Below are 72,089 nucleotides of genomic sequence, written 5' to 3' on the forward strand. Positions count from 1 at the left end.
CCCCTCCACACACAGAGGAGGGGTCTCCATCTGTCACGGTGCTGGCATGCACCGGGCTCCTTTTTCTATCCCACCCACTTCCAAGATGCCCTTTCCAAGACTTACCTGGTTTACGAACACCGTTCTGTTTTGTCTGAAAACTTCCAAGTTCTCCTGAAGGCCTAGGCTTTGGGAAGACCAATTCTTGATATGCAGCTACTTCTGTGTGAAGAGGGAGAAGAGAAGGAGGAGGCAGCAGGGAGAGGAAAACCCTGTGTGTGTGCACATTCCAAAACACCCACAGCCACACACGGCAGATCTGATGTTTTATGGTACCTTTTTACTAAATGGTTGTGTTTCTTTCCTTCGCCCTACTGGCCCAAGTCCTAGGTGCTTACCACCAGCTGATGAGGAGGGCTCATACGATGCCGCCGAGATTTGAAACAAGAGTCTTCCAAACCAAGGTTTCGACTGTGAAGTCATTTCTTGCTTAAAGGCACAGTGGAATCTCCTTAAAAAGGAATGGAACATCTTAGCACTCTGTATCTTTTGGCTGAGACGTATGCTTCAAAATAAATGTTTTCCTGTAAACGGGTCCTTACTAAGTGTTGGGGTGAGTGAATATGTGCTCTTGAAATGTGTTATGGTGGAACGAAAGCTTCAGTCACCTGCAGACATTTCCCCAGCAGAGATAAGCTTCTTCCAGTCCAGGCCTGGGGTTCCCCTTACTCCATCGGAAAGGAAACCAGACTGGTGATAATGACAAGTTGGCAGTGTGGCTTTCATGCACCAGGGCCAGTGATGCAAATACTCTATTACCCAAGGCTCGCAGAATGCTATAAACTTGGGGATGGAGGGGCCACAATGCTGGAGGGAAAAGCATAAAGCTGCCCGGAGACAAGAAACAGACTCGCCAGTCAAACGCTGTGCCTCTTCCCCTGTCCCAAGATGGCTGTCCTCATGATTCTGGTGGAGTCCCTGTCATCCAGCGCCACTGTGCTGGGCTGGCAACGCTGGTGCTCTCCATTCGCTAGAAGGACAAAGAAAGATTTTAATTTAGTATCAGAATGATGAAAACGCCTTCTTCCATGGAAACTGTAACACTGGCAGGGTTTTAAGTTAATGGAATCAGATATGTAAAAAGGATTTGCCGAAAGGAATTAGGACAGAATGCTTCAAAAACATTTTAAATGCCGCTTAGTAGAGGCTCCGTGTTTACCTAAATCAAAGATATGCTTTCCCTATATATTTATTTTAATAATTTAAAATATGTCTACATGTACTAATTATCTATCTGAATTTTTTCCTCAATGACCAATATACAATGAGTGGTATATACTGCATGTGTACTGTTTTAAAGACATACTGTATATTTAGGAAAAGAGGTTTCACATTTCTGCCACTTTGTGGATCCCTCTGCTTGGCTATCTTTTTAAATTTATAGGCCTTATTTCCCATTAAGACTAGAACAGCTTCCAAAATATATATTTTTTAGACATCTATAATAAGACAAAATAACAGTAGTGGCAAATTCACCGCACTCTTGAAGCATGCATCGGAACTCTCTCTTTGCAGGGATAAACCAGCCACCAACCAGATCACCTGCATGGAAAGTCCTTTGCTCATTTTGTGGATCTGAGTTGCTGCCAACTTTTCCGTATGTTCATGTTCAGAAGGAGAAGCAAGATGGCCCTGTTAAAAAGTCCTACATGGCATTTGTCAAGGACATTCTGCTCAGGAGAGAGACTGAGGCTTCAGGTGTGAAAACCCTGCAGGCTGGGGAAGTGCAGCTCGAGCTGACCCCTTGTTTGGGGAGCTGATGAAGGCACATGCCGCGGGAATGAGAAAGCTACTCCTTAAGCATCAGTAACAGAAGGTGTCATGTGGATAATATAGGGGCTGAAAAATCATAGGATTATTTGGGTGTCCCCACCCAAATCTCTTCTTGAATTCCCACATGTTGTGGGAGGGACCTGGTGGGAGGTGATTGCATCATGGGGGCAGGTCTCTCCTGGGCTGTTCTCACGATCATGAGTGGGTCTCACGAGATCTGATGGTTTTAAAAACAGGAGTTTCCCTGCACAAACTCTCTTCTCTTGTCTGCCACCATGTGAGACGTGCCTTTCACATTCTGCCATGATTGTGAGGCCTCCCCAGCCACGCAGAACTGGGTCCATTAAACCTCTCTTTTGTAAATTGCCCAGTCTCAGGTATGTCTTTATCAGCAGCATGCAAACACACTAATACAGGTAGGTTCAGGCAAAGAGTCATTGGCTCCACATGGCGGCAGCTCCTGTGCCACCTGCCTGAGCTGAGGGTCTGTGGCTGCAGGCCCAGCTCAGGGAAGGAGCTGCTGGACACTGGAATGATATGAAATAGTCCCATCTACAGTTTTTCTGGTCATCTGTTAAAAAAGACTTTAATGCTTACAAGATAACTATTATTGGTAGTATAGTCTAGGCCCATGACATTCTTTAATATTTGGGAATATCAGAAATTTAAAGATTAGACTTAGTTATAAATAGAATATTTATTTAGGAACTTAGAGACATCTGGGCATTTCATGGCATGAAAGTAACAAAACCCTCCCTCTGTGCACTGCTCCAATACGAATCATGACTGCTGTTGGAGAGGCTCTGATACGCTGTGCGTGCAGATGGTGCCTGAGAGCCGGGGAACGGCAGCATCTCACCCAGGCTTTCTCCTTTCCATCTGGCAGGTGCCAGCTTCTAAGCACCATCGGCTGCCATGTCCACTGTCATCTGTTTAGCTAATGGACAGGGAACACCTACTATGGACCAAGCCCCCGACAGGCACCAGAGACTGGGTGGAGACAGACAAAACCAAGCACAGACAAATTCAATTAGTTGTTTTATGGAGGAAAGAAACAAGGACCATGCATGAGAACAGCTTGTTCTTGACGTCTTCAACCAGACACTGAGGTCAGCTCTCGTCAGCAGCTGGGTCTCCTCGAGGTTGGCTGGATGGGGAGGTTGTCTGCATTTCATGTTTTAATTAATTTTTAAAAGTTACTTAGATGAATTATTTCATTGGCTATTTCTCATCCTGTGCAAATAGACAAATTGTGAAGTCCAGCAGCGTATATATTTTAAAATGCAGTTATAAAAAAGCATAAATTTGAAAACAAAAACAATACAACGAACCATTATTGATTGTGTCATACTAAAACACTTTTAATCTTGTGGTATGTTTTGGGGAATTTTTCCAATTTATTCTCTGAAATAATGTATTCAGAGCATACACCAAAAATAGGAGCCTGTTTCTTTATCCATTTAAGATTCTCTCTCCCGTTTCTATCTATTGCTCATTTGCTGAACCTCTTGTCTCTTTGACTAACAGTATTTATTTTAAAGGTCTAATGAAATATTTTAAAGCAGTTATGAATAATGAGATAATAGATGAGTACAAGCCACTAGCAGAAGACATGAAATGTGGCAAATGCTGCCAAAGCAAAGGCTTGACTTCCATCGCTGCCTTCTCCCATTCCTCAAGTTATCACTGACTGCATTGGTGTTTATTCTTCCCAAACATCTATTAGTATTTTACTACAAATGTATGGAGCCTTGGGCAATATTTGATATTGATCTATTTTTTTTAATGTGTATAAGGGGAATCTTACATTATTTTTCGTGACTGGCTTCGTATGTTAAACGTGTTCCTCATGAGATTAATTCAGGTTGAGGTGTGTAGATACCGTTTATTTATTACCACATCAATGAATGCATTACTATTCCCACAGTCTCCTGTTTCCATAGACTTTTACTTGTTTCCAATATTTCATCTCATTAGGCCCTTGTGGAAGGACTTTTTCTAGACTGAAAATCTAGGAGTGGAATAGCCGGGCCCCGGAGCCACAGGAATGCACTGGAAATCTAGGAGTGGAATAGCTGGGCCACGGAGCCACCAGAACCACTGGAAATCTAGGAGTGGAATAGCCGGGCCACGGAGCCACAGGACCCACTGGAAATCTAGGAGTGGAATAGCCGGGCCGCGGAGCCACAGGACCCACTGGAAATCTAGGAGTGGAATAGCCGGGCCGCGGAGCCACGGGAACACACTGGAAGTCTAGGAGTGGAATAGCCGGGCCGCGGAGCCACAGGAACGTACTGGAAATCTAGGAGTGGAATAGCCGGGCCATGGAGCCACAGGACCCACTGGAAATCTAGGAGTGGAATAGCCGGGCCACGGAGCCACAGGACCCACTGGAAATCTAGGAGTGGAATAGCCGGGCCGCGGAGCCACAGGAACACACTGGAAGTCTAGGAGTGGAATAGCCGGGCCGCGGAGCCACAGGAACGTACTGGAAATCTAGGAGTGGAATAGCCGGGCCATGGAGCCATGGAACGCACTAGAAATCTAGGAGTGGAATAGCCGGGCCGCGGAGCCACAGGAACACACTGGAAATCTAGGAGTGGAATAGCCGGGCCCTGGAGCCACAGGAACCACTGGAAATCTAGGAGTGGAATAGCCGGGCCATGGAGCCACAGGACCCACTGGAAATCTAGGAGTGGAATAGCCGGGCCACGGAGCCACAGGACCACTGGAAATCTAGGAGTGGAATAGCCGGGCCGCGGAGCCACAGGAACACACTGGAAATCTAGGAGTGGAATAGCCGGGCCGCGGAGCCACAGGAACGTACTGGAAATCTAGGAGTGGAATAGCCGGGCCATGGAGCCATGGAACGCACTAGAAATCTAGGAGTGGAATAGCCGGGCCGCGGAGCCACAGGAACACACTGGAAATCTAGGAGTGGAATAGCGGGCCGCGGAGCACAGGAACGACTGGAAATCTAGGAGTGGAATAGCCGGGCCGGAGCACAGGAACGTACTGGAAATCTAGGAGTGGAATAGCCGGGCCTGGAGCCACAGGAACCACTGGAAATCTAGGAGTGGAATAGCCGGGCCATGGAGCCACGGAACACACTGGAAATCTAGGAGTGGAATAGCCGGGCCACGGAGCCACAGGAACGTACTGGAAATCTAGGAGTGGAATAGCCGGGCCCTGGAGCCACAGGAACCACTGGAAATCTAGGAGTGGAATAGCCGGGCCATGGAGCCATGGAACACACTGGAAATCTAGGAGTGGAATAGCCGGGCCACGGAGCCACAGGAACCACTGGAAATCTAGGAGTGGAATAGCTGGGCCATGGAGCCACAGGAACCACTGGAAATCTAGGAGTGGAATAGCCGGGCCCTGGAGCCACAGGAACCACTGGAAATCTAGGAGTGGAATAGCCGGGCCATGGAGCCACGGAACACACTGGAAATCTAGGAGTGGAATAGCCAGGCCACGGAGCCACAGGAACCACTGGAAATCTAGGAGTGGAATAGCCGGGCCACAGAGCCACAGGAACACACTGGAAATCTAGGAGTGGAATAGCCGGGCCACGGAGCCACAGGACCCACTGGAAATCTAGGAGTGGAATAGCCGGGCCATGGAGCCACGGAACACACTGGAAATCTAGGAGTGGAATAGCCGGGCCACGGAGCCACAGGAACCACTGGAAATCTAGGAGTGGAATAGCCGGGCCACAGAGCCACAGGAACACACTGGAAATCTAGGAGTGGAATAGCCGGGCCACAGAGCCACAGGAACCACTGGAAGTCTAGGAGTGGAATAGCCGGGCCCGGAGCCACAGGAATGCACTGGAAATCTAGGAGTGGAATAGCCGGGCCATGGAGCCACGGAACACACTGGAAATCTAGGAGTGGAATAGCCGGGCCCGGAGCCACAGGAACCACTGGAAATCTAGGAGTGGAATAGCCAGGCCATGGAGCCACGGAACGCACTAGAAATCTAGGAGTGGAATAGCCGGGGCACAGAGCCACAGGAACTACTGGAAATCTAGGAGTGGAATAGCCGGGCCACGGAGCCACAGGAACACACTGGAAATCTAGGAGTGGAATAGCCGGGCCCCGGAGCCACAGGAACACACTGGAAATCTAGGAGTGGAATAGCCGGGCCCCAGAGCCACAGGAACCACTGGAAATCTAGGAGTGGAATAGCCGGGCCCCAGAGCCACAGGAACGCATGTCTCCAACTTCAGACGCAGCCATGTTGTCTCCCAGTCCTTGCAGGAATCGCACTCCCATGAGTGTGGAACAGTTCCCTTAACCCTCTCCAGGTTTCTATTTTGTTCATAAACTTACTTATTAGTCCAAATTCTCCAGAAAAACAGAACCAATAGGATGTAGAAAGATATAAGAGGAGATGGATTATGAACATTGGCTCCTGTAACTATAGAAGCTGAGGAGTCCCATGATCTGCCGTCTGTAAGCCAGAAAGATTCTGGTGTAGCTGAGTCTGAATCTGAGGCCTGAAGGCTGGTGAGCTGCTGGTGTTGACTGAGGAGTCCAAGCCCGGAGAACCTAGAGCTCCAGTGTCTGAGGGCAGGGAAGGATGGAGAAGCCCACGGAGATAGAGAGACGGAGGGAGGGAAGGAGAGAGAGAATGTGCATTTCTTTTCCCTGGTAAAGTCGAATATCCTGTACTCAGTTTACTGATTCAAATGCTAATTTCATCCAAAAGCATCCTCACAGAGACATCCACCATAACATCTTACCAACTTCCTGAGCATCCCTCAGCCTAGTCACGTTAACACGTAAGATTAGCCATCACAATTATGTTGCTTTAAAAGTACTGACATAACGAATTGTGATATCTTGTAGCATAGTTTTCATCATCTTTTTTTCTTCTTTTGTGCCTGTATGTTTGTGACTACTTTATGACCTTTGTTCTTTATTATAAGGCCTAGACAATCTTGCCACATTTTGTAAAAAAAAACCTGCTGAGATTATAATGAGAAGGGCATGAAATCTATAAATTATTTGCAGAGTTTTGAGTTCTTCACAATATTGAATCTTTTTATCCATGAACATGGTAAATCTTTCCATTCACTTATCTGTTTTTAATATGCCTCAAAAATTTGTAATTTTCTCCATTTGTATCTCATGAACATTTTGTTAGTTTCTATTTTTATGGGTTTTTTTCTGTTACATGTAATGTTTCTAAGTCTTGAGTTATTCTTTTGGATGGTGCAAGGGAGTATAATGGAATTTTAACAGTGATTGATAACTATTTTAATTTTTCCTGTTAACCTATTTAGAATAGTGCCTGCTCTATATTGAATACTACATAAATGTTAAAAAAATAAGGAAAGCTGCTCGTTCTCTAAGTTAACCCTCGGGTAGCTCGGGGGTGATTTCAACATCCTCTCTTCCGATCCTGCACCTTGTGTTCCCTGTTCAGTGCTAACATGCACCTCCAGCATAACACTGAGTCGAAGCTGGGGTCATGAGCTTCCTTGGTTTCATCTGAAGTCTTCTGGGGAATGTTGCTTCCATGTCACTGGAAGTTCTGATATTGACATGGTTACTTTAGTTAGCCATATCTTATTGGAATAAGAGTGTTCCTTTATATTTTTAGTTTGCTAATTTTTTTTTAATCTCACCATGTAGGATTTTTTCTCCTTGATTTTGTTGCCATAGTAAATTTTGAAAAGCGTTAATAGGTTTTCTAACGTTTTTGTCTTGTTGACTTGGAATGTACTCAACTACGTCATGATGTAAATATTTTAGTATATTTTTTCTGGATTTTCTTAACATTTTGTTTATTACTTTTGCATCTATATTCATCAATAAGATCAACATGTAATGTTTTATTTTTATGCTATATTTTGCTGGGCGAAGATTTTGATATCATATTCAGTGATTTGGGGAGTGTTCCTCATTTCCTGGTCTCTGGAAGAATATGTGTGGTTATACAGTTATTTGCTCATTTAATGATTACTAGAACACATCTCTAAAAAGACTCTGAGCCAGGGAGATATTTCTTTTCTGTGTATACACTTTTAACATTTATTTCCATTAATAGTCATAAAGAATATTTGGTGAGGATTAAAAGGTGCCAAGGATCTGTCTGAAAACAGAATGCAAAGGACAAAGTGACAGCAGACGGGGCAGGGGAGATGTGAGGCAAGGCAGGGGAGACGTGAGGCGAGCCGGCTGGTAAACGCTCCTAACGGGGAAAACAGACGAATGAAGGAGCTGGTGATAATATCAGCCACTAACACCTGTTAAGGCTTCGTGGCTCCCAGGTGCTTGAGAAGTATACTTCTCCAAACACCTTAGGTTGGTTCTGTTATCTTCCTTCTACAGACAGGGAAACTGAGGCATGGTGCGTTTAACTAAGAGGTCTTGGATCCCACAGTCCTTAGTGGTGGAGCCGGGATTTAAAACCAGGCAACCTGACACCCCAGCGGGTGCTCTCAACTCTGTCTCACGTTTTTTACCGAGGGTGCCTGTGCCCAGCACACTTCAGGAGGTCACTCCCTGGTGCTGAAGGAAGGCACAGGCCTTCGGGGATCAGTAAGTGACCGGCAGTAGGTACATGTCGTAGCACACGCCTGTGTACAGTCTTGTGAATTTCAAAGCATCCAGGATGAAGTTAGGGAGCCAGAGGGAAGGAACAAAATTCCAACTGCTTTCAGAAAGAAAGACACTAACTCAAAAAGCAGCGGTGATCAGGTTGGCATGAAATTGTTTTGGTTGTTGCATCCTGGAGGCAGTGGGGTTAGATGTGTAAAGATCGGAGGAACGGTGACAGACACCCCTGGCTTGCCAAACACTTTCACTGTCTGAACTCAAGAACCAAACAGATTTGGATTTCATGGTATTGCCCAATAGCAAACTGGCTATCAGATTCCAATTACACTCACATTCTTCATCCACAGACACCAGAAACACTTGTGTCCAAAAAATTAAATTTATTTAACTTTCTGAGACAAGTAAGAGTGGAATTAAAATGAACCACGAAACCCTTTCAAAAAGGGGGAGTTAAGAGGGGCTTCTGATAGGATAGGGGCTTGTGCTAGGTGATCCCAAGGAGAGATTAAGGAGAGAGGAGCCAATGCTTGATGGGTAAAGATACCTTCATACATTTCGTCCTGAGAGGGGAGATTCGAGTGGGGCGTGCGTGGCCACGGATGAAGTAGCAGGCGTCCCTGTTAGTCCGAGGGGGCTGCAGGGTGGTGTCTGACGTGTGGTGGGTTTTCCTCGCTCCTGCTTCAGGCCCTGCTGCGGTGTGGTCTCAGCTCAGCATCGCTGCTGCCCTCTGAGCCTGGCTGGTCCTCAGGAACAGCAAGTTCTGGCTGTCGGCAGAGCATTTCCTCTTTCTGAAAATCCAGGGGTTACACAGACTCAGACACCACAGTTTCTGCCTTGAATTCAGGCAAATTGATTTGGCAGTAAAAACATATAAAATGTAAATTTGCATTCTTTATAGTATTTTCTCTTCGTTTCAGATAGGAATAGAAGCCCTTTGTCATTTATTGATTTAGAGGGTTTTTTTGTTTGTTTCCTGTTTGTTTTCAAGACAGAAAATAACTTGTGGTTCCAGCCTAAGACTAGGCCTAGTAAAGAGTTTATGCTCATGACTTAGAGGCAGAGGGAAGGGAAGAAGATTGTGTCAAGGAAGGAGAAAGGAAGAGGAAATCTTCCCATAGATGAAAATGAAGAGAGGTCGATGATCCTGTGAGTGGGCGACTGGAAATTTCTTGAGGGCAGGGATTATGTCTAATTCATTTTCCCCCAAAATAGCTAAAGAAATAACCAAACAGAGTAAGTGTCCAATGAATATGTATTAATGCAAACATTTATGAAATGAAGAAGGAAAGAAACAGGATATAGATGAACCCAGATTCATTAAAAAGTGTGTGATCCTGTAATGAGGCAGGTCCTGATAAAAACTGAATAACAAAGGAAAAAGTATTCCAACACCAAAGTAAAATCTGCAATAAGAAGCTAGGAAGAGAAACAGGGCCAACGCTTAGCTGCCTTCTTGGGCTTATCTTCTTTAGATGATTTGGAGGTCTTGGACAGGTTCCTGGGAACTACAGTAATCCGGCGCCAGCTCTCGCACGTGCGATTTGCGAGGGGGTCTGTGCCGGCACTGCTTTTTAATTTCAAGCTCATATTTTTCAAAAGTATCTACTATTATTTATCTGGCTCTGTGTCTCTCCACTTTTTTCAGAGCCTTTGCAGTGTTTACGTCTTAACGTGTTTGACGAGTTTTTGTCTATGTATTTGACACAGTGGCTGATGCACCCTTCATTTGATGCAGCCAACGTTAACCACATCACAGTGTTCCAGACGTTTAAAAAGACATAGGGAATTTCAATCAGGCATTGCTTTAATAGGAATCATACACGTAGTGATGCTGAGGGATCAGAAGTTTGGGAAGAACGTGATTTCTCTCCGGAAAAGTCATCTCCGGAGTCCTGAGACCTGCCGCACAGTGTGGAGATAGGATCCAGGCTATCAGTGTCATTTTCGTTTCTTACCTCCTCAGCCCTTAGAGAGCTGAGCCTGAGCTGAGCCTGAGCAAGTGGGGAGGGGCTCTTTGGAAGGATTGGGAAACTTCAGTTTAAATAATCCTGTAATTAAATCGTGACTCACTGCATGCCTGCTGCACGCCTGGCAGTACAGATGCATTCCCCATCCAGTACCCGAGACACCCTCTCTGTGGGCACCTCACTCATTCCCCAGCAGTGGGGCTGGCCACCTGAGCAGCTGGCCTCTGGCAGGGCCAGGACTGAAGAGATGTCTGAAGTTAAATGCTGGAAAGTCCAATTTGCTAAAATCATCAAAAGAACTTAACACGGATGTCTACCAGATTGCAACAGTGTTGGTTACTATAATACAGTGACTTTTTTAAGATAAAGTAGAACTGGGCACGGTGGCTCACGCCTGTAATCTCAGCACTTTGGGAGGCCGAGGCAGGTGGATCACATGAGGTCAGGAGTTCTAGACCAGCCTGCCCAACATGGTGAAACCCCGTCTCTACTAAAAATACAAAAATTACCAAGGCGTGGAGGTGTGCGCCTGTAGTCTGAGCTATTGGGGAGGCTGAGGCAGAATAATTGCTTCAAAATGGGAGGCAGAGGTTGCAGTGAGCCAAGATTGCACCACTGTGCTCCAGCCTGGGCAACAGAGCAAGACTATCTCAAAAACAAAAACAAAAAGATAAAATGGTACCTCAACATCTTGATAATAAGGCTGAACACTTCTTTACAAGTTTATTTATTCTTTTTACTTTAAGATGACAGAGTCTGGCTTTGTCGCCCAGGCTAGAATGCAGTGATGCAATCACAGCTCACTGTAGCCTCAACCTCCTGGACTCAAGCTATCCACCCGCCTCAGCCTCCCAGAGTGCTGGGATTACAGGCGTGAGCCACTGCTCCCGGCCCACTTACTCTGAAAATATTTTTTGCTTACATTCATTTCCTCTTTAAAAACTCAGGTTTGTAAGGAAATTAAAGATTCTGCATTTTTACAAGTGCTCCAGGTAATTCTGATTCTCAGTTCCGAATTAAGATCTTCTGGATTATAGTAAAATGAAACATCTGTTCAGAACATAAGAAATGCTTCTCTAAGGTAGACTTTGTTATTTCCTTTTTGCACATAGGAAAATTGAAGCTCAGTATTCAACTAAGTTGTCTGATGCGCAGTTAGTCAGTGGCAGGGCTGTGCTTTACACCAGGTCCGTCTGACTCAGGAGCTGCTTTTGTTCCCAACATACGCTAAATATTTTCTAAAAGAAAGCCAGTAACTAAGATCCTTTGCATCCACTAAACAGGATATAAAACCAAGCTTTATATTTTAAAAAGTCTGGATTTTAAAATAGATTATTTTATAAGCCAACTGGTTAAAAAGTTCTGATGTAACTGCATGAAAATTCTAACATATCTTGTCATCTTATGATTCGATAATATCTGGTTTGTTGGAGGAAAAGAGAAAATCCATAATTGGCTGTTGAGAAACTCGCGATGGGACTTGTACTCATTAAAGCTGAGGATCAGGAGGGCTTATGCCCACAGCTGCTGGGCCCCAGGATGCCAGACACGTTCACACGTGACGCGGGATGGATTCACTTCTTTGTTAATAAACCCATCACACGAAAGCAGCTGTCTCACCTCTGCTGTAAGAGAGGGTTGGCAAAGGTGCAGCTGTGGGAGAGTGTCACAAGCTGATGCAAGACACCAGGGGCCCAAGACACAGAGCCACATTTCACTCGGGTGTGATCTGCCCAGTGAAGAGTTAAACGTGTGTTCCCTACTGAGAAACAGGAGGCTACTTCTCACTTGGTAAATGTCGACATGACCTGAGTGGACGGTATTATTCTCTCTCCTGTCCAGATCTCGCAGAGAGTTTGACCGTCCTCCAGAAGAGTTAAGTGACCTGGCATTAAAATGACCTTTTATAGGTTCAAGGCAAAATCAATCAATCCTGAGAAGCCATTCTAACCTCTCATCCTGCTGGTAGTTTTCCTTTCATTCTAAATTCCCATGTGACTGACAGAGTTATAGCAAAGGAGGTGGAGACCCAGCCGTCAGTGGAAGCCGTTCACTGCTGAGTGCCAGGGTCTTTGGCCAGCAGCTCTTCCTTGCCTGGTGCCCGGCTGCAGCTGGCAACCTCTGTGACTGACCCTAGGGATCCTTTCCTGGTGCCTCGTACAGCCGGCAGCCTCTGTGAGTGACCCTGAGGATGAAGCACCCAGCAGTGGTGAAGGAAGGTCTGTTAATGAGCAGAATGTGGAGACACCAGCAGGAAGAGAAGCAGAGGTGGCAACAACGCTTTCCACACGTTCTTGCCTCGTGGTCTCATTTTTCTCTCTGCCCTTTATCCCAGGAGAGTGTTCTCCACTATTTACAACTAAACTCGGGGCTCCTGTCCTTGTTTAGCTTTGACCAACGGTCTTGGTGGATTCAGGCTTTCACCCATTTCATTCAGGAGAAACCCAAGATTTCATTAAAACTGGGGTTTTACAAACTTCCAATGACAGAGCCTAAATCATCATCAGTGCTGATGGGTTGGATCCTCTCATGGGGCATCTGATCCACATTTACTGGGTGCCTGCTATGTCCTCTCCACCAGGTGTGCAGCTCGCAAAGAAGAAACACCTAGCTCGTGCTCTCAGGGAGTGTGGGAAAGCCATGGAAAAGTTCTCCTGAAAAGTAAACACACGCAGCATTAGGAGACGACTATTAATAAATAAAATGCGTGAACTGCTTTTCGTGTGTGAGTTGACTGCTCTCACTCATGTTGGTCCTCTGCAGTGCAGTCGTAGCCTGTTTTGACCCCATTCCTATAAACACCGCAGGAAGGCACTACTTAGCTTGGTATTTGTGCCACTTAAACATGTTCCTGTGAAGCACATATTTGTGGTAATTGGGCATAATCCACTTAGTCTAGGTTTCTCATGAAAAATGTGTGGAAGAATTCTGTGCCTCAAGCCTTGATGGGTCATGTGCAGTGGAATCAGAACTGTATCCAATGCACCCACATGCACAGTGGAATCAGAACTGTATCCAATGCACCCACATGCACAGTGGAATCAGAACTGTATCCAATGCACCCACATGCACAGTGGAATCAGAACTGTATCCAATGCACAAACAAACACCAATGCACCACATGCACAGTGGAATCAGAACTGTATCCAATGCACCACATGCACAGTGGAAAAAAATCAAAAAAATCAGAACTGTATCCAATGCACCACATGCACATGAATCAAACAAACCACATGCACAGTGGAATCAGAACTGTATCCAATGCACCCACATGCACAGTGGAATCAGACTGTATCCAATGCACCACATGCACAGTGGAATCAGCACTGTATCCAATGCACCCACATGCACAGTGGAATCAGCACTGTATCCAATGCAATGCACCCACATGCACAGTGGAATCAGAACTGTATCCAATGCACCACATGCACATGTCAACATGCACATGCAGGGAATCAGAACTGTGTCCAATGCACTCACATGCACAGTGGAATCAGAACTGTGTCCAATGCACCCACATGCACAGTGGAATCAGAACTGTATCCAATGCACTCACATGCACAGTGGAATCAGAACTGTATCCAATGCACTCACATGCACAGTGGAATCAGAACTGTATCCAATGCACCCACATGCACAGTGGAATCAGAACTGTACCCAATGCACCCACCCTACTTAATACCCACCTATGACATATCCATCTCAATGGTGTCCAATGCACCCACCCTGTTTAATACCCACCTATGCTGTGCCCATCTCAATGACGCATACATGTGTCAGAAAGTAGCTGTAATAGCAGTATCTGGTATTGACGGTTTGGGCTGTTTTGCCTGCTATTTCTCTTACCAGAAATTACAGAACGTCCTTGGCGATGGCTCCTGCACACTTTCCAAGTGTGGTGTTGAAGGAGCAGCTTTGTAATCAGTTTCATGATGGGGAACCTTTTCTTTTCTGCAGTTTTCCCTGAAGAAGGTGGCTCTGTGCTGTTCTGGTTTTCTCTTTGTCTCAGTCTCTATCCCTTTTTGAGTTGTCTTTGCAGGTTTGTTGTAAATTTGTGGTTACAGAAATGCAATTTAAACCCCACTGGATGAGAAGACACACTTAATATTTGGCGTTGAAGCTGTGGGCAGATCCCACTGGGCGTAACAGGGATGCCCTGACACTTCCTGTGGCTGCCATTGGTGATGTCCTGCCCTCCACTGGATAATATCATGCTGGGGTCATGGTTCCCATCCATGGTCAAGAGACCCTGTGCCTTACACACTGCTCCTCTGAGAGCCACTGAAGAGGGTGGAGGGAGGAACAGCAAGGAGAGAGGGAAGCAGGGTACTGGATCTGTTTTTATACATTGGGCTTCCATTTGTGTTTGAAGTAAGGGTTCTAACACACACACACACACACACACACACACACACACACACAATTATAAAATCACAGCATCAGGATAACCCAGGATGCCTCATTAACCTGTAAATAAAGAGACAAGGTCATGCTAACAATAAAAGCCCAGATTGTACGGGAGTTTAAGACATCTTGGCCCTCTGCAAGATGACTGTCTCACACAGCCTTGGAAACGGTTTGAGCCAACTAGCTATGGAGCCATAACTCCTATCTGCATGGCACAATTCCCCAGATTCCAGAGCAGAAGGCTGCCTGGCTGGACATCAGAGTGGAGACCTCCCTTGCCTCCCTCGTCTCTCTGGGTCAGGCACTATCAGAGGAAACCAAGGCTGTACACTTGTGCCCGGATGGCCTCTCAAGTGTTGGTGCCATTGGAGAAGCAGAAGCACACATTTTACAGAGTTTGGAGGTGCAGGGACTACAGAGCCCCCGTATTGAGCTTAGAACTAAATTGATATTTATCAAAAGGCTTCCGTTAGGGGTTGGAGTACATTTTAAAATCCCTTTTTTCTATGCAGTTTAAAATATAACCCATTTTTCCTGTGATGGAGCATGGTGGGAGCACCAGGTACACGGGGTCAGGTGTGCAGTCAGCCCTCCTGTGATGGAAGGTGGTGGGAACACCAGGTACACGGGGTCAGCTGTGCAGTCAGCCCTCCTGTGATGGAAGGTGGTGGGAACACCAGGTACACGGGGTCAGCTGTGCAGTCAGCCCTCCTGTGATGGAGGGCGGTGGGGAACACCTGGTTCATGGAGTCTGGGGTGAGCAGTGCCCCTTCCTGGAGGATGGTGGAAACACCCAAGGTGCAGACTCTGCCTCGTGTGGTTCCTGAAGTGATGTCTTTTCCTCCCAGTCCCCGATTCTTAGCTGTGTGTGCTGTCGAGGAGGCAGTGCCTTCTGCTGGCCAAGGGGTCTGGAGTGCACGTTCTCCTGCTCACTCAGTCCTCCCTCAGCTCTTGCAGCTCTGCACCCCACAGTCTCCATCCGACACCTCGTCCCTTAGAGAAACCCTGCATCACGCTGTGTGCCGGCTGGCCTTTCTGTGGGTCAGATCCAGGGCCCTGGGGACCAGAGGAGTGTGCCTCCCACCAGTAGCACTAAGGCCACATGGACGCACAGAGGCTCCTAAGCGATGCCTAAGCCTCCTCCCGCTGGCTGAGACATGCCGCCCTGTGACCTAGGCCGGGAAGGCCAAGACACCCCAGCAGCCCATACAACCGCCCCACCAGTTCCTCGCTTTCCCTCAGCTCACAGGCATGTCCGTCCTCTCCGGGAACACACCTGAGCTCTGTGCCCGGCGGTCTCACTCCTCCTCCTCCCATTCTTTGTGACGAGAGTGTAAAGATCTGTATTCCAGGCACAGTAGTAGGTGCTGTGGCTATGGTTTCCCCACAATTTTGAGAAAGTTACTGTTGTTTGCCTCATTATGCAGAAGAAGCTGAGATTCAGAGAAGTGAAGTGAGCTGCTTAAGACCTCAGGCGTAGGGACTGATGGGACTGGACACAGCACGCTGTTCACCACAACTGTCCTGCACCCTTCAGACCTCAGGAGAACCCAAGGAAGCAGGTGCAGCTCTTAAGCACGTTCTGCCAACAGGGACACCGAGCCACAGAGGAACAAAGGAACTCGCCAAAGTCACCCACGGGACAGCGACAGACTGGGAGGCATCGGGTGAACCCAGCAGGGCAGCTCCCGAATCTGCCCCTAAACTAGGGGCTGGTGCCTGTGGTCATTGCAGCCCACCCCACAAACGTTTCTGTCAATAGTTTTACTGGCTCACAGCCACAGGCATTCACTTCACATAGACATTGTCTGTAGCTGCTTTCAAAGCTGTAGCAACTGAGTTGAATAATTGCAACCAAGACCGCAAAGCCTAAAATACATATTTTGGCCCTTTAAAGGAAAAATACGCTGACCCCTGGTCTAAAGCACCAGATTGTGCTGCGCCCACTATGAGGCAAGCCTTGACCACGGACAGAGTATTTTTATCTACACTGTGGAAGGATATCTGAGGTCCTCTTGAAAAGCTCAGTGTCCTACTGAGCATGTGTAGCAACATCTTCGCTGAGGGGTGAGAGCTGGAGTCGTGACTGAACCTCTGGGGTGACAGCAGAGGCCGTCTAAGCTGTATATCCAGATGCACAGTTTTAACACCTGCAAGAATGCAATCTGCATCACAGCTGCCCAGGCCTGGATGCTGCTGCACTTCCACTTCCACGAGAGGCATGCAGGGGCCAGCTGGGGCTGGACAAGGGGAGACAGACACATGACAGACACCAGAGGCATGCAGGGGCCAGCTGGGGCTGGAGAAGGGGAGATGGGCAGATGACAGCGTTCTCCACTGACAATCCTCCACCCCTGACCACCTAGACCCACTGACTGGCAGTTATCACTCCTGCTTTTATTTCCTTTGGGATAAGTTCTTTCCCAGGAGGCTCCTAGATTCTTTTTCAAGCAAGATTTTAGCAGGCGCCTCCCATCGATCTTCAGATACATTTGGATGTGTATGAGCCCAGCTGGAGCTGGAGTTAAGATGGCCACTACCCTGCATGTCCTAGCACCAGAGACTTATGTCAGAGCTCCTTGAAGATTCATAGCGCCCAGAGTGCTCCTAAACTAATAGCATTCCCTGGTTTCTAACAGAAGCAAATGCAAATCCTCTCTGAAGAAGAGCATTTCTTCGGCCCATTTTGTATGTCTGTGCAGCAAGGTGAACCACAAAGAAGCTCACAATTAAAAATTACCAGAAAAACCTGAAAAAGTGGCACGAGTCACAGAAACCAGACCAAAAACGAGCCCAAGGAAAGAGACTATTAAAAATAACCAGACATAATTAGAATAGATAACTTTTAGAAATTAAAAAAAATCAGTGAATTAAAAACTCAATAGTTGTTAAAATGAATGATGAGAGAAGTAAAATAGAAGATTTCTCTGAAGAAGTTACACAGAGATACCCAGAAATATAATGAGATGGTAAATATAAAAGAGGTTAAGATATATAAAAAGCCGATTGAAAAACTCTAGCTTAAGTTCAAGCTGTGCCACAGATGAAAGAGTAAAGGGAATGGCGTGAAAGCCATATTATGGAAGAACTAATACTAAGAAAATAAAATCCACACTTATGCATATTCTAATAAAACTTCAGAACAGCAAAAACAAAGAGAAGATCTTAAATGCAGCTACAGAGACGTGAGAAACATCTCTAATGAAATAATTCAACTGCCTGAAGATTTGTGAACAGAAACAATGCGAATTAGGAGACAGAAGAATGACCTTTTCCAAGCACTGTAAGAAAAGAAGTACCAACTGAAGATGGTGTACCTAGCAAAATTAGCTTCAAGAATTATAGCAATATAAAGACATTTTAGATAACAAAAAACTGAGTCACCTATAGGGAGAACATTATTATTAAATATAGTGCTAAATGATTATTTTGAAGGATTTCAGTAAGGAGAAAAATAATCCTAAAAACAATTAAGAGAAAAGAGAGTGATAATTATGTGACTAAATGTAAACAACCATAATGATATAAATAATAATAAAATAATAATATATCTTGGGATTTTAAAAGATATGCAACTAAAATACAAGGAAACAATTGCAAATAAATTGGAAGAATGGTTAGTGAAATTAAAATTTCCTAATGCCAAAGTCTACTCTTCCTCTTGAAAAGGTTTAAGTTATAGATTTCTTTTCTTGTATTTTCTTTGGTGGTCTTGGTATCAGGATAATTCTGAGCTTATAAAATAAGTTGAAAAGTTTTCCCCTCTTTTATTTTCTGGAAGAGGTTGTATAAAATTGCTGGTAGCTCTTCTTTAAATGTCTGTTAGAATCCTCCAGTGAAGTCATGTGGGCCTGAAAATCTCTTTTTGGGAGATGTTTAGTTAGGCTTCAATGTCTTTAATGTTTATAAAACTCTTCCAATTATCTATTTCATCTTGGTTGAGATTTTTCAGTTTGTGATTTTCAAGGAATTGGTTTATTTCTTCCAAGTGTCAAATTTATGAACATAAATTGGTTGTTGCACTCCTTTATTTAGATCATGGTAGGATCTGTAGTGATATCATTTATTTCACTCCTGATATTTCTGGTTTGTATCTTCTCTTTTTTCTTTTGCCAGTATTGCTAGTCTATTAACTTTGTTGATTTTTTTTGAAGAAACAGCTTTAGGTTTTGTTAATTTTCTCTATTAAATTTCTATTTCAGTTTCACAGATTTTGCTCCCTACTATTTCCTTCTATCTACTTGATTTTAGTTTATTTTGTTCTACTTTTCTACTTTTTTAAGGCACTCACTTAGATAATTGATTTGAGACTTTTACTGTTTTGTAGTATAAGCAATTCATGGTATAGATTTCCCTCTTAGCACTGCTTTAGCTCTGTTGCACATATTTTGAAATACTGTATTTTCATTTTCATTCTATTCTATGTATTTTTTAAACTTTTGGAGACTTTTTCTTGACACATGGATTATTTAAAAGTCTATTGCTTAATTTCCTTATGTTTAAAGATTTTCCTGTTGATTTTTAGTTATTGATTTCTAGTTCGCTTTCATTATGTCAGATAATAGACTATATGACTACAATTTTTAAATGTATTGAGGTTTGTTTTATGACTCAGGATGTGGTCTATCTTAGTGAATGTTCCGTGGACACCTGTAAACATGCATATACTGCTGTTGTCATATGGAATGTATTGCTTATGTCAATTAGATACTGTTAATTGATTGTGTTATTCAGATCCTATATATCCTGGCTGTTTTTCTGCTTATTTTTCAGTTGCTGAGAGAGAGGTATTAAAATCTACAACCATAATGTTTGATTTATCTATTTCTCCTTTCAGTTGTTGATTCATGTATTTTAAGGCGCTGTTGTTTGGTGCATATACATTTAGAATTATTATAACTTCCTGGTAGATTTATCTTTTCATCATTTTTGTACTGTCCCTCTTTGTCTCTAGTAATTTTCTTTGCTCTGAAGTTGACTTTATTAGATATTAATAGAGTCACTTCTGATTTTTAGATTAATGCTGCATGGTCAATCTTTGTTCATCCTCCTACTTTCAAACTAGCCATATAATTGAATTTGAAGTGAGTTTCTAATAAAGTGCATATAGGTGAGTGGTATTTTCTTTATCCATTCTGCCAATCTGTGTATTTTGATTGATGTATTTAGGCCATTTACATTTTATATAATTATTGATATGTTAGGGTTTATCTCTGTTTCTGCGGGCAACAATTTTCTTTCTACTTTTCTTTCATCTGAGTATGTCTTTTTTTTGTTTGTTTGTTTGTTTGTTTGTTTTCCTTTTTTTTTTTATACTTTAGGGTTTTAGGGTACATGTGCACAATGTGCAGGTTTGTTACATATGTATCCATGTGCCATGTTGATTTCCTGCACCCATTAACTCGTCATTTAGCATTAGGTGTATCTCCTAATGCTGTCCCTCCCCCCTCCCCACACCCCACAACAGTCCCCGGAGTGTGATGTTCCCCTTCCTGTGTCCATGAGTTCGCATTGTTCAATTCCCACCTATGAGTGAGAACATGCGGTGTTTGGTTTTTTGTCCTTGCGATAGTTTACTGAGAATGATGTTTTCCAGCTTCATCCATGTCCCTACAAAGGACACGAACTCATCATTTTTTATGGCTGCATAGTATTCCATGGTGTATATGTGCCACATTTTCTTAATCCAGTGTATCGTTGTTGGACATTTGGGTTGGTTCCAACTCTTTGCTATTGTGAATAGTGCTTTTGATTGGAGCATTTAGCCCATTTACATTTAACGTTAATATTGTTATGTGTGAATCTGATCCTGTCATTATGATGTTAGTTGGTTATTTTGCTCGTTAGTTGCTATAGTTTCTTCCTAGCCTCGATGGTCTTTACAATTTGGCATGTTTTTGCAGTGGCTGGTACTGGTTTTCTTTCCATGTTTAGTGCTTCTTCAGGATTTTGTCACCACCAGGCCTGCCTTAAAAGAGCTCATCTGAGTATGTCTTTATTTGGGGTTGAAAGTTCTTTTCATTCAGCAGTTAAATGGTATGGGAAAAACAAGAAAAAAATATTGGGCTGCTTCTTTCTGGCTTTCATTATTTCAGATGATAAATCCTTTATATTTTAACTGCTGTTCACCTATAGGTAATGGGTTTCTTTCTGGCCAATTTCAAGATGTTTTTTCTTTGTTTTCATTACCTACAGGTGTGTGTTGCACTGTGGGATTTGGCTCAAATCGTCCTTCCCTCGTTAGTTGTGCACACATTAACTCAGTTAATCTGTGCAATGAGAAAAGCATGTCTAAATATGACCAAAGTTTTTAAAACCACCAAGGCATGGAAAATCAGTGATCCACAGATTGGAACAACATTCCATTGTAAAGCATCTCTAAGGAAAAGCATCCAAGATAAAAAGATAACAGCCTGAGAAAATGTCTGTAATAATGATGTTTATCACTTGCACATCTACCTGGACTTGGTTCTGCCATTGGTTGGGGGTCTGGAAATGATGCCTCTGGGTCTCCTTCTCATATGGGTAGGGGTACATCAGATGCCCTGCCACTTGGCTCATGTTTTCTTCTTTTTTAGTCCTTAGGTACCAAACCATTTCATCTTTATCCAGCCACCATTCAGAGTTCCCCTTTGGTTGTTTCTTGCATTATTTTCAGGGTTTCTAGTTGTAGTTATTGGTATGAGCAGGAAGAAACAGGTCTATATCAACTTGAACAGGTCAGAAATTCTGCTAAAGCTACAGTCTCACAGAATGTCAAGGTTTATTTTAGCAAAACAAAAAATAGTGTATAAATCCTAATCGAGTATACTGAAGGGAAAGAAGAAGAATTAAAAATAAGAATAATACCAAAGATTTATGTAGAGCTGACGTTGTCCTGGGCGTACACACTTACGGACATGCATATGTGCTCCTGATTGTAGGACTCTAGGTTCCGTCTTGCTGATTATTCCTAAATTAATATATTGACACTTAACCTCTTTCTTGAACTTCAGGCTTGCATCAGCTTGCCTCATTGAAGTCTCTATTTTGCTACGTAAGCAGCTCAAACTCAACATATCCGAACCACTTTCCATCTTCCCTGCACACCAGTTCCTCCTGCAGATCCCTCACATTTGTTAGTGATGACTTCTCCCTTCCAGCTACTCCGATCAGAGATCCTGGAGTCGTCTTCTGATGCCTCTCTTTACTCAGATCCAATCATCAGCAAGTCCAGTTGGTGCTACCGTCAGAACATATCAAGAATCTAACCTCTCCTTTGCATTATTCCAGCTAGCCATCTTCTTAGGCCGTTGTCCCTCTCATTTGATGAAGGTAGCAGCCTCCTAATGTGATCCTGCTTCACCCGTTTCTCTCTTCTGCCCTTTTCAACACATCAGCCAGAAGGCCCTTGTTAAGTCTGAGTCAGATGCAGTCCCTCTCCTGACTGTGTCTCCTATGGCTTCCCACTCCATCAGGGTGAAATCTCTTGCAGGGTTTTCAAGATCTCGTGTAATACACCCCACAACCTCTCCTTCTCTATCTAATGCTGGGCGTGTCCTGCCTGCCAGTCTCAGAGAGCTCTCCATTTTTCCCCACTGCTACATACCAGGAGGCTGAACCTCATGACCTTTAGGTGCAGGTTCCTTGCTTTCTGTTTTCGGCTGAGTTTAGAACTGGAAATACCAGGAGGAAGTGGGGATGTGGGAGAAGGGTGAAGCTGGGGAAGTCTCTCTTTCTCCCTTCTCCTCGGCCAGGTGTTGGCAAGGGCTGCTCTTCTGTGTGTCCACAGATCCTGTCCAGTGGGCTCCCTACAGCCCAGGCTCTTGTGGGGCTCCATGGTTATACCTCGCCTTGCTTCAGGCCAAGGGTTTGGAATGGTTTGCTTAACTGATCACACCTCCATACTTCTCTTTTGAAAGTGCCATCTGCTTCCTGCCAGGGCACTTATTTTCTTGCTGTGCACCTCCCTCTTGTTTTCGTGACCTGGCCAGGTGGTCCTCTTTCCTATCACTTTAACAACAAGCATGAATTTGAAGTTGCCATCATTTTTACCTGGAATGTGCTTCCAGACATCCATGTGCATCACTCTCCAGGCTTCCTAAACAGAAGGATCGAGTGTTGTGCACAGTGACTAACTGGGGGCAGTGGTGCATACAGTAAAGGGATTTACAAAGGCAGTTTACCTTTACCTACAAGGTAAAGAAAGTTTACCTACAAGGTAAAGAAAGGTGGACTTGTTAAAGAAAGTATGAAAATACGTTGCAAGGATGCAATGGGCAGATCAGCAAGAAAGGAGCTGAGTTCCAGGAGACAAAACCTTGCTGGGTGTTTTATAGGATGGTGCTTGTGCTGGAGAGGGATATGTGCAGTACTGGTAACACTAAGATTGCAGTGAGCGAACTTGCATTTTTCTACAGCTGAGGTGTCTGCTGGTAAGTCAGGCATAGGGAGATTGTGTGTTAGATGGGCTATTTGCACAGGAGGGCTGTGTGTCCTGGACCATGAAGAAAGGCAGATTTGTAGTTTATCTGCTTTGTCTTTTTGCTTTCCCTGCTCCCCCTAGCCTGGCTCCTTTTCCTAATCAGGACCGCACATCAGATCACACCCTCACTCCCAAGTCTGGTCATTTTCTTTAAAGTTAGAATATATCCACTTCCCACTGCAATGCTCTGGATTCCCTTTATCCTGGCTTACTTCATATAGAAAAGCATAATTTATAACTTAACAAAACTGAGTAGCTAAAGAAGAAAGCAGATCATACATGACACCATAAACTGTAAACAATAAAAGCTGAATTGGTAAAGATCTTCTAACTGGAAAGCCCCATACCAAGATGGTGTCAAATGCATCGTTTCTATAAATGTTCATGGTATTTTTATAAGGTGGACAGTATTATTTCATCTTAGAAATCAGTAAGGAGAGGCTTTGAGAAAGGAACTAAATTGCCCAAGATCAAACTGCCAGTAATGTCAGGGCAGGGATTAGAAAAATTTAACAATTATAAAATTTCATGAAACATGAAAATAAGGAATACATCCCTTCAAAGCAGCTATGAGCTGTATGTATTAGAGCCAAGGAGCAGTGAAAGTTACTGCATATTTCTTGGCGCTTAGTCCACGGATTGCTTTCACAGTGTTAAGATTCCTCTAAGTCACAGAACCTGACAATTGTGAGCATTGTTACTGCCCTAATTCCTGCAGCCTCAGCTGTGAAACACTTTCAGTATTTTTCTTTTGTTTGTTGAGCCAGTTATAAAAAAAATGAACTACAGCTAATTCTTTCTGCTTATCTAAATGCTTGTCAAAATGCCTAAGCAGTGATTTGCCAGGTTTGGGAGTTATGGGTGCTTATACATTTTAAATAAACCGTGGCAGCGGCCTTAGCTTTTGTGGCTCCAGCAGGCGTAAGTGAGTGTGTGTGCTTTCTCTCTCTGCATCTGCTGCTTGACATCTTTAATTTATTATTCCTGTTATATAACTTTGTTTTGGCGCTTGAACTTCCATTCCCATGACTTTATGTTGAAAAACAGTTTTAAATCTAGGATTTGCATTTCACCACAGTGATAGACACTGGTTATTTATTGTTATTTGCAATATGGCATATAATATGGCAAGAATCCATGTCTAGTCACCAGTCAGGAATAACAAAAGATTTATGGCATATTAAAACAAAATTGATGTCTCTCTGCTGGGGGAGGTTATTGCTGGCCTAAGCAAAAATGGCCAGAGTGAGTTTCACAGGCTGTGCAGCCCTGGAGGCCGTGGCTCCGGTCTCTTGGCCTTGCTCACACCCACACCCCTGCACCCTTCTGTGAAGAACCCCTGTGATTTCAATCCTGCAGCATGAAGTTGCCACGACTGAGCCAGCATCTGTATCCAAGTCTCCCGGGTGATAGAACACATATGTGGGCCAAACTCTGCAACACCGATGCAGCTGGTGATGACTAAACGTGACAGATTTACCTAGTTAGTGACTTTAAAAAGGAAGACACAGAATGCCTGTGTGCATCTTGAGATGCGTGGGCCTTCTGTCCCGCGTGCAGCTGCGTGTGCTCCCCTGCTGGCCCGGCCTGCGCCTTCTGTCCCGCGTGCAGCTGCGTGTGCTCCCCTGCTGGCCTGGCCTGCGCCTTCTGTCCTGTGTGCAGCTGCGTGTGCTCCCCCACTGCCCAGTCTAGCTCAAGCCGGGATTTTCCACGGCTGCCTCTGAATGGTCTCCAGGCTGCAGCTTCCTCACCTCTTTCTGAGCTCCAAGTGCCATTGCTGTAAGGGGACAGGAGCTGGGTTGGAGATTGTCCTGAGTCTTGACTCTGACTGTGCTGTGTGCAGGGTTATCACCTTTCCACAACCTACTTTCTTCGTCTTTACAGTGGGGAGAGCAACTTTTACCTTCCCCATCCTGAAGCAGGGGTGTGGCGATAGGAAGATCAAAGAAATTGCTTTAGCTTTTAAAAATAGAGAAGAAGCCAAGAGTTTGTGGGTGGACGTATCAGACCTGTTCCCAACAGGACAGATGGCAGCACAGCCAGACCCTCTCAGTGTCCCAAGAGCAGCCCCGGCAAAGCAAGGCGGGAGCCGCCCCTCACCAGCCCGGCTGTGCTCACACACCCCGTCTGCAATGTCGGATGGTTCACAACGGGATTTACGGTTTTCTTTAAAGTCACCTTGTGGAAACTCTCATATCCCTTACTCTCTTGTGCTGTTATTGAAGCTTTAATGGGTTCGTTTTGACTCCTCAGATAGACTGTGCTTGATATTTCTTGCAAGCTCGACACGATGCCTGGAACATGTAAGTGTGTGAGTTAAAAAGAGTTTGGGCTGCTTTTTACTTCGAACTATTAAAAAAGAATTTTGGTTGCTTTTTAATTGGAGCAATGAAAAATCAAACGATTACCTGCTCAAACCAGAAAATTCTTAGTTTTCCAACTTAGTTTATCATTTCCTTCCTTATATCTTTCGGTTTAATTTGCAATTCTTTTCCTAGTTTCTGGGGGCAGAAGCTCTGAGCCTTTATTCCAAAACTTTCTTCCTGTTAAATATATGCAACTAAAGCCATACAGTTTCCTCTAAGCACTGCTCTAGCTGCGTCCCTCATGTTTTGATACGACACTTATTATTTTTCAATTCAAAACATTTTCAATATCCATCGTGCTTCTTCTATGTGTAACGACGTGGAAGTGTTTTGTGCGATTATTTCGGTCATCTTTCTGTTGTGTTACAGTGTGATCGTGTTGCACAGGAAAACATAGTTTGTGTGATTTGACTTATCTTTTTATTTTTAATTTGTTGAGATGTGTTTTATGGTCCAGTCTGTTTTGATAAATGTTCCTTGTTCCCTTGATAAAGAGTTTACACTGCAATTGTTGGGTGCAGTGTTCTGTATACACCAATTAGGAACATTTGGTTGTGTCCCTCAAAGGCTATTTTTATACTTTTTTTTTTTTTGGTTTGTTTATTCTCTCAGCTTCTGAAACAGGTGTTAAAATCCTCAACTATGCTTTTGGATATTTCTCTTCTTCTGCCTAGTTAGGTCTTTTTAATTTTCTATACATGTGTAGCAATGTTATTAGCCACATACACACAATTATGAGTTTTGTATCTTCCTGTTTTTATGAAATGTAGCTTTTATCTTTAGGAATATTTTTGCCTTAATTAAAATCAACCATCTCATAGTGCTGTAGCTACCTCAGCTGCCTCTTAAACACAAAGTGTCCATGACTCCCACTCTATGGACATTTATCTTCAGCCTGTCTGTATGATTTTATCTAAAATGTGCCTCCTGCAAATTTCATATTGTTGGGTTCTTGGTTTTTCATACAGACCATCTTTGTCTTCTAATTAGATTGTTCAGTTTTATACATTTAATTACTAAAATAAGTGTGTTTAAGTAAGTCTACCATCCTACTATTCTATTTGTCTTGTCTGTATTTGTTTCTTTGTTCCATTTTTCTTAATTTCTTTCAGATAAGTCAAGTATTTTCACACGCTGATTTTTCTTTTTCATTATATTTTAATACATTATTTTATTATTCTCTTAGCAACTACCCTAAGCATCTTTGAGTAGCTAATGTTTAAAGTAGTAATTTTAATATTTCTCTGAAAACACAAGAAGCTTCCAATAGTTAACTCCATTTTGCACTAATATAATATAAAATTTTACTTATTCACACCTTATAAAACTTGCACTACATTTTTATAGTTGTTGTTTTAAACAGTTTTTGTTATTTTTACAGTTTCTGGAGTGCTTCATTCCTTCCTGATGATCTCTGCTTTACCTGTAGGATCTTCTGGACTTTTCTTTCAGCTCAAGAAACTTCTTTTACTGTTTATTTCTAATGTCATTCTGTGGCAGGAAATTGATCAATTCTTCTCTGACTTGAAATGTCTTTATTTCATCTTATGTTTAATGAGGTACGATTGCTGTAAAATAAGTTGCATGTATTGATGAATACTGATACAGTGACATATTGATTTCCCAAGAAAACATGTGTTTCTGTAACCAAAAGGCTTCCTCATGTTCCTTGGTGTCCATTCCTCCCTCCGTTCCTGTCCTGAGGCAACTGTCAGTTTGATTTCTGCCACTGTAAAATAGTTTTCATTTTCCAGAATTTCATGTAAATGGAGTCTTACAGTGCATGCTCTTTCTTACTTTTAACCTGGCTGCTTTAATTTCACCTAATAATTTTGGGCGCATCATCCACTCACTGCGTCCCCCAGTAGCTTGTTCCTTTTTATGGCTGAGTCGTTGCCCATTGCATGAGCACAGCACAATTTACCTACCCATTTACCTGCTAATAGACATTTATATTATTTTCAGGTTTTGGTTATTAAAAATAAAAAGTGATATGAGTATTTGTATCCAAAAATTTGGGTCTCAAATGTATTAATTCTAGGAGTAGAATATCTGAGTCATATGGTAGGTGAATGTTTAATGTTTTATAAATTGACCACACTGTTTTCCAAAACAGTTTACATTCTCAGCTGAAGTGTATAAGAGTTGAAATTGCTCTCCATCCTCACCAGCGTTTGCTATGGTCATACTTTTAAATATTAGATATTCTCACAGGTGTGCAATGGTATTGCTCTTGTGGTTTTAACCTCCTTTTCCCTAAAGACTAGTACTGTTGAGCATCTTTTCCGTTGCTTATTTGCCATTTGTGCATCTTTTCTTGTTCTTGTTGTTGTTGTTAAAATATCCATTAGAATTTTTGTCCAACTCAGTCCACAAATGTACTGAGTTCTTTGTTTTCTTATCATTGCATTGTAAATTATTTATATATTCAGAACAAAAGCTCTTTGTCAGATATTTATTTTGCAAATACTTCCTTTCAGTCTATTAAATGATTTTAATTATGTATTTTGAAGAATAAAAGATTATAATTTTCATTTTTTTAAATTTATAATGTAAAATTTCTTGTGTCCTCTTTAGGAAAACTTTGCCAAATGGAAGATCACTAATCTTATGTCCTATTTTTATTCCATAGATGCTATTAACTAATTATTATTGGCATTTATAGAAAATTCCTCCAAACAGCAGCAAGGTATATCTTTAAATTGAAATATTTACCAAGATAGCTGATAGTCTGTGCCATAGACTAAATCTTAAACATGATAAAAGAGTAGAAAACAAGCAAAGTATGTTCTGAGACCATAATGAAATTAACTGAAAATAAACAAAAATATATCTGGAAAATCCCTGAATATATGGCAAATAAACAACACACTTCTAAATGAATGATGGGTCAAAACTGAAGTCTTACACTAAACTAAAAATATTTTGAATCAAATAAAAATTAAAATACAATATATCAAAATTATCAGGATGCAGCTAAGCAGTGCTTTGAGGGAAATGTAGAGTACTAAGTGCTTAATAGAAATCAGGAAACACCTAAAATCATTAATATTACAAACATCTCTATGCCCAAAAAGAAGCAACTTACATGAAAATTAAAAATGTTTCTACCTGTAATAATGAACATTTGGAATTTGAATTAAAAAAAAATGTCATTTGCACAACATGGCTGGGCCTGGAGGACATGATTCTATGTCAAATAACCCAGACACAGAAAGAAAACAATTGAATGATCTCACTTACATGTGAGATATTTTTTTAAAAACCCTCAAACACACAGAGACAGAGTGTGTAACAGTGTTTCCATGGGTGGCAGCTGCAAGAGGACATGGGGGGATGTAGGTCAAAGGAATCAAAATATCATAGAAGGTACGTGGGACAACAGTTCCGGAGACGGGATGCACAACATGAGGGCCAAACTTCATAAAATTGCACCATGTTAAGGATTTTTGTTAAATAAGTAGATTTTAGCTGCCTTTGTCACAAAAAAGTATGTGAGAATGTGAGATATTAGATATGTTAATCTGTTTCACCATTGTAACCATTTTACTATCTATATTTCATAGCATCATGTTGTAAACCTCAAATATACACGATACTATTTAAAAGGCACTAAATTGTACTAAAATAAATGAAGCATTAGGTATAAATATAACAAAGTAAGTGCAGCTTCCGCATGCTGAAAACTACAAAACACTGATGAAAAGAAAGAAAAAATATCTAAGTAAATGAAGAAATATGCAGTTTCATGGATTTGAGACTCAATATTTCAAAAATGTCCATTCTCCCATTTTCCCTGATTTGAGCAATGCAATCTCAATAAAATTCCAGCAAGTCTACTTTGTAAATAACAACAAGCTGAATCAAAATTCACATAGAAAGGCAAAGAAATGATAATAATCACAAAACTTCTGCAAGAAAAACAAAACAAAATTCTGGAAAACGAACAAAACAACAAAGGTAAAGTACTCACATGACTTGATTTTAAGACACTATAACGCAACAGTAAACAATAAAATGTGGCATTGGCGTTGGGATAGGCAATCAATGGAACAAAAGTAAGAATAGAGAAATTGACTCAGACATATATTGACAAGTGACTTTTGGCATAGGTACAAGTCATGTTAGGAAAGAAAGAGAATCCTTTCAGTGAATTGTGTTGGAACATTTGATATGCAAATGTCCCAAATATGACCAATATATACCTTTTCCATATACAAACATTAATTCATAGTGGATTATAGATTTGAATGTAAAATGCAAAACCATACAACTTCTAGAAAAAAACATAAGAGAAAAGCTGCATGGCTTTGGTTTTGGTGGTAAGTTTTAAGATACAATACCAAAAGCATGCTCAATGAAAGAAGAATTTTTAAAATTTGACTTTAACAAAACTTAAAGTGTTTGCTTTGCAAAAGACACTGTAAATGTGGTAAAACAGCAAGCCACAGACTTGGAGCTATTACTTGCAAATTTCATATTTGATAAAGTACTTATATCCAGAATTTTTTCTCTCTCTCCCTATCATCCTCAAGTACTGCTAAAATTAAAGCTTAAAATAAAATTGACAACACCAACTGTTGATAGGCATGTGAAGCCACAAGAATTCCCATTGCTGGTGGGAATGCAAAAGTAGTATTCTACTTGGACGTTCACATACCCTGGATCGCAGATTGCCCATTTCTTATAAAGATAAACATACAATCATCTCATGGCCCACGAAGTCCTGTCCTAGATGTTTATCTAAGTGAGTGGAAAACTGTGTTCACACAAAAAACAATTTGCAGATGTCTATAACAGTTTTATTCGTAACACCTCAAACTGGAAACAACCAAGTTGTCCTTCAACACGAGTGGAGAAACAGACTGTGGTGTGTTCACACGATGTAAGACTACTCAACAGTGAAAGGAGTGAGCAATGGACTCACATGATGTAGACGAATCTTAACTGCATTTTGGTAAGTGAAAAAGGCAGCCCCCAAAGGCTGCATATTATACGTTCGACTCATATAACATCCTGGAGGAGGCAAAAATGTAGGAACAGAAAAGGGGGCAGGGCTTCTAAGCATTTGGGGATGGGTTGATGAGTGATGGAACTGTTCTGTGTGGTAGTGGGTGGAAGATGTTTTATTGCATTTCTGAGTTGTGGAAAGACATAGAAAAGCCAAAAAAGTCAAATTTATTGTATGCAAAGTAAATAAAAACTCAACTAAATTTGAGGAAATCTCAAACTAGAAGGATGACTGTGACAAATGAATCTAACTGATTACAAATGATGACACAACTCAGAAGTTTTGCTCCAGAATCAGAGAAGTGTGAATCTGGTGGGGAACTCAGCCGGGCAGGCTGGGGGCTATCAGGCCAGCCACTTGGTGGTGCCAGAGGACCTCCAATAGAACCTTGCACATGATTTTACATAATTTACCCAGACAGCAAAGAAGGCTCAGCCACTGCACTCAATCAATACCAGTGAGGACCCTGCCACACTTGCTGAACACAACCCTGGAGCACGTCTACGGGTCAACAGCATGACACTGAGAAAATTGAAAAATGGAAAATGCACAGGAGCCTGTGCACACAGAACCTGGGCCCCTTTTTGAATTTCATATGACTACACTGTATAATGAGTTTTGACTATGTCCTGGTCATTGTTTAATTTTTCTCAGAATTTAGTTGGAGTTTTACTGATTGGAGATTTATGGACTGTATAGTAGAGAAAGCAAACATATAAATAAGCATAATTATGCTGGCTCCCAATGTAAAGAATGAATTCATTGTTCTAGTTTTGCTGGAGTTGTCACTGAAGAGCTCTGAAAGAAGCCTTCTGCCTGCTCAGAATCTTGAGGCATCCAGTGGCACCACAGAGCTAAAGCCATCCAAAGCATCTGGCGTGGCTTCCCTGGTGAAGACGTCACACTCGTCTCATGAGTCCACACTCCCTGGCAGCCCTACAAACTATCACAGGTTCGTTATTATGCAAAGTATTTACCCCCAAATTTTCAACTTTATCTTACTTCAGGCAGACACAGGAAAGGTACTTCCAAAGGTTCATGCAGTGTACTCAGGCTCATGGTCAGTCGGCGCAGGCTGCCTTTTCTCCATAGCTCCGAAGCAGCTTCCACTGGACCTAAGACCTGGAAATGTTGTCTTTTAAGAAAAGATGAAAAGAAAAAACATGCCCTAGAGTGACACGGAAGGAACACCATACTTTGCTTTTGGCCACTAGTCCACAATTAACCTGAGAGTTATGTCACCCAGGTACAACACCTGGGCCCCTGTCCCGTCAGAAAACTTTACAGCAAAGATGGTCAGGAATGTATCAGAGCAGATGATGTTCTGGAGAACTCAAATTACGCAGATGAAGACAACTTATTTCAGAAGAAGGAGAAAATTGTGAGAAGTGAAGTTTCCACCAATACCCAATGCAAGTGTGCCAGATGACTGGCTCTCGAGTGTCATCGTCAAATCTGGGGGCTTTCCTTCCCTGTTTTCCTGGGCATTTTCTTGGCATGTTGCCTATCTACGGTTCTTTTCTGTTAATAGGCACCTGCTGCCTCTAAGCAATGGCGTCTATAATGTTCCTCCCTCTACTATGATGAGCCACTAGCTCATCTCTAGTGGCTTCTTGTCAAGAGTCTAATTTCTGGTTTGATATTCTCACAATGGGGCTCATTCTGACAATCAGAATCACTCCTAGGCTTGGTCTCACTGTCTCTGTGCGACAGCCAGACTCTTGGTATCAGCGTCTTGTGACATATATGTTGGTTTTCTGGGTAATTTTACTCAAACATGAAGTGACATTTTGCATGCAACTCTAATATTTGTTTCAAGGCATTCCTATAAGTCAGTTTATCAAGACAAACAGTTTGTTTATCTGTGCAAACTTCTCTCTATGAGGACAACATGTTGCTAATCTGAGCAAAACGTTCATTTACCAAACAGCAATGTTCTTGTGAAGGCTCACTTCAAAACTCTTGTCTTCTGTCCACAAACCTTACATGATCATATCACAGGCTTTACCCAATCCTAATCAATTTTCATCTTAAAAGAATCACTTAAACCTACCATTCATTCTGACAACCTCTGGTTCCTGTGTGGTTGATAATCCACACTTAATCCTGACAAAAACGTTAATTCCGGAAATTCTTCTGGCACAGACTGGGGTCTCCTTATCTTCCTCCCTCCCACCATGATCCCGGCTCTTCCGGGATCCCATCTCTGTTGAGGAGGAGTCACTGGGGTTCTGGGAGCCCTGGAGAGACTTGGAACTTTAAAAGCTGAAGATTCTTAAGAAGCTACAATATATATTATTTGTTGTTTTATTTTATTGATTGGTTCTCATAGCATACATATGTACGAAAAACTAGTACTTATCTCTTTTTTATCTTTCTAAGAAGTCTTTGCAAAAAAGAATTATGTGCTGGTTGTGTGTGTCTGTGTGTGTGTGTACACTGGTGTACGTGTGTAATGGGGGAGGTGCTGGTTGTATTATTTGAGAATAAAGAATACAAGGCTTTGAAAAGTCACTTTGCCCAAGGCTACATAGTAAGTTTTTTGGATTTTGTTTGTTTGTTTTGTTTTCTTCAGACAGGGTTTCATTCCTGTTGCCCGGACTGGAGGGCAGTGGAGTGATCTCAGTTCACTACAGCCTCTACCTCCTGGGTTCAAGTGATTCTCCTGCCTCAGCCTCCCAAGTAGCTGGGACTACAAGCACATGCCACCACACCCAGCTAATTTTTTTTTGTATTTTTAGTATAGACAGGGTTTTGCCATGTTGCTCAAGCTTGTCTCAAACTCCTGGCCTCAAGTGATCTGACCGCCTTGGCCTCCCAAAGTGCTGGGATTACAGGCGTGAGCCACTGCACCCGGCCCATAGTAAGTTTAACAGCTGGAATTCCAACCTTGTGAAACATTGATAAGAACTGAAAAAAAAAATTCAGAAGAGTAACTTAAACACATATAAAACGCAAATCCCCATGGAAGTGTATTAACTAGACATTACTTATTAAATTTCACTAAATTCCAGTAGATCTAAACATATTGCAATTACATGCACTGATATATTTTTGGAAACTGAATATTTTAATAGCTTTGTTGAAATATAATTAATAAACTGTACATGCCAGTTAGTATAGTCTCAGTGCTGTGCAACCACAACCACAAGGTAATTTCAGAACATTTTTACTCTGAAAAGAACCCCATACCTGTCAGCAGCCATTCTATTGCCTGCCACCTCCCTCCACCCATCCCTGGCCACCACCAATCTACTCGATGTCTCCATGGGTTTGCCTGTTCTAAAACTTTCATATAAATAGAATTATAGAATATGTGGTCTTTTAAAAATTCCTTCAAACTCAGTATTTTCCTTAAGCATATATCTAACTGAATTTATGAAACTTTTGCAATAATTTTAAAGGAAAGTTTTTAGTTACTTATTTTCAGAATGGTAATATACAATTTTTTTTAAATTCTACAACGAAATAAATATCTTTGAAAAGCTCAGTTGTTGGAAGTGAAGATGCTTTGTCCAAATGGAGAAATAAAATTAGGATGAAGAGATGCTAATTTAACTACATTTTGTGATGGGAAAAATGTAAGACATTTATTAGGGAATCCATTCCCGATCCTGCATAAAAGGGCAATAACTTTGGCCACAGAGTATTTTGAAGGGGATACATGATAATATTAAGCATATATATGGGGCCAGAATTATATTTTTAATAGACAAGTTAAAATACCCAAATCCATGCAAGGCATAAGAATGACAGCTTTGTGAGGAGCAAGCAAGGCCTCCAGGAAAGGGACAGGGAGAGAAAGTGGGAAGCGGATGGAGGTTGGGCTGAGGCCCTGGTCTCTGCTCTTCCCTCCTCCCCACCAGCCCGTTTCTCTTTTCCATCTTTTTCTACCCTCTATGACAAATGAGAGTGTATCAAATTCACCTCCAAATGGGCTAATGTACTTTCCATGTCTCCTTTCACTCGGTTTAAATATAGAAACAGAGGAGCGTGGAAAGGCACTGGCCCCAGCAGAGCAGGTTGGCTTTGTCCCTGGGTTCACTCTTGCGTCCTGGACAGGTCACTTCAGGTCTCTGCTCCTCGGATTCCTCATTTGTGAAACACAGGCAAAAACTCAAGGCTCTCCACCTTGCTGTGGTGGTGAAATTAGTGGGGTAATGCTTAGCCCGGGGCTGGCTTGCTGTACCCTCCACAATGACTACTTGAAGTGGATCCCAGAGGCTCTTTTCTTTGCAATAAAGACAGTTTAAGAAAACGAGATTTTTAAATAACTTGTCTGCAACTTCTGCAAGAGATGATAAGAGCATATGGTTTCTTTCTAAGCTACTTTCAGATGAACTGTAAATCTTAATGTGTTCTCCTGCACTGGAGGGAGAAGCTACTAATGCAAGCTCAGCCCTCCTGTGCAGCTTGTAATGACGCAGGCCCCTCAGTCCCCTCTGCTCCCCAAGACCAGCCCCACAGCTGGGCAGTTGTTGCAATGTGACACATTTGGGCACGTAAGCTGAGACGTTATTTTGAAAATGAAGAACCGATATTTTTCTTACTTATAAAAGCAGTCCTGCTTCTCAAAGGAGACGCCCGTCCTGGAGGACCTGGGACAAGGTAGAGAAGAGGCCTTCTCCCCTCATGCCTTCATGGAGAGGCTCATGCTGCTAGACATGGCGACGTCTGTCAGGAAATGTCGCGTCTTCAGCCCTTCACGTAGGCAGGTTTGATTCAGCGTCCTCGTGGCATTTCCTGTTCCTGCCCACTTGTGCTCACGCATGTGCGGTGGGGCCGGCTTTTCTGACGTCAGCTGTCTAACCGGTAGGGAGCAGGGTTATTGACATCGGATGTATTTAATGTGTTTAATTTTCATCCATATATCTTCTTGGCTGATCTGTCTTTTTAACTATTTTGCCCATTTTAAATTGTCTCTTTTTTCCTATTATTGACTTTTGAGTCTTTTTAGATGTGAAGTACAAGCCATTTTTTTCAGATATATGGTTTGCAAATGTTTTCTCCAGATCTGTGGCTTATATTTTTTATTCTCTTAACAGTAGTGTCTTCTGACTAGCATATGTGCCTCACTTTTAGTATGTCCAATTTATCAGTTTCTTTTCTTTTATGGATTGTACTTTTGCTGTCAAATTTAAAATGTCTTTGCCTAACTAAGGTCGCACAGATTTTTTTCCTATGATTTTTACCATAATTTCTACTTTTATATTCTACATTATGTTTATAATCTAGTTTGGTCCCATTTTTACATAATATGAGATACAGATAAAAGTTAATTTTTCGCGTAAGATATCCAATCGTTCTAGCACCATTTGTTGAAAGGCTAGTTTTTCCTCCATGGAATTATCTCTGCATCTTTGTTGAAATGAACACACCACAGATGTGTGAGTCTATCTCTGGATGTGGATGCAGCTCCGGTGATCTACTTCTATGTCCTTATGGTAACTCTTTACTCTCAGGCCACCACAGTTGCTGCCGTGCAGAAGAGCCAAGGCCACCATCAGCCCTGGCATTCGCTCCCCTACCAGGTCTATTCCCCAGGTCTGGGTGGAATTCAGAGCCCAGGCCGCCTCTGGCCCCTTCCACCAACGGCGTGTTTACCCCTGTGCAGATGTGCTGAGGACCAGCCCCAACACCGAGTGGCCAGTGGCCACAGAGATGGACTCAGCACGAAACTGCTTGGTCCTGCGCTGCGTGGAAGCCAACACCTGCAGCTGGAGGCTGGGTTCACTGTGGGCTGAGATGTCTTAGGTTGCTTTAGGCTTTGGAATTAACCCATTTATACTGAAGGTTGCAAATTTTTTTGTGTGAAAAATCAGACCTTGGCAATGGTTTTGAGCAGTAGGATATAAATAACTCCCACAAGCTTAGCGTTCCAATAATGGAACACTAGGCATAAATGGGTTAAGGGCATCTTTATTTCATAGTAGGCTTGTTAGGATTTTTCTCAGTTCATAAATTAAGGATAGAGAAAACACTCCTCCCCCAAGGGTAGGGTGAATTCCCACTCTTCCTCCGGGATCTTCCCTGGGAGAGGGCCCTTTTTTAGCTAGCATGGTGGCGAGCCGGGCTAGAGGTTGTCTCTGAAGAAGTTAACCGGTTGGTATTTCCTCCCGTGTGCAGTTCTTCTGAAGCTTGGTCCTCGGGCAGGGAGGAGACAGGGGCAGGGAATCGAAGACCTGCGTGGTCACAGGGGAAGAGAAGAGAAAGGTCCCGGCAAGACAGTGTACATCTAGGGTCGGCTTCCAAAGGACCGGCAAGTGACAAACAGAAAATGTGAAGACAAGCCCAGGGTCGTCTTCCGACTCTCCACGTGTTCGTGATGAACCGGAGGTGACGTCACCCTCTGGCGTTGTCTTCCGACTCTCCGTGTTTGTGATGATCCAAAAGTGACTTCACCCTCTGGCAACTCATATTCCAACCCAGAGGGCCATGAGGGGCCACGACTAAACAGCTACATGTGTAAAGCACTCCAGGTAGTGCCTGGGACAATCAAATTACTCCAAAATGTATGTGTTGCCCATATAAACTTGTCATACTGTGGGAAATGGGTACTGTGGGTTCTGACTTAGAGCCTAATTTTAAGCCTTCTGCTTCAAAATGCAAAGGAAATTCATAATAAATTCCTAACCAGTTTATAGCTGATGTCTGCTTTCAGGGAGCCTATTTTCAATGGAGAGCCTCCCCTTGTTTCTAACCCACAGTGAGTCGAGCTGTCTCTGATTTTACACAGCAAATTGGTTCCTATGCTGTTCTTCACTTCTTAGAATCCCATCAATAAGAACACAGAGTAACTGCCTATAGAATCAGGTTCATTGGAGACTGGGAAAACTGGTAAAAATCAACCAAACATAGAGACATCGAAGAGTTATAGAAGAAGTTATATAGGAAGATTTTCAGTTGGTCTCCACTTCTGAGACGGCTCATTTTTTAATACCTGAGTCTAAACCATATCATGTTTCTATTTTAGTTCCTTTTAGAATTAACATACCTTTATTCACGTCTGATACACTTTAGAACTTTGGCTCAAACCATCTTTTTGGGTCTTAGACTCTTTTCCTTGGACTTCCACCAGGGCTTGCCCGACGCCAGTGGACATAGAGCATGAAAAGGCTTCCTTTATTTGTCACACCCTAGTTTCCTTCTGTTTGAATTTTTGTCAGTCGATACATTAAGGGTAGAGGAAGCACTCTTCCTCCAAGGGGAGGAGAATTCCTGCTCTCCCTCTGGGTTCTTCCCTGGAGAGGGCCCCTTTTAGCGAGGAGTGGTGATGAGCAGGGTTAGAGGTCTCTCAGAGGAGGTTAAATTGGCCCTGTACTTTTTCCTCAGTAATTCCTGAGTTGCACCTCTGCATAAACACACCCAGTTTGACATTGAAGCCTGACTCTGCTGGAATCTGATCTCACCTCTCCTCCCTGTGCACTTACAGGGACCTCAGCCTCTGTGGGCAGCCCTTTGGGCACCAGAGCCTTTCCTGACCCAGCTCCTGGCCACTTTCCCTAGAGGCTTTACCTAGGGGAACTCCCTACCATTTCCCCAGTGAGGAAGCCAGGCCCCTCTTGGGAGAGGTCGGTGATTCAATCCAGGTGACGGGGTCGGTAGAGAAGTTCTCTCAAAGAATCTATCAGACGTAAAGGTCAGGAAGTGTCTAGCATTCTGGGACATTGGGAATTGTGATGACAGCATGACTGTGTGTCCCGGGAGAAGATCTGCTCCGTGGTCTAATGGAATCTATGGTAGACGAAAGTGTCTCATAAAAGAGATTTTACTGAATTTGGAAAATCCATGTTTTAGCCAAATGAATCAGAAAAGACTTTCTTTTCTTTTTTTAGCCAGCAGTGTTCATATGTTTTCAGATGCACTAGCAAAGCAAAAGCACAGAAACATCAATTTTCTAAAAGAAGGGCAAAACCACATTTTCTCCCTGGAAAAACTCAAGAGTTGAGAAAGGGAAATTGGACGTGTCATTTGGGATTACACTGAGGCAAAGTTGCCATCTGGACAGAAACTAGCACTGGCGAATGCAACGTTGCCACCCTCACATCTTCCAGAAACGGCTCCTGACAAGGCTGTGACCCTCAATCACGGATGGTTTCTTGATTAGTTGGTTGGTTTATAATGGCACAGGAGAATGCTCAATAAACATGATCTCTCACAAATAAAGTGGGCATTCCAATAGGCGGTTCAAGCCTCAAGCATTTTTAGAGCTGGGTGACTTTGTACTTTTAGGATATAGCTGAGTGAATCACTTTGAAGGTGGAGAACAAAGAGAGGGCCCATCATTGCAGAACGCAGAGCTCTGGGGGTGAGGATGCTTGGGAGAGAGGCACTGCCTGCTCCAGGTGCATCGTGGACAGCACTCGTAACACAGCCTAGCCAGGCACTGGAGCAAGGTGATGAGCCTTCTCCTCTCTTCGCAATCATAATCCTTCTGAAAAGTCCATTTGTAAATGTGTTTCTAGATTTATCCACTCATCTGTACTCAAGCCAAATCTTCGTGGTGAAATCCTAAGCAATCTGGCAGTTGGTGGAAAATCAGTATTTTTCAAGTCACTTGAATTGTTCAATGGTCACAAGAAACTACTAGTTGCTTATGTTTAGTGAATTATGCTGCATTCAGTAAGTAGCCAACATATGTATAACTGGCAAGTTTTACGAACCTTTATTACTGAATCAGATCAAGGATAATGATAAGCTCAGCTGGCACCTTTCCCACTGCCAGGGAAAGGACTATGTTTATATGTTAAATATTTACCAAGTGAAAAGCACATACTCATTCATTTAATCCAGGCAAATTGAATGACTACTATGTGCTGGTTACAACAATGAAACCACAACGGCCCTTCTCTCCAGTAGTCACATCTGCTGTTTCTTGAGAATGACAATATGATTCTTTTACAAGTGTTTTGTAATCAAAACATTTTACACGGGGACTTTAGAAATTCTCATAGTGCAGACTTTACTTATTGCAGATGAAGAAACAGACCCAAAGAGGTGAACTCACTCATGAAAATTTCTGGAAGTTAGTAAAAAATAGTTATTGTTATTATTAGAGTGCTTTATTATTGTAACTACAAGATAGTTGTTGAGAATCTAGACAAAGCAAGCTCTGAGACACACCTCTTATGGATGTAAATTGATACCATTACATAGCAAAGTTACTTGCATTATCTAACCAAATTAGTTTATTTAACTAAATTGGCATTACTGAAAGCTAGAAATCCCACTCCAAAGTATATAAATTCAACTCACAGCTTTCAACCTTTTTTAATGATAAAAAATCATAAGACAAAACACAGTTATATAATATAAAAGTTTCGCAAAACATTAATTTTGCTTACTTTGTGCAATGCAATCTGATTTTTATTTTTTTCTTTTTCCTCCCCTCTCCTCTTTTCTCCACTGTCTTCCCTTCCCTTCTCTTCCACTGAATTTTATTTATTTAATTAAATAATTTTTCACCACCTATTAAATGTATTTAATGCTCCACTAATGGATCAAACTCTTAATTTGAAAAATGCTGCCTGAGAAGAATTATTGTTCTTGTTGCCAGAAACACAAAAATGTGCAAAGCAATGTCAGCAACAGCAGAAAAGTGGAACTATCACAAATGACATGGTTAAAAGGGGCAGTCATAAAATGGAATATTAAATATGAAGGAAAGTTAGTGAACTATAGGTGTACTTATCTCAGATGTTTCTCAAAAACCAAATGAGTAAAAAACAAGTTCCAGAAGAATGTGTATAGTATATCTACATTTATTTGTTATTCAAAAACCAACTGAATAATGAATTACTCAGAAGTCATATATACAGCAAAGTTATTTAAAAAGAAGGAATGATTTATGCAACATTTAGAATAACTTTTACCCAGGTGGAGGAGAAAGTGGAGGAAAGGTAATGTATTCACAGTTTATGATGTGCATAGGTGTGGATTTTTTTGCATCTATCCCCTTGGGGCTTCGGTCCATTGCTTTTCATCAGATTTGTGAAATTTCATCAGAAATTTCCTGTCCATTGGTTTTCATCAGATTTGTGACATTTCCACTTTTCTTTCTTCAGATGGTTTTCTCTTCCCTACTCTCTCCTGACGACCTGATTACATGCCTGTTGGGCCTCTTGACACTGGCACACAGCTCAGTTTTTATTCATCTTTATTTTCTAAGCTTTAATTTACACAGTTTCTACAGATGGACTTTCAAATTTAATCATCTTTCTTCAGCATTCTCCATTCTGTGGTCAAGCCTATCAAATGTATTTTTTGGATTTCAGATGTTATAATTTTGTGATCTAGAATTTCTATTTGGTTCCTTTTTCTAGCTTGCTTTTCTCTGTTCTCATTCTTCATCTGTTCACTTGTTCTTTCCTTTCCCCCCCTATAAATATTTGATTATCTTTATAATAATTATCTTCAAAGTTTTGTTTGCTAGCTCCAGTTCTGGAACCAGAAGAACATTCTGTTAGTGTCCTTTTTTTTCTTCTTGTTTGTGAGCCCCACGTCACTTTCCACACCTCCAAATTTTTAATGGTGTATAAAACATTGCATATAGAAGGGAATTGAAATACTCTCATGTTTTGTTTTGTGTTTATCTGATTTCCAGAGAATGTGAGCTCTTTTCTGTGTCTGTGGAGTAAAATGGGGAAGTTATCATCAAGTTTTACCAAAAGTCATGTTGAACTAGTGCTATGCTGTTACTTTCATAAGAATGAGCTTGCTTGCACTGAGGACAGCCTCAAGCCTTCCACTTCCCCACTGTGGCCCGATTGGAAGCACCGGTCTATTATATTTTCATCATCGAGTGTTTGATCCCGAAAGAGGCCGGGTTCAGCTGTATCAGGCCCTCAATTCCACACACCATGAGAATAAGCAAGACTGTGCAAATTCTGTTTTTCAGTTTCTACTTCACTGACATTTTCTTTTTTCCTTTTTCCATAAAGTTGATGTTGTGCCATGGATAATATTCACATAAACAAATTATTGTTTCATTTGGTAATCTTCCAGATTCTAATCCATCCCACCATGTCCACCATTGCTAATAGCTTGGCTGAACTTACCTTGACCTTGGAGAGTCTAATATTCTTTAAAAGGCCTCTTCTGCTGCTTCCATGATTGAGAGACCTGTGTTTTGTCCCCTGGAACTTCCAAGGCTCTCTGATTGTCTACAAAGTGTTTCTCTTGTCTAAATCGGTTCAACAATGCCTTTCTCTTTTCACCATTCATGAATATTCTCATAGATAAGGATAGTTATTATACATCCATTCTTCTTTTAATGTTTTTTATTATTTCCACAATCAAACATTACAAGTATGTATTGTTTTAAAATATCAATGCATAACGTAAGAGCATATACTAACATTAAAAATTGTATATAATAAAACTGACTATGAATACAGGCGATGGCTCTATTCATCTTGTGTTATGTTTAATAGAATACTGAACAAAATTTAATAAGTTTTGAATTGTCTGTACAATGTTAGTAGCTGTAGACTCTGTGAGGTTGGCAGGTGATAACAGAGAGTGTTGCTTTCTATTAAATAGACTCTAAATAACTATCGATGAGCGTGAGTGTGTCAGTATTGACCAAAGCAGCTGTGGCTGTAACTCGGTTTGTTAGGTCACCATGGTGATAAAGCTGAGGTTGTGGTTTCATCACGTGGGACCAATTAGTTTCAGCCTGTTCTCCAGTCACACGTGACATTCCCCTTTCTACTCACTTGGCTGACTTCACTGAAGAGACACTGGGTGACAGAATGCAGATAGATCAGCACACATGTGTCTGTGACTCATGCATGGGCACACGCGTGTCAGTGACTCATGCATCAGCACACGCGTGTCAGTGACTCATGCGTCGGCACACGCGTGTCTGTGAATCATGCCTGCTCATGTATGTATCTTCATACAAATGATTAAAAGTTTATGTAAATACTGATATTATGTAGATATTATTGCTACATAAATTAAGTTGAAGTTTGATGGCTGGCAAGGAAACTACTCAGTGACACAAAATATAGTCCTTTAGTCCAGAGCAATATGTTTTTGTATTCTCAGATCATTTTTGTATTAAAAATGCCTGCGGCTTCATTCATAGTAGGCTTTCCTCACATATTGTGGAATCGAGGTTGTTTCTCTAAATATGGACACTTACGATGGGGTAATTATCTATATTTGAAAAGTTATTTAAAAATACTTGCTGACCTTTTTACTTGATTAGAACTAAAATGATGAAAGTTACTATAACTTACAAGCTAGCATAACTAATGTGCTACCAAATGCTTAAAGAATGACAACATACAGGTATTCCAACTGAATGTTGCCTTAAAGAATGATGGCAGAAGTTTAGAATACCTATTATGCTTAGAATGGAATGGACATAGGGGTGGATTTTCTACCTCATCTTTGGCGTTTTTGAAGAAGCTAAGTCCTGCACAAAGAGACTGATAGAAGCTCACAAACTGCTGTGTAGTTTTTAAAACATCTTAATGGTAACTCTGTCTTCACACACATGGACACACTTCTATACACACAACTTTAAATTAAATAGAAATAATCCTTTTTGGTTAGTTTATTGTAATTATCATTAAAATTAAAAACAAATATTCTATGCAGACATACTCAGCAATATTCCCAAACTTCAACCCTGAAAAAATGACTATACGCTTTACATATAAAATATTTGCAAAAGTTCATGGAGAACTGATTATCCTTAGACTAGACCACAGTTTTAATGGCTCTGCAAGTGGCTCAAGTGGCAAAGGGAGAAATCAAACCCACTTCCCAAAGTTTCTTCCAAAAATAGGAATAAAAAATGAGGCTGTTGTCTTCCATTGAGTATCTTCCACTGAGTCTTGTTTTGTTTTTGTTTCTTCCTTGGACCCCTTTGGCTTTCTCTGTGTTTTTAAATTTTTGTTTTGTTTTTTGATGTCATTTAATTTTTTTGTTTTATTTTTGTAAAATGTATGATCTATGAACACATCCAGTTTTCATGTCAAGGTTACCATTTCTGAAGTAACACTGCACACTTTTTAACTTGCTGGTTTGATAAGGCCTTTCTTACACGAATCTTTGAAATAAGAACTATGTGATCAGTTAGCTTTATCTGTAATCATCACTAGGTAATTTAGTAAATTCTATCATCCTGGGAGATAACATAGTATATTTTCCCATGTCTTGAAAAAAAAAGGGAAGTGACTTGTGAATATATTCAAGAAAATAACTGATATTTTAAAAATCATTCTATCACTGATGCATTTTGTTATGACTATGAGGCTTCCTAAGTATCGTTTGGAACTTGTATTAGATTAAGAGATAGTTAAAATGCACTGCGTAAGAGAAAAATAGAAATTTTAAAGATTGAGGGAAAGGATATTGGAGGAAGCTAAAAGGCAAGGAATCCCAGTACCTGATTATCATATACATTCCAAGTTGAAAAGGGAAATATGAAAAGTTTACTTCTAGGAGCAAAGAGGTCTGCTATTCAGTGTTAAAATATGCGGCTTTAACGACCTGCTCAGGTGGGCTGTAATACACCTCCACCTATGAGTCTGTAATGAGCATGCGTTATAGAAAAATAGAGAGTGATAGGAAGTTACCATGGGCTGTAACATACCTCCACTGATGAGTCTGTAATGAGCATGTGTTATAGGAAAATAGAGTGTGATAGGAAGTTATCAAGGTTTTGAAAGAGGTGATATATTACAGAGAGTGGAGACAGAGTGATGAAAGCACCGAGCACCAGATGTTAAGGTCAACAGCAGATTGGATCAGTGGAGTCCAGCATGGCAATAAGTGGTGGAGCTTGCATTCAAGGGTTTGGGAGGAACCAGGTCATGAAGAGCCTTTAGTGCCATTAACTGGGTCAACCCTTGTGATTTTGACAGATCATGGAGATGTATCTGTATAAACACAAATTGAGAGAGACTAGATTGGGTCGGGGAGACATACCCAACACACACACACACACGCACACACAATCTTTGCCAGTTTGGGCTGCTATAACAAAAACATGAATTTATTTTCCACAATTCTAGAGGCCAGAAATCCAAGATTAGGGTGCCAGCATGGCCAGGATCTGTCAAGGGCCTTCCTTCTGGCTTGCAAAGGGATGCCTTTTTCTGTAACCTTACATGGTGGAGAGAAAGAGAGAGAGTTCTGATCTCTTCATTGCCTTTCAAATGCACTGATCCCATCATGGGGGCTTGGCTGCAGTCTTATGCCCTCATCTAAACCCAATTACCTCCTAAAGGCTGCATTTCCAAATGCCAGTACATTGGGGATTAGAGCTTCAACATCTATATTCTAGGGGGACACAATCCTAGCATCCTATAGCATTTCACCCTGTCCCTCCAAATTTTACATCTTCTCACATGCAAAATATATTCATTTCATCTCAACTGCTTTAAAAATCTGAACTTGTTTTATCAGAAACTCTAAATTCCAAAGTCCAAATCTTCAACTAAATAACCTCTAAATCAGATTTAGGTGAGACACGAAGTAGAATTTATCCTAGGCGAAATTTCTTTCCAAGTATGAACATGTGAAACCAAATAAGCTATGTGCTTACAAAACACAATGGTGGAACAGACATAGCATGGATACTGCCCTTCCGAAAGGGACAAACAGGAGACAAAAATGGAGTGATGGGTACCAAGCAGGACCTGGTGAAGTAGAGGCCCAACTTTTGGTCCACTGGGGCAGCAGACTTATCTCCACAGCTCTGTTGGGCAGGGGTCATGCCCCCAGGATTCCAATGTGTGGTGGCCCTCCCCCTAGGCTGCAGGTGACCTAATCTCCACAGCATTGGGTGTAGACTATTTTGTTTCTTAAGACCCAGGTAATATCCCCCCTCTTTTAAAACTGAAGAGGCAGGCTGGTCATCTCTGAATTACTATTTGGGTCATTCTTCCCTTTGCTTGACGAATAGTGCACATTGGCAGCTAAACAGCTCTATAGCCCTTTCCTGTGATTGCAAGTTCAGCAGTCTTCCTGCGTTCTGTTCCATCTCTGTCCCCTTCAGTTAAAATTGGCACTTGTCCTGGTAGTGTGGTTGACTGGGTCCAAGCCTCATATCCACACTAATCTGGTATCAAATACTCAGCCTGCCACACCTCAAGTGTTTTCTTCCTGACACGCTTTTTTATTTTTTGTAATATGTACATGTTTAGAATTTCCAAATCTTTAAATTCTGGTTCCTTTTTGCTTAACAATTCAATCTTTATTTCTGTCTTCTTGCATTTTACTATAATCAATCAGGAGGAACTAAGCCACTCCTTCAACACTTTTCTTAGAAATCCACTCAGCTACATATCCAATTCCAACACCAGAAGTTCTACCTTCTACAAAACATCAAAACATGAACACAACCCAGCAAATTTCTCTGCCACTTTGTAACAGAGATCCCCTTTATAATGTGTTCTTCATTTTCTTCCTGAGAACCCATCAGAAGAGTGTTTATTAACAATATTTCTATCAACATCCTACACGTGATTACATTTTATCTCTAAGAAGAGGGAAGTTTTATCTGCAGCCTTCTTTTCTTCCTTAGCTCTCACCAGAATTGCCTTTAGCAATCCCTTCAGAGCAGCATCAGCTTTTTCTAGCATGAGCCTTAAAACTTTTTCAGCCTCCATCCATTACCCAGTTCCAAAGCTGCTTCCACATTTTTAGATATTTGTTACAGCAGAACTCTGTATAACAGTCTATGGCATTTTTTGTTACTGCAGCCCAAATTGATTAAAACAGAAATCTGATACCAATTTCTGTTTTAATCAATTTGGGCTGCAGTAACAAAAAATGCCATAGACTGTTGGCTTATACAATAGAAATTTATTTCTCACACTTCTAAAGGCTGGAGGTCTGAGATCAGGGCACCAACATGATAAGGTTCTGGTGAGTGCCCTCTTTAAGGTTTGCAGACAGCTGCCTTTTGCTCTAGCCTCACATGGCAGATAAAGAGAGAGGAAGAGAGAGGAGCTCTGATCTCTTTATCCCCTTGTAAAGGTACTAATCCCATGAGGGAGGCTCCACTTTCATGATCCCATCTAACAATCACCTCCCAAAAGCCCTACCTCCAAATATTATCACATTGGGGTACTGAGGATTTGGACCTCAACCAACATATGGATTTTGAAGGGGACACAGACACAAACATTTCCTCCCTTTCTCTCTCTTTCTCCATATGTGTGCACACACACATACACATATACACAAACACACACATATATGTACACACACATATGTACAAACACAAACATTTCCTCCCTTTCTCTCTCTTTCTCCATACATGCACATACACACATACACACATACACATATACACACACGTACATATATGTACACACACACACATACAAACACAAACATTTCCTCCCTTTCTCTCTCTGCATACACGTGCACACACACACACATGCACACATGCATACACACGCACATATATATACACGCACACATATATATGTATATACAAACACAAACATTTCCTCCCTTTCTCTCTCCATACAAGAACACAAACACATATATACACACACACATACACACATACACATACACATATGTGTATACAAACACAAACATTTCCTCCCTTTCTCTCTCCATACACACACACACAAACACACACACATATATGTACAAACACAAACATTTCCTCCCTTTTCCTCTCCATACACACACACACACACACACACACACACACGTATATGTATATGTATATGGTTCCATTTTGCTTAACAATTTTATCTTCAAGTCACTCCTATAAATAAATTTTGGTTTCTTTTTGCTTAACCAGAAAAACGAGTATTATCATTTTTTCCACTCCTAAAGGAACGTCAAAGCCTACCTAGTGTTGTAATATGTTAGAATATTCAAGAGCCTTTTCAGGACACAGTCTAGTGAACATTTTACAGGAATTTAGATCATTGCACTGAGCATTTAGGAAAATGACTAGATTTTTCTTGAGGTGTCACTAAGTCTCTGAAAAAAATGGCATTCCTTAAACATTCCTAATTGGCATTCAATTTATAAGAACAGGGCCTAAATTTGAACAAGGCTGCCATGGATATTGGCCCTACCCTGCTCATCTCTCAGCTTCTTGTGAATATTTTCCCTGCCCATGATTAATTAAAGATAATTGATAAAGCACAACTTTTGCATGAGTAACTTTCATTATCTGTTTTGTTCATAAGACAAGAACTGGCCATGTAATACATACTCTGTAATATTGGCTGCCATAATCAAATGGTGAAAGTTGGAGAATGAAGGTATAAAGACTAGTGATGGAAGGGATATAGAGATACTACTCATCCCCTTTAGGAATATCCAAGCCTGATCAAACGAAACTATTTTTTTCTAATTTTAAGAAAATGGAAATTAGTACTATGTCTACTGAATTGAATCAAGAAATGTGTTCAATGCAGCATATATGGCATAATTTATTTTGCATGTTTTGGATGAAAGTAAGATAAATGGCATTACTTTCTTAAATGATAAATACAAATCATTGGTGAACCTCAAAATGATAGTATGATGTTCCTAACTTTGTCCTTTATAAAAATTCCTCTTTTCTGGCTCAGGTCACACATGTTTGATAGAGGTGGAGACTCTTGTTTCTTTAATATTTTTTTAATCTCAATCCTAGGCCTTTCACTGCAAGAGGTCTAGAGAAATTTCATGTTTAATGTAGGTACATCTGAGGATTCCAAACTTAACACATTTCCTCACTCTGCATTCTCTGCACAACTTGATTTCATGCATTCCCATGATCTCAGTTATAACCTGTAATTGAATCTCCCAAATCTATATCCCCCAAAGCATACACACACACACACACACACTCACACACACACACATCTATATATTCTCTACATATTTAAACAACCCATATGGGGATCCATGATTTGTTTTATTTGTTTTTAATAGCCAAATCCACTTTTAAACAACTTGATTGTTGAAGGGTTGGAGAACAAATGTCATAAATCTCACTGAAATTTCCTCTAAATGTTCAAGTAGCTGATTTAGAGATAATAATCTTCTATACAATGAGCTAGTAAGAGTTTACAACTCAAGGACATTTTAGTATTAAATAAGAAAATGCATGAACAGCACTTAGCAAAGCAAACAGCATGAAAGAAATACATACAATGTTTTATTCTTCCATTAGATAGAAATACCTCATTAGATTTGGTGCAGTCATTTGACTTTTTAAATTCTATTTCAGCCCTTTTAGGAAATGCATCCTCAAATATTTCATCACTTTTACTCCCAATTTAGCATAAACTTAACTATTTCAATAACGAGACTTTTGTGAAAATAGAACGAAGCATACAAAACAGCTAGAAAGGAATTGTTTATAATTGGACAATGGGCTAATACATTTTTACATGACAGGTCATAAAACAGAGCTCCAAAATACTGCATAAAAGAAGTCAAAGATTTAAAATGTAATTTTTTCCTTAAAAAGAAAAAGAAAAATATAACATGTCAGCCCCAACATGTAAAGAACTTGGACACTGTCACTCATATTTTTACAGAAAAAAAAAAACATAACAAACTAAAAATCACTGACTTCCCTTGGATGAATCAGAGAATTAAGTTTGCAAAGCAAATTACTATCTTCAAATCTCTCTCAAGAGAGATGAATACAGAGTGTCACAGCTGAGATAAACTTACCTACAGCAGAAGCTGCAGGTGCTATCAATGGTAGCAACACTTAAATGGCATTTTGGTGAATTATCAGAGGCTGAGTTTGGACAAGTGTGAGACTGAGAGACTCCAGGAACCGTATTCTTATGGAGACCTGAAAATTTTCCTGGGCTTTACAGCCAGGAAGAAAACCAGTTTCTCCTGGTGAAGATCTGAAAAAAAAGTCTTCTCAGGAAAGACCTCCTGTTGGCTCAGACAGGGGGATGGAAAGAGTAACAATTATAAACACAACTAGAGCCTTCTACATAACAAAAGGGTAAGGCCTTTGTGAGAGCCTTTCCAGAGCTAAAGGAAGGACAGTTATTCAACTTCAGCTCATTTTAGTTTTCATGTTTCACTTAAGGAAGAAAGGAAACAAATAAACACTTGAAAAGTCACAGTCCAGGAACAGAGGACTTCTGAAACAGTTACTTCAGAATAAAATAGTTTACTCTAGATTATTTTAAAATATCTGCCCATACTCTACCACCACATTAACTGGGATTCGATATAATAGCAGTGGATTACAGCAGAAAGAGTGTCAAGGAACAGACTCTCTGTGAAGGAGCACTTACAGAAGCTTATAGTATATGCTGCAGACCAAAACATGAAAACTAGAAACAATTAGACACTACAATTAGATAAAATATTTAATGTATTCTGACTTCTAGCCAGATAAAATTAAAAGGCAGAGATGGTCAGAATATATGAAAATAGCAAGATCCAACTATATGTTGTCTACAAGAAACCCAATTTTAAATACAGCCACTTACATAGAGCACAAGTAAAGTGATAGGGAAAGATCCATTATGCTAACACTAGTCAAAAGGAAGTTGGAGTAGCTACATTAAATTGAGACAAAACAGACATTAGAACAAGGACAATTATCAAAGAAAAGAAGTGCATTGCCCTGCCCAGTGACCCAGCAGGAGACATGCCTGTCTGTACTCTGGAAGACAGGCTCATCAAACTTAGTCCCACTGTGGATCTTAAAGTAACTGTCACCCAATTTCAGTCCTACTCAGCTATAGTCCAGGGCAAGACCTTCCCACCCAGAGATCTGCCCAGTAACCCAGTAGGAACTACGTCTACCTGTGCACTTGGTGGCAGGTAATCTACAGACCTAACTGTGGACCTTGAAATGAACCTTTGTCCACCAGCCCTATGGACCAAAGTTCCAGAAGCAGTTTGATTCATCCATAAACCAAGCAGGATCCATGCTTGCCAGAGTCCCTGATAACAGGTCTGCCAACTGCAGACCCACTTCAGACCCAGTAGTGGTCACCAAACCTGCCTCAAACTCCACTTTATTACAATCCTAGAAGTCATTCCGTCAGCCCAGGAAACTGGCAGAGAAAGGTCTTTACTTGCCAAAACCAATCTTTAAAGACTGGTGGAAGTGTTTATTCTTTCAAAAGCACAGTAACCAATAGAGGCTATATGAATCTCAAAAAATCAGGCAAATAAGACACCACGAAAGGAATCTAATAAAGCTCCATAACCTATCCCAAATAAATAGAGACCTAGGAATTACTTGACAATAAATTCAAAATAATTACCTTAATGAAGCTTAATGAGGTATAAAAAACACATATATACAACTAAACAAAAATCAGAAAAACAATGCATGGATAAAATGAGAATAAATAAATCAAAACCATAAAAAGAACAAATTAGAAATCCTGGAACTGAAGAATTCAATGACAGACTGAAAATTTAATGGAGAACTTCAACAGCAGAGTCAATCATATAAAGACTCAGTATACTTGAAGACAGGTTATTTGACATTAGCCAGTTAGAGGAAACAGTAGAAAAAAATTGGAGAAAGCATATAAAGCCTATGGGACACCATCAAACCAACAAATATAAACATTATGGAGGTTCCAGAAGGAAATGAGAGAAAGGGATGGGAAAGTTATTTAAAGAAATAATTGGTGAAAACTTCCCAAATTTTGGAAGAGATATGGACATTCAAATTCATGAGGTTCAAATATTGCCAATAAAAAAATCCAAAGAAAATTACTCTGAGACACTTTATATATAAACTGTCAAAACTCAAAGACGAAAATAACTTAGCAAGAGAAAAGCTACTCATCACATACAAGAGAACGGTCACAAGGTTATCAGCAAATTTTTCAGACAAAATTTTGCAGGTGAGGGGGAAAGGGATAACACATAATCATTTTAATGTGTTGGATTTAAAGAAAAACTGCTAACCCAAAATACTTTACCTGAAAAAAACTGACCTTCAGAAATGGAGACATAAAAACATTCCCAGACAAACTAAAGACGAGGGAGATCATCACTACTAAACATGCCTTAGAGAAAATGCTAAAAAAGTTTCTTCAAGTTGATTTGAAAGGATGCCAAGTAACAACGTGAAAACATATGGAAGTATAAAACTCACTTTAATGGAAAGAATATAGTCAAATCAGAATATTCTATTAGTGTAATGGGGGTGTATAATTACTTTTACTGTAATAAAAATGTTTAAGATAAAAGTATTAAAATAACTATAACTATAATAATTTGTTAATGAACATACAATATATAAAACATGTAGATTGTGATATCAACACCATTAAATGTGAAGGGAGAGGTTAAAATGTAGAGTTTTTATATGTAGACTATAAGTTGTTTTATTTACCTCATGGTAATCACACAATTAAAAAAATCACAGTAGATACACAAAAGAAAAAGAGAAGAGATGCAAACATATCACTATAAAAAATCATCAAATCATAAAGAAAAACAGCAAGAGGGGAGAAGTGAAACAAAGATCTTTAGGATAAACAGAAAACAACAAAGTGGCAGTAGTAAGTCCTTACATGTCAATAACTACTTTAAATGTACATGGACTGAATTCTCCAATCAAAAACTTAGGTGGCTAAATGAGTACTTTTTAAAAAATTCAACTATATGGTACCTCTAAGAGACTTACTTTAACTTTGATGACACATATCGGTTGGAAGTGGAAAAAATGCAAAAAGATATTCCATGCATATGGTAACCAAAAAAGAGTAGGAGTGGCTATACTTGTACAAAACAGAATAGACTTTAAGTAAAAAGTATCACAAGACACAAAGTAGTCATCATATAATAATAAAGAGGTCAATTCATTAAGAGGTTATAACAACTACAAGTACATATACACTCAACATTGGAACACTTAAGTATATAAATATATAGCCAAGACATTCTGGGGGATGAAGAACAAAGCCCAAGGCATTAGGGTTCCTGACAGCGAACTGCATTTTAAAGCCTTAATATGATACAGCATTACAAAGCAATATGATACTGTCATAAAAACAGACACACAGACTAATGGAACAGAGTCGAGGGAACTGAAATAAACCCACACACATATTCTACTAAGTAATTTTTGGTCAGGGTGCCAAGAACACACGATGTGGAAAGGATAATCTCTTCAAATAAATGGTGTTTGGAAAAGTGAATATCCACATGCAAAACAAAAGCAAAAACAAATTAAACCCTTGTCTTACACCACACACACAAAAAATAATTCAAAAGGAAATGAATTTCAGACTTAAATGTCAGACCTGGAATAATAAAACTCCTGGGCAAAAACATAGGGAAAAATCTTCTTGACACTGATTGTGGCAATGAATTCAGATATGTCACGAAGAACGCAGGCATCGCAAACAAAATACACAAGCAAGGCTGCACCCAAATCTTCTGCACATGGAACATTTTCATCAGCACATAGAGCATTCCCAGAATAGACTGTATCTTTGATCACAAAACAAGTCTGAACACATTTTAAAAGGAGAAATAATATTAAAAATCATTTCCAACCACAATAGAATAAAACTGGTAATCAATAACAAGAGGAGCTTGTTGGAAACTTTGCAAACACATGGAAATTAAACAATGTCCTCCTGAATGACCAAGGAGTCAATGAAGAACATAAGAAGAAAATTTTACCATTTCTTGAAGCAAATGAAAATGGACATACAACATACCAAAGCCTCTGGGATACAGTAAAAGCAGTACTAACAAGGAAGTTTATAGCAATAAAAGCTTCTATCAAAAACTAGCAGTACTTCAAATAAACAACCTAATAATGCACCTCAAGAAGACAGAGAAGCTAGAACAGACCAAATCCAAAATTAATAGAGGGAAAGACATAATAAAAATCAGAACAGTTATAAGATAGATTCATTTTAGGGATCTAATGTATAGCATGGTGACTATAGTTAATAATAGCATATTATATATTTGAGGTTTGCTTAGAAGATTTTAGGCGTTCTCGCCACCCTCACACACACACACACACACACACACAATGGCAACTATGTGATGTGATGAATGTGTTAATTAGCTTGATTGTGGTAATCATTTTACAATGCATTCATGTATTAAATTATCACCATGTATGTATTAAGTATATATAAATGTTGTCAATTATGCCTCAATAAAGCTAAAACAAGAGTGACATTATATAATGACAAATTCTTTGCAAAGAAAACAAGTATGCACCTAATAAATGTTCTTTGAGTTATATGAGGCAGAAACTGATGTAACAACAAAGAGAAATCAACAAATGCACTGTTATGTTGGCGATTTTAAGTGCCTCTGTTTAGTAGCAGCAGAGTATTAACCATGTGGGATTAAAATAAAATTAATTATAGAAAGATAGCTGAAATGCTTCAAAACATTTGAAGATTAAGCAATGTGCTACTAAATTACATATCTGTTAAACATGAAGTACCAAGAGAAATTAAGACAAACGTTAAACAATGAAAATGAAAGTAGAAATTATAAAATTTTGTGGGAAGAAAAAAAGGCAGTGCTTAGAAAAATTTGTAGCATTGACTGTATATCTTAGAAAAAAAGGACAACTCCAAAATCAATAATCTAACCTTCCTCATTGGGAGACTAGAGAAATATGGGTGATTTAAACATGAAGCAACTGGAGAAAATAAAATTTTAAAAGTCAAAGCAGGAATCAGTGAAATTCAAATCAGGAATACAATAGAGAAAAACAATGAACCAAAAGCTGTTTCTTTGAACAGATCAATAAAATTGATATAATTGTGGCCAGCTGACCAAGAAAAAAAGGAGTGAAGACATAAGTTGCCCACATGAGAAATGAAGGAGTAGAGTCCACTACAAATCTCATGAACAGTAACAGGATAGTAAGAGTCCTATAAACAACTCTACCCAGTGAATCTATCACTTTGATGAAATGGGCTGATATCTTAAAATACACAAACTACCAAAACTTACTTAAAGATAAATGATCTCAATGTGCATATATCCATTAAGAAAATCCAATCAATAATTAATAACTATTCAACAAAGAAAACAAAGTCAAGATGGTTTCATAGGTGAGTCCCACCAACCCTTTAAGTAAGAAATGATGCCAATTCTCTGTCTTCTCTTTCAGGAAATAGAAACAGAGATCTCACTTCCTACCTCTCGTAATTCTATGTGATCAGGATTACACTAAGGCCAAAGCCAGATGAAAACATTACCAGAAGGGAAACCAGAGGCCATTATCTTTCAGCACCCCACTGAGGGACTTGTTAAAGGGGGACAGGAGCCAACTGAAAGGGATCCCTGTGGCTAAGCTAGAAGTATTTGAAACAAACCAAAGTAGTGATGGATTATAACCAAAAGTATAACATATATATCCATGATTCCATAAAAATATAAACAAATGATTAAATAAGTAAGTAAATATGAAGGAAGGCAAATTTCCCTGCAGAAGCATCCCCAATAACAGGTAGATAACCCACCCTCAATGGGGGGAAGCACCAACCCTCATTGCTTAAGTATAGATGGCACATAGTGACTTCCTTCGAAAGAATGTGCACAGGGAGGAGGAAGTACAGTGACATCACCGTGGAGAAGCCCAGGAAATCCCTCCTCCGCCAGGTGATCAAGGTGAATGTCAACAGTGATGAATCATGTTGTTTGTACATAACCGGAGTATAATGGGATGGAAATGTCTCTTCACTTCTGTGGTCTTCCTCGTACACACAGACAAAATCCGAAAGCCCTGTCCAACCATCAGAAAACACTAGACAAATTCCAATAGAGAGGCATTTGACAAAGCACCCAGCCAGTGCTCCTCAGAGCTGTCAAGGTCATCGAAACAAGGAATGCCCGAGAAACTTTTACAGCTGAGAGGAAGCCGGGAGACCTGAGGACTCGGTAGCATGTGGGATCCTGGGCAGGGTCAGGAAACAGAAGAAGACCTCAAGTAAAAACCAAGGAAATCTGAATGAACTACAACTTGAGTTGTTAAGAATGTATCAATATTGGTCCATTAATTGCCACATACACCGTACTAATGTAAGATGGAAAAAAAAAGAAATGAAAATAAAATCACTAACACACATTTACCATTTAAAGCCTTTGTTCTTGTTATAAATTTCATAATATAATGAGGTGATTAATACCTTTATTCTTGTATATTAGAAAAAATAGGCTCACAGAGGGTTACTGATGTGCTTAAAGTATGTAGGGTTTGTGAGTAGGACTTAGGTCTAGCTAACACCAGGGTCATTGCCCTTATTTCTCCTATTTTGTAAACTCTATTTTTTAAGTATTCAAGTTTTGCCAGGCCAAAATACAATATTGCTAGTCCATATTGAGTCTTTATTCTGAGCACTGTTCTAACACTTGCTCATTTAATCGTTACAAACCGTAGGAGATGGTATGGTTATTTTTTCAATATTTCAACTGATGCCATTAAACACAGATTGGTTAACTTTCCAAACGGTCACAGTGGCTGTAAATGGCATAAAGATTATAAAGTGCCAGACGTTTGAGACCAGCCTGGCCAACATGGTGAAACCCCATCTCTACTAAAAATACAAAAATTATCCGGGCTTGGCGGTGCATGCCTGTAAACCCAGCTACTCAGGAGGCTGAGGCAAGAGAATTGCTTGAACCTGGGAGGCAGAGGTTGCCATGAGCCGAGATTGTGCCACTGCACTCCAGCCTGGGTGACAAGGGCGAAACTCCAGCTCAACAGAGGGAGACTCCACCTCAAAAATAAATAAATAATACAGTGCCGGGATTCAGGCCTGGGCTGCCTGGCTTCAAAGTCAGGGTTCTCCCTCACTCCAGGAGAGCAACATTTCTAGGATGAGAAACGGCGCATTTAGAAAGCTCATGGAGAGAAGGTGTGTTGCTTTCTGTGTGCTTTTTCCCTCTGATTCATTTCTCTTCCATCTATGTTTGTCTGATCAGTGTTATTGTGCGTGTGTGTGTATGCACGTGTCTCTGTGCACATACCTGTATGTGTATGCATGCATCACATATGCATCTGTACATGCATTTTAGTGGTACATTGCATTTGTGTCAATATTTAGTGAACACATTTATTAAGGACATGTGAGAATTTATTTGAGGATGATTATAATGAGATAATTTTGCTTCAGAATTTTGACTGTGCTGCAAGGTCGCACTGTATTCCTTAGCTTTCTATTCTATTCCACTGATCTAGCTGCACTGGTATCATACAATTCACATTTAAAAATAATGGTTTTATAATGTTTTAAATGGCATCATTCGGACAGTTGAGGGAGAAAGCAGTTGTTTGGCATGAACAGAGCACTTACTCTGTTACAAGATACATGATTGGTCCTGGCTGTTTTGTGGACTTTGTGGCATTGCATAAATACAAGTTTTAATATTCTTATCTTTAAAATATAGAAAATAATACCTATTTCATGGTATGCTTTAAAAATTAAATAAATCAAAGAATTTGAATGTGGTAAAGAGCATGGTGAATTCTACATTTGTATGATAAATTATTATGAATGGATAATAATACATAGGTATAATTTATGTCAACTGTCAATGTTTATTGTATTATTAAATTTTCTGACATGGCTGAGGAGAAGCAAAGAAAAATAAAAACCCAGGTGTTTGGTAATAGCACCATGAGCGCTGGCTCTCTGGACCCCTGGGGTGGCAGCATAAATTCATGTTGCCAGTGGCCGCAAGAGAGGAAACTTGGTGGGAAGGCATTTTATTTGAGGGTGGCCCTGAGATGGAGATTCCGAGGTTCAAAGTTATAAATGGACTCAGGGAAGTGGCTTTTGTTAAACTGATAAATAATTGTATTGATAAATAGCAAGAGAAGTACTCAGTCACAATTTTGTCCCTAGATCCACAATAATGTGGGTAATTGATCAATTCAAAGGAACTAGTGACAGTCGGGGCCACCTGGCCTGAGAGTGACCCCTTCACTCCGGGCTGATAGCGTCTGGTGGGACAGGCCTCTTTTTTATTTCAGGAGCCTTGCAGGGAGTCACATAAGGTGGTTCCTTTTGGATAAATGCAATCCCCAGGTCACAATATTTGAATACTCAGAACTTCAGAGGTCTTGGGCTCCAATAAACATTGGTTTCAAAACTGTTTGACACAGTTCACTTCAATGGATATTCCTCAGAAGTCGGCAGTACTATGAAGAGCGTCGTGTCCTCCGAGCAGAGTCTGAACGCGCTTGCCAGCACCTCCATCCTTCCCTGGCTTTGGAGATGGGGCCAGAGACTTGGACTATAAAGCAGAACATTTTACTTACTCACAAATTTTTGAAAATGGCTTCCAGAGGGGAAAATGACCATTCTCACTGACTCAAATTTAAGCCAAATCAAGCCTTAATCTAGCAAGATGTCAGTAGTAATGGTCCAGTCTCTTCATCAGTGTGTTTTATTTTTTCTTCTCTTTTCATTAGTACAGTTGTCTACAAACATCTTCCCATAGGTTCGATTCAACTCAGTACATCCTTAAATGCTGCTGTCTCCCTCCTCACCATATCCACAAATTCACTCTCAGTCTTTTGCACTCTCTTGCTTTCTCTCTCTTCCACTACTGCTTTGAAAAGTCCGTTTAAAGACGTTAAAATCTTTGTAAAAATACTGATAATACTTCTCATTTCCATGTGCTGTAATACCCATTGAATACACTGACTATCTTGTGATGAGTTGGCTGCCTGCGATTGGCTAAAGTCCAACTGCTTGCAATTGGCTAAAACCTGGCTGTTACAAAACAATATACTACCCAGTTCAATGTCTGTGTGCTTAAGTACTAAATTAGGTTGCAGTTTGTTACCCAGGACCTCAAAATACATATACAGCACAGACTAAAGGCCTTCTGCTAGTGTAACTTCACAAGAGTAAAATACAGAAGGGAGGGTGACAATGACATTTCAAACCCCCGCAACAAACTTGAAATTATGTTTTTCCCAGAAATAGGAGCTCTTATTCTTTCATTAATGACATTGGTGAGAGATTTACTTCCAAAGGTCATTTCAGTTGGTTGTATTCTCTTCATATCTGTGCACAGAATATCCTTTCTGTCCAACTGTAGTTCATCCAAGATTGAACTAAGGATAAACACATACTTGAACTGCTTTTAAAGTTTAGCTTGAAGTACAAGGTGCCACTGAAGCTTCTGAAAGAACAGAATAGAGACAAGTTGATCTTTAGCTGCAACAATGAAGGACCTTATCCCTGCTGTTATCCCCTTTCCATCAAAGCGATTCTTCCAGGACAACCTTTATTCGGCAAGCTCAGTGAGAAATGATATTTTCATGTTCCTCTTCCCATAGCCTGCTTTAAAAAGGAACATCTCACTTAAGAGCTCGCCTCATACCCATGTTTCAGACAACATAATCTCACAATTATACGGGGTTCCCTGGTGAGGTCATTACCACAGAATTACATAGGGTTGGGTTTTGATTCAAAATGTTCTGAACAGCAGTTTTCTGCTGTAAGTTTTATACGCTTTTCAAAGAACCTGCCTATTTTAGGAGAATTGCTTGAATCAGGGAGTTGGAGGTTGCAGTGAGATGGCGCCACTGTACTCCAGTCTGGTGACAGAGCAAGAGTCTGTCTCAAAAAAAAAAAAAAAAAAAAGAACTTGCCTATTTTATTTTCCCATCCATTTCCATTTCTTTTCTATTTTCTTTTAAAATTCATTAGTACTACGTGCCTGTTTCTCTATGTATCTCATCACACATTTATCACCAGCAGTGGCCTTCTCCAACCACTCGCAGTTATTTTAATGCAACTTTTATAAAGGCATATAATACTTAATGTGTTCCAAGGCCCTGCTCCAAGCCTTTTACAAGTATTCAGTAATTCTGTCTTTCGTGGCTGAATTCATTTCCACAGTACATACACTGCCACTTCTGCTCAGAAACTGAGCTGGAGTTAGGAAACTCTTTTCATTATGGGATAAGCTGGCTTGTTCTACCCCCAAGTTTAAATCTGAGGATGAATCTAGTTTTTTCTTTTTCCGGCTGGGATACAGCAAACATTCAGCAAAGTCTACACAAATCTCTGGTTGATAAAGAACAGTGTATGGACTGGTACAAGCAGCACCTGTGCCAAGACCCCCAGAAGGTATCGTCTCTCCTCCTCCCAGATGGAGCCTCCCCTCTGAGGCCTGCCGCCATCGACACACAGGTTGTAGGTTCCTAGAAACCAGTCCCTGAACTCAGACCCTACCACGCACCAGCCTGAGTTCGCAAACAGGCAAGCCTTTGGAGCCAGTCGCTCCACACTGGGGACGCTTTGGGCCTGGAGCCCGTTACTCAGGCTCTCCACATGGGGGCGCTGTGGGCCTGGGGCCTGTTACCCAGGCTCTGCACACGGGGGCGCTGTGGGCCTGGGGCCTGTTACTCAGGCGCTCCACAAGGGGGCGCTGTGGGCCTGGGGCCCGTTATTCAGGTGCTCCACAAGGGGGCGCTGTGGGCCTGGGGCCCGTTACTCAGGCGCTCCACACGGGGGCGCTGTGGGCCTGGGGCCCGTTACTCAGGCGCTCCACACGGGGGCGCTGTGGGCCTGGGGCCCGTTACTCAGGCGCTCCACACGGGGGCGCTGTGGGCCTGGGGCCCGTTACTCAGGCTCTGCACACGGGGGCGCTGTGGGCCTGGGGCCTGTTACTCAGGCACTCCACAAGGGGGTGCTGTGGGCCTGGGGCCCGTTACTCAGGCTCTGCACACGGGGGCGCTGTGGGCCTGGGGCCTGTTACTCAGGCTCTGCACACGGGGGCGCTGTGGGCCTGGGGCCTGTTACTCAGGCTCTGCACACGGGGGTGCTGTGGGCCTGGGGCCTGTTACTCAGGCTCTGCACACGGGGGCGCTGTGGGCCTGGGGCCTGTTACTCAGGCGCTCCACAAGGGGGCGCTGTGGGCCTGGGGCCCGTTATTCAGGTGCTCCACAAGGGGGCGCTGTGGGCCTGGGGCCCGTTACTCAGGCGCTCCACACGGGGGCGCTGTGGGCCTGGGGCCCGTTACTCAGTTCCCCTGAACTCAGGCTCTCTCAGCTGTAGAGCAAGGGCAACGGTTCCCAGCACTGGGACCTTTGTGTGAATCGCCCTTTCCTGTGTCTGACGCAACTGTCGTCTGTTCTCTTTGCTCATGCTTACTGCATGACCCCGAGGAACGGTACTTTCGGGAGAGGGGGCCTCATCCTCAGAAGGGCAGGCACCGGCATCTCAGCAGGTTCAGGTCCACAGGCAGCCGTGCATGCCCCTGTCCCCCCACGTGTCCCTGCCCCTCCGGGTGCCCCTGCCCCCCACGTGCCCCTGCCCCCCATGTGCCCCTGCCCCCCACGTGCCCCTGCCCCCACGTGCCCCTGCCCCCGCGTGCCCCTGTCTCCCCACGTGTCCCTGCCCCTCTGGGTGCCCCTGCCCCCCACGTGCCCCTGCCCCCCACGTGCCCCTGCCCCCCACGTGCCCCTGCCCCCACGTGCCCCTGCCCCCCGTGTGCCCCTGCCCCCTCACGTGCCCCTGCCCCCCACGTGCCCCTGCACCCTGCGTACCCCCGCCCCTCCGGGTGCCCCTGCCCCCTGTCCCCCCACGTGCCCCTGCCCCCCACATGTCCCTGCCCCCTGCGTGCCCCTGCCCCACCATGTGCCCCTGCACCCCGAGCGGCCCCCAACCCCCTGAGCTGCTCTTCCTGCGTTGCTGGGACCACACCTCTCGCCCAGCAGCTCCCAATCATCTACTAAGCAGAAATGAGGCGACCTCCCTGGCAATGGACCACTGAGTTCTTGTAACCCACCATCTAACTTGAGCTTTCACGTCTCCTGCCCTTACCCCGCCAGAGCACGTCAACCTCAGTACGAGTTTAGTCACTGTCTTAGAAAGAGTGCTCCCCGAATTGACCTTTGAAGACAAGACCCATTCACAAACACAGAACGGCTGAGCTGCCCTTAGCTGCCGTCTACCACACTCCAGTGGAGAAGATGGATGGCCAATATAATAAATAAGCACATTTTATGGTGCATTATAAAGTGAAGAGGGCTCCAGAGATAAAACAAAGCAGAAGGGTGACTGCGAGTGCTCCTAGCATCTGATATTGTCCATGACTTAAATGTTATGAAACAAAACTATGTTTAACTAAGTGGGAATATAATCCTTTGAATATATGTGTCCCATGGAAGATAACATTTAAACAATTTAATGCTCTCCTAAAAATGCTTGGTTAACTGCAACATAAGAAATAATGAAAGAGGTATTGATAGGGTCCCCAGGGACACACAGTGAAGTCATATTTCCAGGATGTAAATGGCATTCCACTGAGAGATCACTATTAGGACACTCAGAGCCTTGTTTCTTAAGGAATAAATCCTCTGTATGATATCGCTTGCTATGTTCCAATTCTGGAATAGTGCTTAGCACCTAATAGGACTTTAATAAATATTTTTAACCCATAAGTGAATGAGAGGAGAGTATGAAGATGGACAAGAATATCTCATTTTAAACAAGTGCTCTTTAGCAGTGAGAATCAGGGGTTATGACTGAGGACAAGGAAACTTCAAATCTGCTTCTTTGTTGAAAGCATGATTTCTGAATTATCTGCAAAGGATTTACATTCTGTCTTCTTTTCATTCTGTTTTTCCTTTTCTTCTTTTTTTTTTTTTTTTTTTGAGACAGAGTCTTGCTCTGTTGCCTGGGCTGGAGTGTAGCGACACGATCTTGGCTCCCTGCAGCCTCTGCCTGTTGGGTTGAAGCAGTTCTCCTGCCTCAGCCTCCTGAGTAACTGAAATTATAGGCTCACACCACCACGTCTAGCTAATTGTTGTATTTTTGGAGAGATGGGTTTTTGCCATGTTGGCCAGGCTGGTCTCGATATCCTGGCCTCAAGTGATTTGCCCACCTCAGCCTCCCAAAGTGCTGGGAGTACAAGGTGTGAGCCACTACGCCCGGCCTACATTCTCTCTCTTCTTAGCTAATTTTCAGTTGTGAGTAGACCATTAGCATCATTTGGGTGAGGATTTGTTTATCCTAATGTTTTATTTCATTTTTCTGAGATGGAATCTCACTCTGTTGCCCAGGCTGGAGTACAGTGGTGCAATCTCGGCTCACTGTAACCTCTGCCTCCCAGGTTCAAGTGATTCTCCTGCCTCAGCATCCTGAGTAGCTGGGATTACAGGCACTCACCACCATACCTGGCTAGTTTTTGTATTTTTAGTAGAGATGGGGTTTTGCCATGTTGGCCAGGCTGGTCTTGAACTCCTGACCTCAGGTGATCCATTTGCCTTGGCCTCCCAAAATGCTGGGATTACAGGTGAGAACCACTGCGTCCGGCCTATCCTAATGTTTTAAAATACCCTAATGATTCGAACCACCTAAGGTGATCAACCGATGTTCAAATGTTTCCATATTTGGGTATGTCTAGAAACCCTATCTGGAGACAGAGATGTCTGTGTGAAGTTACACACTCGTGCTCACACACACCTTGGTGATAATTGTAGCTCAGTATGTTTTGCTGCTTCTGTGGGAAATGAGAGTTTCTTTGCGTGGAGCCACATCTCTTGCACCCACGGGCAGGGGCCGGGGCGCTGCTCACACTCCCAGCCCGCACACAGGGCAGGTCCTGGCTGAGGCCTTGGACCGCAGGCTCCACCCCTCCACAACAGCCAGCCCAGGAGAAGCCGTTCTTTCGATTTCCCCTCTAACTCTCTGTCTCCCACTAACACTTCTCCCAACTCTAAGGCGATGCTTCCTGGGCTCCTAGCTGCTGTGTGCCCCGCTGCAGTCAGGGGCACTGGTGCACCGAGCTGACATGGGAAACCCAACAAGCACTAACAAAATACAGAGTGGGGGAGTGGGGGGTACGGGGGGAGAGGGAGCTGAGAGTGACGCAGTCAGAGCTCCTGACATATTCATCGTCTGCCGAGGCACTCTTCCCATAAATCTTACTTTTTGTTATTCCATTTGGATTTCAGTTACAACAGAAAACAGGGATTGTGACAAAAATTTGACCCATCACTGCAGTGCCATAGCAAAAGGCCTTGAATATAGCTGGATTGAGGTGTGGCCTGCAGCCCTGGTGAGCCTCAGCTCTACCTGGTGAGCCTCTACCCTGGGCCTGTGATGCAGGACAGGTGAGCCCCACAACTGGGGCTTGGCCTGGCAGGGTTCTTGGCTTTACCCAGGAAAGAATTCAAGAGTGAGCCGGTGGTGTTAGACAGCAACCTTTCCTGCACAGTGCTGCATCTGGCCGAGCGGGGCTGGCCGTGGGCAGGCAGTGTGTGGCTCCGGCACCTGTATTTTTACTCACTTTTACCCACTTTTAATTACATGCAAGTTAGGGGCGGGCCAATGCCAATAGAGGGGCAGGTTGTTCAGAACTTTCCAGGAAAGGGGCAGTAACTTCCAGATCATGACTGTGGAAAGCAGGGGTGACGTCCAGGTCATTGCCATGGCATTTGTAAATTGTCATGCCACTGGTGGGAGTGTCATGCCAATGAGTAATGAAGGCAGCCAGGGATCTCTTTCCGTACCACCTCCTGGTTCCTGCGGTTTCTTTATGTCTGGACCAGGTCCTATTTGGGCCAGCAGGGTTGTGACCAGAAAATAAGCCCTGCCACTGTCCCATCTCAGGTGTCCCATCTCACCTCTCCTGGTCACCAGGCGTCCCATCTCATCTCACCTCTCCTGGTCACCAGGCGTCCCATCTCACCTCTCCTGGTCACCAGGCGTCCCATCTCATCTCTCCTGGTCACCAGGAGGGCATCATGCCACCTACCAGCCGCTCTTCTAGACTAGGTGTGCAGCTGCACTGAGTGGCCAACAAATGGGAAGGCAGGTGACATCACCCATTTTACTCATGGAACCTCGGCTACACAGGCCAAGAAAATGCCTGCAGGAACGCTGACATCAAGATGCTAAGGAAGATCCCTATGTTTCCAGAGCTGGGTGCTTCCCACTACACCGGTCCCTCGTGCGGATGAACAGGAAGTACGCTCATGAGTGAGTACTGCGGATCCACCACACGGGACATGCCTATGGCACGGGCTGTTCAAGATCACAGGCCTCACAGAAAGCAAGCTAAGGCCCGGCAGGACTTGAAGATGCATTCACTAGGTCCCGAGAGGCCCGCTCTGGAGGCCACACCACACTCGGCACTCTACATGTCATAAAGTGCAGTTGTGTTTAATAGAAAAAAGTACTGTATGTGTATCTATTTCGTGGATGAGGTTTAGACCAGGGTGTCCAGTCTCTTGGCTTCCCTGGGCCACAATGGAGGAGGAAGAATTGTCTTGGGCTGCACATGAAATATACTAACACTAACAACAACTGATGATTTAAAACAAAACAAAACAAAATCTCAGCATGTTTTAAGGACGTTTATGAATTTGTGTTGGGCCACATTCAAAGCCGTGCTGGGATGCATGCGGAGCACGGGCCGTGCGCTGGACGAGCTCAGTGGAGACGAATGTGGAGGATGTGACGCTGGAGATGACCAGGCAAGAGGAGGGAAGGTCTTCCTGGACCCGCCCGGAGGCATTCACAGGGTGGGAACCCCTCAGCCCCGTGCAGCTGAGGGCCTGGAGCTGAGAAGTTTCCATTCGACGGTAACCACAGTGGGGAGTGTTCCTCTCCCGGACGTTATGAAACACTTTTATGCGAGCCTCCACGTCTGCCTCCAGCGTCAGACCCTTTCTGGCGTGGACTCTCCTACTTCCACTAACATCTGTTGATAGGCTGGGTGAAACCAGCAGCCTTTCGTTTTCAAGAAAATGCACCTCAGCCTATTTTTGAAAGGTTCTGGCCAGTATTTTTTGCATACAATTTCTTTTTCCTTCACCACTGCATTTGCTGAGAATATCAAGCCATGTGTATTTGATTAAGTTACCATTAACGTTTTGAAGAAGCTCTTTATAAGAAATGATTAATGAGGAGAAATCCTTGGAAATTTTTTTCTTTCAACCAAATCTTCCCATTTGGTCAAATGAAATGAAACTTGAAATCAGTTTCTTAAATTTGATTATACAATTGGCACTGTATATTTGACTGAGTGCAAAAAGATTTAAAATTCAATAAGCAACATAAATTATACATAGTAAATTATTCTACATTTTCAAATTTTTTATTTTAAAATAACAAACTCCACTATTATGACATGAAATGAAATTTATTTAAGTCGGTAACTGTGACTGTACATCTCACAAAAATTAAATTACTTTTAAATTCAGCAATAAATTTTAAGTACGCAATTATACTCTGAGACTATAAATTGAAATCTCTCAAAGCACAAAGTATGAATAGAATAACCAAAAATTGATGATTTGAAGGAGTCAAATTTGAGTTCTCCTGAATGCTGAGGGTAGAGCAGCAATTTTGATTATGCCTCAATAGTAGGGCTGGGATTGGTGGCTGTCGCCTGTAATCCCAGCACTTTGGGATGCAAGGTGGGCAGATCACCTGAGATCAGGAGTTCGAGACCAGCCTGACCAACATAGTGAAACCCTGTCTCTACTAAAAATACCAACAAAAAAATATTAACCAGGCATGTTGACAGTCACCTATAATCCCAGCTACTTGGAAGGCTGAGGCAGGAGAATTGCTTGAACCCAGGATGCAGAGGTTGCAGTAATTTGAGATTGCGCCACTGCACTCCAGCCTGGGTTACAGAGCGAGACTCTGTCTCAAAAAAAAGAAAAAAAGGAAAAGAAAAAGATTATACCTGAATAGATTTGGGCTAAGACTTGGTGGGCCTGGCAGCGCCTGCACAATTCTTCATGCCTGGATGTCTTTTCTGGGCCCTGAACAAGCATTTCTATCCCTCGATTACATCCCCCAATTTCCACTTTCTGCTTAATTTCCTGTCATAACCTCAAAATTAATGTGTTTAGTTTGTACAGTATCTCCCTCTGGTTTTTTTTTTTTTTTGGGGACCAGGTCTCTCTCTGTCCCCCAGGCTGGAGTGAGGTGGCACAATCTCAACTCACTGCAACCTCTGCTTCCTGGGCTCAAGGAATCCGCCTTCCTCGGCCTCCCAAGTATTTGGGACTAGAGGCGAGTGCCACCACGCCTGGCTAATTTTTTTTATTCTTATTGTAGAGGCAAGGTCTTGCTATATTTCCCAGGCTAGTGTTGAACTTCTGGACTCAAAGGATCTGCCTCCCTCGGCCTCCCAAAGTGCCGGGATTACAGGTGTGAGGCACTGCACCCAGCCCAATAATTCCCTCGTTCTTAAACAAAATTCTTCCTTTATTTCTCTGCTGATAAACTGTAAATTCGCTTAAACAAGATCGTTCTCTTAATCTTAAGCAAGATTCTTCCCTTTATTTCTCTGTTAATAAACTGTAAATTCGCTACTAGCTATTTTATTGCATGCCACGTATTCATCCAGTTGAAGTGCACAATTTAGCATGTTTTCTTTTTGTCTTTACTCAAATGTGCTCATCTCAGTGATTTCTCTATGACCAGTTATTTAAATCTTCAGTATCTTTTCTCGATGGTTCGTATGTCCTGTTTCTTCTTTACCATTTCCCTTGATGCTCATCATTAACAAATCTGCTCCTGTTTTCCGGTTTTTAATCCAGCATCCCTCAATGAGATCAACGTTTTTGTCTGTGTTGCTTACTGCACCCTCAGAACACAGAGCAGTTGCTGGCACATAATAAACACTCAACAAACACTGATTAACTGGAAACCTGGGAGCGATTATAGCAATGGGTCCTGCACGGGACCAACTGGATTTGGGGGTTGGAAAGTAAGTGCTGAACCCGTCAGGAGTAGTCTCAGTGAAATAGTGTGGTTAAGATGAAAGGACAGAGGGGGAGGAGAGAATCAGTGGATGCTGAAAACCTACGCAAACTTCCTATGGTACGGGGGAGAGCGGCGTGTTGAGTGGTAACTAAAAAGAGAGGTAAGATCAGGGGAGGTGTTCTTATGGATGGATGTGCTTGAACACGCTTAGTGTCTGTTAGTCCGGGTTCTCTAGAGGGACAGGACTAATAGGGTAGATGTATACATAAAGGGGTGATTATTAGGAGAACTGACTCACACGATCACAGGGTGAGGCCCCACAATAGGCCATCTGCAAGCCGAGGAGCAAGGGAGCCAGTCCGAGTCCAAAAGCTGAAGAACTTGGAGTCCGATGTTTGAGGGCAGGAAGCATCCAGTACGGGAGAAAGACATAGGGTCAGAGGCTCAGCCAGTCCAGTTTGTTCACGTTCTTCTGGCTGCTTTAATTCTGACCGTGCTGGCAGCTGATCAGATGGTGCCCACCCAGACTGAGGGCGGGTCTGCCTCTCTCAGCCTACTGCTCAAATGTGAATCTCCTTTGGCAACACGCTCAAAGACACACCCAAGAACGGTACTTTGCATCCTTCAGTCCAATCCAGTTGACACTCAGTGTTAGCCATCACAGTGCTGATGAGAAGTTGTTAGAAATGAAGAGGTTGAGAGGAGAAAGACAGATCACAACTGAATGAACCAAATGTCTGAGGTGAAAGGAAGGGAGCTCCGGAGGCACAGGGTGGGATCAATCTAAAGGAAGGAGGGAAGACAAACAAAAAAGTAAGTAACTTTTTAGGCTTTAATATAAAACGTAAAAGAAATTTGCACGTGGCTTCTGTGTTTTTTGTGTTTCCCGAGGCAGGGAACCCTGTGGTGGTGTGAGGATGCTGGAGGATATTTGAAATAACTATTACATAAAACGGCAGGGAGGAAAGCGATGACTCAGGCAGTTTCATAGCACAGTGGGCAGGGTGGAGCGTCCAGGCGAGGCTGCTGACTATCGATGGCAATACCCATCTCGAATTGGCACTGAGATGTAAAGCTGCTGCCGCGTTCACTTTTAGTTCTCTCATTCATTACGTTTCCCGGGTTTTGTGGGTGTGACATCATTGCTGTGCTGCTCTTATCTGCACTGACTGCTCCTAAAACTGGGGAGACATGAAGAATGTCAGGGTGCTGCGGTTGAAAAACCCCGGCTCGGGGTGTTGATATGGTTGCATCAGTTCCCATGAATGACTCCATGGGCTAAAATTGAAGATTAAGCAAATCAGGCTTGAAAAAAGGGCCATTTCAGCTCCTGGCTTGGGAGGATAAGCAGAGTAAGTGGGAAAAGGACCATGGTTTGGGATTTTTTTCAGGGGAACGAAAGAAGGGAAGATACGTTGTTTCAGTGCAATTTTGACTCATCTGTAGGAATAAGTAACTTCAGTGGAAGGAGCCGTCCCCTGCATTTTACAGGGTGGTTGTAAACCTCAGGCGTCTATGAAAGCGGCCCTGGGTTTTTGAGTTATCCTCGGGGTGTGTTTCCAGTGCTGCCCCGGTGTCTGCGGCGGAGGAGCCAGATGCGATTTCAGACGGCGAAGGGAGCAGAGGGGGTCCCTGGCTGTGGAGCTCCTGCAGCGGAAGCCAGAGTGTCCATCGCCGTAGTGCCTGATTTGATCTGGGAATGCTCAGGCCTTCCTAGAGCAGAAAACAAAGTGGTGTCCTCTGCATGGTCCAGCAAGTCATGAAACACAGGGTCTGAGGCTACTGGGATCTCTTACCCAACCCATCCAAAGTAAAGCAGAGGTTTGCTTGGTTTTCCCTCTCGGTTTGTTCCAGCTCCTTCTAAGACCCCATGGGGAAAACAGGTGGCTCGGTTAAACGAGGACTCGGAAACTCAGGGGTCTGCTGGAACACTGAATTGTAACGTCATCTTCACGCTACCCCAATCTGCATGGCTAACATTTTTATAGGAAATGTGGCCCGAAAGTGAACCCTACAGCTTTCAAAGACAGCATCGTAAAAGCATTTATAAAAGCTTCAGGGCTGGAAATGTGGGGAAAATAGAGTAATAACAAATACAGAAAAACCCAATCATAAAGGTAAAGGCAGGATTTGACTGACACTCCCCTGAAGGAGGGGCAGGGGCTGCCCTGGCTGTCCATCTTTCTAACTCCAAGTACATTCAGCAAACAGGACACAGGGCCACCTCTGCCTTCTGGATGAGCCTCTGCTCTCCTGGCTATGACACCACTGTGCACCTGCTGCTGTGTGCACACAAGTGAGGCAGGCTTGGGGTGAGAGAGGCCCAGGCAGGAGATCAAGCTGAAGGGACTCTGCTCCCAGATCACCTTGGACCCGAGATGTACTGCAGGTGCGATCTGTTCATACTAACAGCAACAGCTAACATGTCAGCAGCACGCATCCCATGACAGACACTCGCAGGATGGTGCAAACAGCTCACCCTTAAGCAAGGCGGGGTTAGGGGTGCCGACCCCTCTCATAGTCAAAACTCATGCATAACTTTGACTACCCCAAAACTTACTACTCATGGCCTGCTGTTGACCCGAAATCTCACCAATAGCATAGTCAATTAACACATATTTTGTCTGTGTTTATATGTTTGTATTTTGTATGTGTATTATATGCTGTATTCTTACATTAAAGTAACTAGAGAAAAGAAAATGTGATTAAGAAAACCGTAAGGAAGAGAAGATGTATTTACTATTCATTAAGTGGGGATGGATCATCATACAGGTCTCCATCCTCATGGTATTCACATGGGGCACACAGAGGAGGAGGGAGGCTGATTTGCTGTCTCAGAGGTGGCAGCGGCAGAAGAAAATCCACCTGGAAGTGACCCCACACAGTTCAAGCCCATGTTGTTCAAGGGCCAGCTGTGTATTATACATATAGGTAGAATATATTTTATATATGTTATGTCCATATTGTGTATATGTGATATGCATTCATATTGCATATATGTTATAAAATTAAATATTTTGATGTTTATATTTCTATACAAATGAATGTGTAGTAAATAAAATCTAATTGTTGTGCATCTATGTATGTTCACTTAATCTTCACAACAACACAGAATAGTTTCACAGAGGAGGAGCTGAGGTGAGGAGCATGCATCCTGGCTCAAGCCTGGCTTCCAGCAATGGAGCCACCCCCAACCTTGGGGGTCCCCTGACTCTGCAGGCCACAGAGTATCCTGCTGTGAAGGGTTTTAATTGGAAATTAATTAGACATTGTCGGTTATTGGGGGAACCAGCCCCCAATATTTCAACGTAGATTCTTTTCTGTTTTCCCTAAGCATTGGCCGGTCTGAGAAATAAAGAGAAAGAGTACAAAAGAGAGAAATTTTACAGCTGGGCCTCCGGGGGTGACATCACATGTCGGCAGGTTCCGTGATACCCCTTGAGCCACAAAATCAGTAAGTTTTTATTAGGGATTTCAAAAGGGGAGGAGTGTACAAATAGGGAGTGGGTCACAGAGATCATGTGTTTCAAATGGCAACAAAAGCTCACAAGGGCAGAAGGGCAGAGTGAAGTCACAAGGCCAGGGCGAAATTAGAATTACTAATGAGGTTCCAGGTCCTGCTGTGCACGCATTGTCATGGACAAACATCTTAACAGGAAACGGTTCAAGGGCAGAGAACCAGTCTGACTAGAATTTGCCAGGCTGCAATTTCCTAATCCTAACAAGCCTGGGGGCACTGCAGGAGACCAGGGCGTATCTCATCCCTTATTTTCAACCACATAAGGCAGACACCCCTAGAGCGGCCGTCCATCGGCCCCCCTGGGAATGCATTCCCTTCCCAGGGTTATTCCTTACTGGGAAAAGAATTCAGTGCTATTTCTCCTATTCGCTTTTGCAAGAAGAGAAATATGACTCTGTTCTGTCCGGCCCCACAGGCAGTCAGACCTTATGGTTATCTCCCTTGTTCCCTTCAAATCACTGTTATCCTGTTCTTTTAGAATGCCCAGATTTCATATTGTTCAAACAATTTGTTTACAAACAATTTGTACAGATAAGACAATCATCACAGCGTCCTGAGGCAACATACATCCTCAGCTTACGAAGATGACGGGAATAAGAGATTAAAGACAGGCATAGGAAATGATAAGAGTATTGATTGGGGAAGTGATAAATGTCCATGAAATCTTCACAATTTATGTTCTTATGTCACAGCTTACAGTTTTAGATTTTCAGAAAAACTGCAAAGGTAATTCAGAGTTTTTATAGCCCATCTGTCCATTTTTTTTTCTTTTCTGAGACAGTCTCGCTCTGTCACCCAGGCTGGGGTGCAGTGGCAAGATCTTGGCTCACTGCAACCTCTTCCTCCTGGTTTCAAGCAATTGTCGTCTCAGCCTCCCAAGTAGCTGGGACTACAGGTGCACACCACCATGCCCAGCTAATTTTTGTATTTTTAGTAGAGACAGCTTTCACCATATTGGTCAGGCTGGTCTCGAACTCCTGACCTCATGTGATCTACCTGCCTTGGCCTCCCAAATTGCTGGGATTACAGGCGTGAGCCCTGCACCAGACCCTCATCTGTTTATTCTATTCCATTTATCATCTTAAATCACATCCCGCCACATGACCAACTTAGCACACCCCAGGGGTAACAGCTTATGTCAGTGTGGCCCATTTGTCACAACGGATGGGCACTATTGGTACAGTCTGACCAACTAAAGTCCGCACTCTGACCTCCTTTGTTTTCACCCGATGTCCCTTTCTCTTTTGGGGTCTCATCTGGAGCCTCTCGGGTGGGTATTGCCTCCTTGGTTCACTCTTGCCT

General features: G+C 42.2%; 1 long non-coding RNA gene across 1 annotated transcript; it reads right to left on the reverse strand.

Annotated features, from left to right (window-relative positions):
• Positions 1-386: 386 nt before the first annotated feature.
• LOC115832520 lies at positions 387-38,253 on the reverse strand. The gene is made up of 4 exons (XR_004028038.1): positions 38,132-38,253; positions 31,602-31,721; positions 27,012-27,156; positions 387-490 (listed from the first exon to the last, which is right to left on the reverse strand). It is a non-coding gene; the product is annotated as an uncharacterized LOC115832520 (long non-coding RNA).
• Positions 38,254-72,089: the final 33,836 nt, after the last annotated feature.

Source organism: Nomascus leucogenys, chromosome 3 (assembly GCF_006542625.1).
Source record: "Nomascus leucogenys isolate Asia chromosome 3, Asia_NLE_v1, whole genome shotgun sequence".
Classification (NCBI taxonomy): Eukaryota; Metazoa; Chordata; class Mammalia; order Primates; family Hylobatidae; genus Nomascus; species Nomascus leucogenys.